The 72,089-nt window shown below is 39.2% G+C and overlaps 1 protein-coding gene and 1 long non-coding RNA gene across 3 annotated transcripts; one reads left to right on the forward strand and one right to left on the reverse strand.

Moving 5' to 3' along the window:
- Positions 1-7,499: 7,499 nt before the first annotated feature.
- On the reverse strand, positions 7,500-12,731 carry LOC123600036. The gene is made up of 3 exons (XR_006713436.1): positions 10,612-12,731; positions 9,329-10,363; positions 7,500-8,528 (listed from the first exon to the last, which is right to left on the reverse strand). It is a non-coding gene; the product is annotated as an uncharacterized LOC123600036 (long non-coding RNA).
- A 5,581-nt stretch (positions 12,732-18,312) lies between these two features.
- Positions 18,313-36,341, forward strand: VCAM1 (vascular cell adhesion molecule 1). 2 transcript variants are annotated; one of them, XM_045478434.1, is made up of 9 exons: positions 18,322-18,548; positions 19,078-19,353; positions 21,589-21,909; positions 23,172-23,438; positions 26,797-27,072; positions 28,924-29,244; positions 30,124-30,390; positions 31,895-32,161; positions 35,410-36,341. In XM_045478434.1, the coding sequence occupies exons 1-9, from the start codon at positions 18,458-18,460 to the stop codon at positions 35,568-35,570; spliced, it is 2,247 nt and encodes a 748-aa protein (XP_045334390.1). In that variant the 5' UTR covers positions 18,322-18,457; the 3' UTR covers positions 35,571-36,341. The 2 variants fall into 2 exon arrangements, with proteins under 2 accessions (XP_045334391.1, XP_045334390.1); XM_045478435.1 differs by lacking the exon at positions 31,895-32,161 and having other exon boundaries at positions 18,313-18,548.
- The last annotated feature ends 35,748 nt before the right edge of the window (positions 36,342-72,089 follow it).

Consider the following 72,089-nt stretch of genomic DNA (forward strand, 5'->3'; position numbering starts at 1 on the left):
TGAGTTGGAACTCGCAGTGATGAACTAGAATCCGTGTCAGTTCTCACTGCCTTTAGCCTCAAGGCAGTGACAAGCTGGAGCCCTTTCTCATGGAGCTAAACACATCCCATGTCCCATGACTCAGAAAAGTTGAAGGAGGTTCCAGAGAAATTTGGATCATTTGCATATCAGTGAAGTAAGTCAGCAAAGTGACAATGGACATGAGCTTCAAAAGTACCTGCTTATCTTGCTCTAACATCCTACATATAAACAAAACAAACAAACAAACACATACCAATGTAAGTGCTGCTTCACTTCCACCCTCCCCCCATGCCACCCCACCCCCGCCATATTGCACAAAAAAATCCTCCACTCTAACTGGAAATACAGGAAAATTAATTCTTGGAAATGTAGTTTATCCTAGCCAAGCCGACACACTGCAAAGTCACCACAGCCTCAGTGTATGGAAAGGGAGGAGAGGAAAGGGTAGGAAGAACTCCCAGGGGTCCCTGTTCTGTGTGCATCTGTTGTTACTCACTTCTCCTCTAGCGGGGTTCTGGCACCGCCTTATTGTTTCTGGCCAGCACTGCATTGGTCTGGCTGATATTTTTGCCTTGCAGTGGCAACACGGCAAACAGAAACAGTCCTTCTCATGCAACAAGGGAGGGTAGAAAAGAACACAACTCCAAATTGCTCCCTCAGCTCGTTTCTCAGCCATGTTTTCCAGGTCTCTTCAAGCCTTGAATGATGCTCTTCCACTCTCCCTTCCACCACCTGCCTCCATCATCTCCATTAACTACAACACAACTACCTTCCAGCTGGGCCTTCGCCTAGTTCTTATATTAGTGTTTGGCTCCCTCTTCTTCTCCATCACATGTGTGGTGACACCATGGCTGGTGGGGGAAAAGCTAGCAACCCATGGATTTGCTATCACATCAGGTGTAATAACGTTTGAAATTTTGATCTTGGATTTTCTTGTAAGAAATTGTTAAGGTAATGTAAAGAAATGATAAACGAAATAGCTGACGTTGTTGGTTATGTTGCTTAGTTTTACTGGAGATTTGTCATAGTTCTTTTCTGATAAGTCTTTCTGAAGGGAAAGGGGCAATCGAGATTTTGCTTTGAATTACTAGAGTTTTTTTTTTTTTTAATTTTTTTTTTTTTTCAACGTTTATTTATTTTTGGGACAGAGAGAGACAGAGCATGAACGGGGGAGGGGCAGAGAGAGAGGGAGACACAGAATCGGAAACAGGCTCCAGGCTCTGAGCCATCAGCCCAGAGCCCGACGCGGGGCTCGAACTCACGGACCGCGAGATCGTGACCTGGCTGAAGTCGGACGCTTAACCGACTGCGCCACCCAGGCGCCCCTGAATTACTAGAGTTTTTAATGAGTTGCATATTTTTGGTCCAGGTACCAGAGTAGAAATGTATTTAAGAAAAGCTGTTTATCTCAATTCCTCCTAAAGATAATAAAGGAAGGCTTTACCATGACTGACATCTGTTCTTATTATTCTGGAATATTACTCATCTATCTAACTCTTCCCTTTGGGTCCATAAACTGCAGCAATATTTCCTTAGAAACCGAAAGGAAAAAAAATCCTTCCTGTACCTTTAATTTCTAATCCAGTCCTATGATTGGTTAGAATACCTGGCAGTATCCAGCCTGATCAACATGTTTCTGTGTGTCTTTGAGATGAATTTTCTGGTGCCCTGAAATACTAAGCCACATGAAATTTAGACAAACAATATAGACAATATTTTATTTTTATTTGGACATAATAATAGAATTTAAACTCCTATCAGTGACTGAAATTAAATTCAACCACTTAACACAGAATACCAGAAATAATTGTGTCTTAAAATTGTTTATTTTTTGAGCAAGTGACAACACAATATCTGGATCTTTCTTAGAAGTCATAGAGCAAGTTGGTCAAATAATTATTACAGAAATGCTCCTAAATGAAGTAAAAGTTGGGGAGACAAGAGGAGACATCAACACTCTTTAAACAAAAAAAAAATGTTTTTTAATGTTTATTTATTTTTGAGAGAGAGAGTGAGAGAGACAGAGTGCAAGCCAGGGAAGGGCAGACAGAGAGGGAGACACAGAATCGGAAGCAGGCTCCAGGCTCCGAGCTGTCAGCACCAAGCAGAAGCGGGCTCAAACTCAGGAGCTGTGAGATCACGACCTGAGCCGACGTCAAATGCCTAACCGACTGAGCCACCCAGGCGCCCCGGCGTCAATACTCTTGTTTGTAAATGCTCTTATTATAAACTATTTTGGAAGATTTTGGAAGATAAACTTATTGAGGGCAGGCCAGATATGCTCTTTCATTGCCTTATGAGACCCGGAAGACTGACTAATCAAGATTGAGTGAAGAACAAGAAGAGTGTCTTAATACCTTAAACTTTACAAAGAAGTTATCAGATAGAACACAAGTGCAGTGACTGATCTTCCTGACAGTGTCTTGACAATGGCTATGAAAGCTCGATGACCCTTAACATCTTGTGGAACAAAGGAGTCAGTTCAACAAGGTGAAAATGTTAAAGAGGGAATATAAAAAACACAAAAGAAAGATGACAAGATGACAAGTTAAACATAATCCACAGAATAAGGAACGTCAGAAGCCTCCTCCGCAGCACACCTACAAACACCTGCCCTTTTGTTAATACATAAAAGAGAGCCTCTCACTGTAACCCCTTCACTCCCTTGGTAGGGGGAACCCGGAAGTCTAGGCAGCTTGACGTACCTGGTGGGAAAGATCTTACTGTAGGGCAGCTCTCTGGACAATGCATCCAGCAAGCTCTATTTTTCTTAATCAGTCTTTTATTTAGTATTGCTAAAGCCTGGGGCTAACTTTTTTGCTCCACCTACAAAGTCCCACAGGCATTAGTAGATTAAAGTAGACATAGTCACTGAATGATCCCTGTGTGTGTTGGGGAAGAATGATAGGGGGACCGCCTTGAGCTGAAAACTTCTACTCTGAACCAACTTTTAAAGAGAGAAGATGGGGCGCCTGGGTGACTCAGTCCATTAAGCGTCCGACTTCGGCTCAGGTCATGATCTTGCGGTTCATGAGTTCGAGCCCTGCATTGGGCTCTGCGCTGACCGCTCAGAGCCTGGCACCTGCTTCAGATTCTGTGTCTCCCTCTCTCTTTGCCCCTCCTCCACTCGTGCTCTGTCTCTCTATGTTTCTCTCTCTCAAAAATAAACATTAAAAAAAAAAATAGAGAAGAGAATAATCAGCCTCTTATGGTATACTTTTTTTTTTTTTTTAATCATATGAGGTCTGATTCAAATTTTCAGTGTATAGTCACAGATCTCTGAGGACCGTTGATGTCTGTGACCTGGTACCAGTGGAATACTGCCTATGCTCCCAGATAGTTCACCCTTTTGCCTTGGCCTTAAATTCCACCATAAAGGGGAGAGCCTTTTATTCAAGCATTTCTATCTATTAATAGAAAATTGTATTAGGGTGAATAAAACAATGGGATACAAAAAACAACATGAAAGAGTTATTCATATCAGTTTCTCTAACAGAAGAATTGTTATAGTTGATGAATGAAGATCAGAGGAAGGGAAATTTCTCAATGAAGAGTTGAAAGAAAGAGATGAAGAGTTTGGAGCAAGAGGGCAGCAATTATCTTCTTGACAAATACCATTTGTGTAATAAGTATTTTCCTTTTTCTGGACACCGGATGCAGAAGATTGAGTTAACAATTTCCTCAGTTCATGGCACATTATCATCACTGGTCAAAGCAAGACTATTCTTTTATTTAAAAATTGTTTCCATTGATTTCTATTCCTCATTCCCATTCCACCTCCCCCTAGGTAGCCATTGTAACGTATTCAATGTGTATCTTTTTGTTCCCACATGTTCTTGCAAAATGGGTGTGCTTTTATGTGCATTTAATTTACATAAATAACATTGCATTTTATATTTCTATTTAAAAATTTTCTTGTACTCAAAAATTTTTAAAATTTATCCATATATTTAAGATTCATCCATGTTACTTTGTATATATTTAGTGCCTTGCTTCTCACCACCACACAATATGTACCTTTTCCCTAGGATAAATTTACTTAATGATAAATGCTTTTTTTCCCCTGTGCACTTCCCCAGGGATATGCACCCAGATTTCCTCTGGTTATCTCACCCTGGAGGATGCTGAAGTCTATATCCGTGCATATGATCTCTCAGGACCTATGTGAGAATCTCTTTGGAGTCTAATTCTACTTCATCAGTAGAATTTGCTGGTGATGAGGTTAGAATATATTTGAAACACTCTAGGGTTTTTTGTTTTTTTTTTTTTGGCGGGGGGAGGGTGCCACTTTTTCTTGTATGTGAAGTTGGTGAATAAGTGGGATGATCAGACATTAAAGGATATACCCACAGTCACTCATGAGTAAGAGTAGACCTTTCTCTTCTGACTACAGGGATTTCTCTATTCTTTGCACCATATCACATTCCTTCCACTAACTTTTCCTATCCTGACACTAGAAAGTGGGTTAGATTCATTGCATTATATTTCCTGTGGGCTGCCTAACCACTCTCTCTTTCCTGAATATAATGTAACTAGCAGTTCACAGAGCTAGGTTAGTGATGTGGGAAATACAAGTTCCATGTTGGCTAAAGGCAATGCTAGTGATCTCATTGAACTGTTTTCTGATGTACTAGAAATAGTGCCTCTGTGTTAGCATGAGGGACAATCATATGCATGCAACTTGTTGGCACAGGTCTTAGAGGTGAATTTCTAAGAAGATGACTGAATCCTGAAGATCTGTTAAGGAAAAGGCAGTGAAGATTTAAATTAATACCCCTTGTATGTGAAACATATGGAAAGCTTGACATCATGGGCTTGGGGAAAGAGAGACCGAGTTTAAATCTCGGAATAGGAAAAGGAAAAGGAAATAGTGCAAAGCCACCTTATGGTAGATTCCTCAAAAATATTTTACCAATACTTTATGATAAACAATCTGAGTGTTAGGACATCCGTATTTTGTAATCCACTCCTTGATGTGGTATCATTTTGCTTGTTTTAATGTTATTTCACCCAGCACTGCCACATTCTTCTCTTACTGTCACATGGCAGTCCCAATGACCACACTGCAATACTTCTCCTATCAACACGAGGTTCTCAGTCCCCAACAAAGCCTGATACAGTCATTCCAGACATTCTTGCACAGACATTTCTGTCTTTTACAGGGGCTTTGAACTTTGATGCTAAATCAGTGTTCTCTTACAAGGGAGAATGCATTCTATAATTCACAGTGGAAACTTACTCCATCAAAAGCAATGATTGAATCTCAACCTGGGGGGAGGGAGAAAGAGACTCCCCTTAGAGTCTTCTGGGATGCAGGTGCATATGTCTGGGGAGTGGGAGGTATAAAACATTGTAAGCCTTTATCTAAGAGATTCCTGTCTTCTCCCCCACCATTTTTGATCCATCTGCTACTCACCACCTAACCCCTTAACATTTAGGACAATTTCTTCAATGACTTTTTGGACAATCAGCCTCTTTATAAACAATAACAGTGTCATTAGTCACTTGGGCAAACAGTTTTTACAGAGCCTGTGAGGCCATCATTAGGAAACTGGGTTAAATGATAGGCCAGATTAGAATTTTTGCAGAAAAATTCTCTTAGGTTCCCTCAGTTGCCATGACACTTTTAATTTTTTTTTTTAATTTTTTTTTTCAACGTTTATTTATTTTTGGGACAGAGAGAGACAGAGCATGAACGGGGGAGGGGCAGAGAGAGAGGGAGACACAGAATCGGAAACAGGCTCCAGGCTCTGAGCCATCAGCCCAGAGCCCGACGCGGGGCTCGAACTCACGGACCGCGAAATCGTGACCTGGCTGAAGTCGGACGCTTAACCGACTGCGCCACCCAGGCGCCCCAACACTTTTAATTTTTCAAAAAGTAGCATAGTGTATTAGCCCACTGTACAGTGAGCTAATTTTAGGTCAGAGGCTTGGGTTTTAATTGTGCTCTCTGCTGCAAATAGTCTTATTTGGTAACATGATGGCTCTTTGAGACTCTAGTTGGACTAGAGAAATGCCAAGATCTTGTCCAGTTCATAAGTTATTAAACTACTAACCCTACAGGAAAAGCAAACTACAATGGGAACTTGGAATATTGTGACTCTCTTTGCCTTCATTTTCTAATTTTTTGGATGAAGAACACAAAATTTTGTTTTCTTTCATCTTGACACATTTTTCTATGGTTAATCTTCTCCAGAACAAAACTATTAACACACATGGAGGCTCTATGTTGAGAAGCAGGTTAGACTACAGAAATGTGTTTCTGGTCCCTTTTGTTGGATAGCCTAAGAAGACTCTTTGGAGAATAGTGGTTTTCATACTTTAGTAGAATCAGGACCACAGACATTGCTGCTCCCCTCCACCCGACCCCTGTTCAGAGTTGCTGATTCAGTAGATCTGGGGTGGAGTCTGAAAATTCATATTTCTAACAAGGGCCCAGGTGAAGCTGATGCTGCTGGTTAGGGGACCACACTTGAAGAACGAGTGTTACAGAACATCATTTGTCCAGTGTTGTGGCAGTGATCTGAATCTGTCCATGTCAATCTTGTCACCAGGCTATAGTTTGTGATGGCAGCCTTTGAAATGATGCCTCAACCTTCTGTTCTGTATTCCAGAAGATTCTGTTTTCCAGTAATAAACACCACACACACACACACACACACACACACACACACCAGCAACACAGAAAATGGAGAATAAGACAAACTTGTATAGTCACTCAATTTCTTTATTCTTCCTCTCTTCATGACTCAAAACTGTAGATAGTCTAGTTCATGTAATTGGCCTAAAATAATTAAAGGAATGATGTATTTTGAATGGTGTATCATCAGTTTTCAACAGAATCCAATAGAGAAAGATCACCAATCAGAGTTCAGATACTATCTCCCTTTCTCTCCCTTTCTCTCCCTTTCTCCCTGGAGTAGAGATATTTATTATTTTCTGTTTTCCATGAAATGGTTATTCACTCTACTGTAATATCTCATGTAACCCTTGAGACAATCCCATTGGGTAGGTAATATTTTTATCCCCATGTTATGGATGGGGAAACCAAGACCTGGAAAGGCAAAGTAACTCCTCAGAGATTGCTGAAAAAAGAAGTCGTCCACTGCTATACTGAACTACACTGCCTCCAACTATATAATACTGGAAAGCCATGCCACACTTTCATTGCTGTTTACGTTCTGTAAAATGGGCCTATCTCCCAGGGATAATGTGAGAATGAATAAGGTAATAGGCTTATTAAGTGCGACAAAGAAAGGATGTGTTTGACTATCAGCTATTAATTTTTTAAATATTTTTTTTATTTTTTTGAAATTTATTTGTTTTGAGAGAGAGAGAGAACAAGTGGGTGAGGAGCAGAGAAAGAGAGAGAGAGACAGAGAGAGAGAGAGAGACAGAGAGAGAGAATCCGAAGCAGGCTCCACACTGTCAGCGCAGAGTCCTATGTGGGGCTTGAACTCAGGGACCGCAACATCCTGACCTGAGCTGAAATCAAGAGTCAGACACTCAACCGACTCAGCCACCCAGGTGCCCCTGAAATATTTTAGATGTTACCCTCCTTTTCCACAACACATCAAATGCTACATTGTATAAGCTTATTATTTTCTGTTTTATTCTTTTTGCATGTCTGATCCTTAAAGAATTATTTTTATGCTCTTTCCCTCAAAGTGGTCATGCATTCCTTGTTCCTCTTGACATTCAATGGAACTACTAAAAAATTATTTTATTTTTCCTGTGTGACCCTAAAAGGCAGATGTTCTGGAGCCACCAGAGATTGGTGGAAAGAGAGTTGAGTTCTAGCGCTGGCTCTGGGGCCCCTCACTGTGATCCCGGCAGTCACTGAATCCTGCTTTTACATCTGATTGGGTTGAGTTTGATCAGAGACTCTAATTTTTCTCATTGTGGTATAGGATGGATGATTTTAACATTCACAGACCCAGATTTGGGTGAAACCCATTAATATTTCACAAGGATGAAAAACAATATGACTGAACACATTTTTTTTCTAATTGAAACAACTATAATAATTAGCAGCATGTTGGTTATCTTTCTCACCCTGTCATAGATAAGACAGACTGAGAGTTATGAGTAAGCCAAGGCGAGCAGTCTGTAATCCCACCTCTTTACTCCTAATCAGGACAGCACTTCAGAATCCAAGTGAGTAAGCATGATGGGCTTGTCATGGGAATTACCTACAATCTTATCTATTTTTTGAAATGAATCATTTCATAATAATAATAATAATAATAATAATAATAAACCACTTCCAATTGGCAACATATTATTATTAATGATTAATTATTGGCAATAGCACTCATACCTGATCACCACTCTTTGGTTGAGAACCACAGGACTAGCTGATTTTCAGATATCTTCCAACACAAACATCTCATTTATGGTCTTGGAACTTTTATCCAGTAGAGCTTCACAGTGGTCTTTCTGGATTCTCTGCTTTGAAGATGAGTTACGTGGCACAATTTCTTCTAAGTTCTGTCTAGTTTGCTGATCTGGAAACAACGACAACTAAAAAACATGTAGCGATTCTTTGGAAAAAAAAACAACACGTAAGAACAGTCTTGAGAAGAAACTAAAATTGCCAACTGAAACATTTCTTCTCCAGAATCCTGAAAGGCATGGAAAATGTCAGTTTGCCTGGTGCCTGCTGGCTTCTAAAGATTCCTGTCATCTGAAGCAAAGATGGCATCAGCCCTGGAATGGAGGAATTAATCGAACTCACTGACTCTTAGGTGTCCAAATCCTTCAAATGGGAAATCTTTTAGGTCTAAGCTGTCTACTTTTATTTTTACATTCAGCATTTCTCCTCACTTACTTATTTATTCCCTTTGGGATTCTTAAAAGACTGCCTAGGGAATTTTTAGAAAATGGTTTAATCTCCATAAGGACGATGCAATATTTGTGTTACAATTTCCCTTTTAAACATTAGAATCACTTAATATTTACCCTGTTTATCCTGGCACAAGGTCTTCAAAAACAGGATATTCTCCTTAAGTCCCATTTTAGTTATAATGTGGCAAATCACAAGCAATCTTTTCTAATTTTTTTATATGGAAGTCTTGGAATTTCCACAGCATATGTTCCGAGCCAAAAAAAATAGAGATTGAAAGCAGGGAATTTTTGAATTCAGCTGATTTATTTCACATAACTTTTTGCATTTGCTTAACAGGGCTGTGAATCTTGAGTGTGATTTGGAAATGGAAAGTTTTATGAAATCAGAGGAAACAATGGTAAAAATAGTTTACGTCTGACGATACCAATCTCAGGAAAAGGTGATGTCTAAGTTACTTACAAGACTTTCCTGGACAGCTACTGGTACAGGAAGACCAAAAAAGGGCTGGGGTTGAGCTGAATTGAGACTGTCTTGAAAGTCGGCAGTGTGCTAGGGCAAAAAGAACGAGAAACATAAAATTAGGAAACTTCTAGCCCTCAATATCAAGATTACCATTTTCTGACCACTACCTCCTTATTTTTTTTCCAATTTATTTACTATAATCCCAAGTTAATAGTTCTTTGACTCTGTTCTTATTGTATGATGTTCCAGACTCACCCTCACTTCCTGTGCCCCTCTTTTGAGCCATTGTCCTAACCTGGCAAACTCCCAACTTTGGTTTATCCAGCATTATGCCTTGCAGAACCTTGCACTCCTCTAGCTAAACCTGGCTGGGGCAAAACCAATGACTTCCTAAGATATTTATTTCATGCCATTTTCTATATCTCAGGCCGCTAACAACATTTAAGATATGTATATACTGAAGAAAGGGGAAAGGAGAGGAGAAGTTTCTGAAAGAAACTCACCATCCTCTTGTTCAAACACTTTGTACTTCTACCCGGTGTTTCCTTTGCTTCCCTGTCTTCCTTCTTCTAATCCATTTGCCCTTCACGTGTCTTTGTCTCATTACTCTAGAATGGAAACTCCATGGGGCGCTTAAGTGACTCAGTCGGTTAAGCTACCAACCTCGGCTCAGGGCAGGATCTTACCACTTGTGAGTTCAAGCCCCGTGTCAGGTTCTGTGCTGACAGCTTGGAGCCTAGAGCCTGCTTTAGATCCTGTGTCTCCCTCTCCCTCTCCCTTCCCCCACTCACACTATGTCTCTCTCTCTCTCTCTCTCTCTCTCTCTCTCTCTCTCAAAAATAAACATTAAAAAAAATTAGAATGGAAACTCCATGAAAGTAGGCCTAATGTTTGCTTTGTCCCCACTGTATCCCTGAGCACCTAGAACAGTGCTTGGAATGTAGGAGACACTCAATAAATATTCATTTTGTCACTGACCTTAGCTGTGGAGGGAGATAGACATATCCATGCCCAGGGGTTCAAATAGAAACACTGGGGAATAGGGGCGCCTGGGTGGCGCAGTCGGTTGAGCGTCCGACTTCAGCCAGGTCACGATCTCGCGGTCGGGAGTTCGAGCCCCGCGTCAGGCTCTGGGCTGATGGCTCAGAGCCTGGAGCCTGTTTCTGATTCTGTGTCTCCCTCTCTCTATGCCCCTCCCCTGTTCATGCTCTGTCTCTCTCTGTCCCAAAAATAAATAAACGTTGAAAAAAAAAAATTAAAAAAAAAAAAAAAAGAAACACTGGGGAATAAATAAATCCTAGAGCCCAGAGCCTCAGGCAACCACAGAAAGTCTGTCTAAAGCATAAACACACACACACACACACGCACGCACACACACACACGCGCACACACACACATAATAGGAATGACCTAAAGCCACGAAGTAAGATTTCCATGAAGATCCTGCAAAGGAATATGTGACTTGCAAGATGGCCAGTGTTGGTTTGCTTAGAGTCATAATGCCTGACTAGCAGGTGTTTGGCTGATTTGTCCACAGTTCTTTGGCTGGTTATTATTAGCCCAGAAATCATAATGATGATGAGGAAGGACTTTAAGGCCATCTATCCTGCTCCATTCTTCTCTGCAGTGAAAAAACTTGGACCTTAAAAGTTAAGATTCTTGTCCCAGGTTGCCCTTTTATTTATAAAATAGAAGAACCCCAGTATCTCTCCTCCTGACTACTTTTTTCTTCATGCTACCCTGCAAATGTCAAAATATCTCTCTAAACAGTTTAACAATGCAATGTTGAGTTCTTGAAATGGAACTGGGTTCCAAAGGAAAATTTTTATGTGTTGTTTATTAAAATCGGAATTTTAATTTAGCACAGAAATTTAAAATATTTTAAAGGGAGATTTCCAAAGGTGTTATGCTTTGGGGGGGGGGGGAGGTATCCATGCTCTAGTCAAATGGCAGAAATATCTTCTTTTATTTGTTTTCCATACAAAACTCTGATCTTGGTCAATTATGAGATCATTCCAAATTAAATAATTAACTAATAGACCTAACACATTTTGGTTTAGAGTGACTTTCTCTTATGGTATTTGCCTCTTTTATCTTTCCCATGTGTTTATTTGTCCCTATTTACCACAATCTCATAAAAGGTCCTCTCCAAGTCTCCCCTTACAATGTAAACAGATGTTTTGCAATCATTCTGGAATGAGAGGATCCGTGAATATTTTCATCTCCTCATTCCTTAGTGTTGCCCATGTTGCAAGTGAAGAATGGAGTTGGATTTGTTTGGGACCAGGAGGTATGGCGACCACGAGGCTGATCTCACAGGCTGGCTGCCAAGGAAATCCCCCTTAGGGCTGACTGGAGGCAGCTAGAAGAACATGGGTGGAGAGTGTGCTTTGATGCTCAGGGGCACCCTTAATTTTATTTTCTAAGCTCTGACAAGAGGCAAAGGGAATTCCTTTTTTGGAGTTAGATCTTGGGCTTCTAAGAGAGAATCTGGACAAGGGGCTCCCATACTGTCTGCTCATTCCTCTCTTTCTTGTACACTGGCAGCAGATGCCAAATGCTCAGCATAAGTTGTTCCAGTGTTCAAGCTTCAAAAATGGTCCTGAAAGTGGTATTGAGAAGCTTGTACTCATCAGCTTGAGAAGTGGGTTCAGTCCCCTGGATCACCTGTCATATGCATTATGTCAAACTGGAGTTAGACTCATGAGCTTCTGGGTCCCCTAAGTGACAGCATCAATGGGAAGGTACGTTTCTCAACCAACACCGAGACTGAGACACCTTGGTGTAGTGCACTGAGTAGTGAACTGTGAATGAGGAGATCTGGGTTTAAGACCCAGTTCACTGTCTGCGTGATCTTGCCCAACTAAACTTCTCTGAGCCTCAGTTTTCAGCTCAACACCATAAAGATAAAAACAGCCACCTCACCCCTCTCATAGGGCTGCTGTGAGGCTCACAGACAATAATCTCAAAACACTTTGGAAAACTCTTTAGGGAAAGAGTTACACAAATATGAAGGGTTATTAATAACAGAATGAAATGTCCTGAATTATTGCCTCAATAGTTATCTGTGATAACGCCCAGCAGCTCAGAAAGCATGCGCTCGTTTGCTATCACTTCACAGGCACTTGGGGCACTCAGAGCATCAGACCCAGTAATACGTAAAAATAGGCAAGACTCCTACCCCCACAGTGTTAAAACCCATTGAGAAAGCAAAGCTCGTGCTGGAAATAGCAAGCAATGGAACAAATACAAAGCAAGGTGTTTAAGAGGGCCAGAGATGGGGATTAGCAGAGAGTAGGGGAGGGTCATCCCAAACAGGAGAACTGGAATACACAAAGGCATCTTTGTCCACATGAAATGTGAACTTGAAAACATGTGATAGTCAAAGCATAAATGATAAAAATTCTGAACTGTTTAATTTACAAAATGGAAAGGAGAAATCATTTTTATGGTCAGTCTTTTTCCTACTATTATTTTATGTAATAATTCAGTGCTAGATTAGCAATTCAGTCAGTCACTCATATCAGGTGCATGTGTATTATTAAATAGATATTTTTTACTCCTAATGATGAGTAATATTTTTCTCAAAATTCCAGAAAGTTACAATAAACTCATGGTGAAATAGGCTTTTAACCAACGATTCTTCATGTAGTTTGCTTTCCAGAAAATTTCAAACTTCTATCGGCTTGCTAAAATACAATTTATTTCCTAATTATAGATAAGTCACAAGTTGAACTTTGTGAAGCTGTGAACTATGTGAACTGTGCAGTTCTTCTCCTACAGGAACTGAGTCTGTGTCTTCTTTTATGTGTTTTCATGGCTAGCACAGTGTCTGTGTAGTAGCTCCTCAGGAAACACTTATAAATCGAACTGAATTAGGAAATTGTGACAGACACTGCTAGCCACCTACTCATTATCCATTCTTCCCTTTTTCTTATGAACAGTGTCCTGATTTGTTTGGGGGCAACTAGGTTGTATTCAGTTAAAATATTCAATCTCCCACCTTTCCAATGAGCTGTAAGAGAAAGCCACCACCTGGAACTTATTGAAAGCTCTTTATTTATTATTTTTTTAATGTTTACTTATTTGAAAGAGAGCGTGCAAGTAGAGGAGGGAAGAGGGTAGGGGGGAGAGAGGACCTCAAGCAGGCTCTGTGGTGTCAGCAAAAAGCCTGATGTGGGGCTCGATCTCACAAACTGTGAGAGCATGACCTGAGCCAAGATCAAGAGTCGGATGCTTAACCAACTGAGCCACCAGGGACCCCTGAAAGCTCTTTAATAGGGGATAAACTCCACTGGCTTTGTCCTTTTCCCCTTCATTTTTCTCTTATTTTCCTGCTTGAAATACAGATGTCATGTTTGCAGATGGAGCAGCCATCTTAGGATCAGGAGGATTGTCCACATGCCAAGAATGACAGAACCAGCAATTAGAATCAGTCTTGGTCTTTGATGTTTTCTTCAGTGTTGAACTGCATTGCCTTGCACCTCACGCTAGTTTTGCCACTGTAAAAGATTTCTGTTACATAGAGCCAAATGGAATAATAAACATAGATCCTTTGATTCTTTTTTTTTTTATTTATTTTTTTAAATGTTTATTTATTTTTGAGACAGAGACAGAGCATGAACAGGGGAGGGGCAGAGAGAGAGGGAGACACAGAATCTGAAATGGGCTCCAGGCTCTGAGCTGTCAGCACAGAGCCCGACGCGGGGCTCGAACTCACAGACCGTGAGATCATGACCTGAGCGGAAGTCGGACGCTTAACCGACTGAGCCACCCAGGCGCCCCTGGATCCTTTGATTCTTAAAGCGGGGAGAAGTTGACATGATAGAATGTACTGAAGTACTTTGTCACTTTCCCAATCCCATTCTGATGTGCCCTCCAAAAAACGAATTGCTCTTTCTCTCACCTGGGTGAGAATTACTGTCATAATGAGCCGCTGTTATTACTGGGAATGTCACTTCCCTCAGATGTGTTAGGTCACCTCCAGGGAGGATCATAATAATTTGCCTACTTGAAAGTCGTGAAAGGGTTGGAGTTGCTACAAACTCAGTAATTATTAAATAGGCTGAGAAAAATATGCCTGAAGCGTCTCAGAGTCCAATGAGAGAAGCTACAGAAGATGCTTTAAATTTTCATATGGACGATAGGGGATTGATGAAATTAGGCTAGAAAGGATGGATTGTACTGCCTACAATTAAAGAATCCTAACAGTGGAAGGCACCTTAGTGGCCATCCAATTGGATACCTTATATGAGGCAAAACTTGACCTCTGCCATGTTGTTAGATGTCATCCAACCTTGCTTGACCACTTCTAATGACGAAGAGTTGGTGAATTCATGAGGTGACCCTTTTCATTGTTGAAAAGATTTAATAACTGGAAAGCCCTTTTTTTACAGTGAGCTCAGTATGGCTGTATCTTAATGTTTTTACATATATATGGCACTTTATATATTTAAAGAGTTTTCACATGATCACATTTAATTTGATAGTCATAAAAATCATGTGAATCACTTGAAATGGTACTGTTACCCCTATTTGAGCATGTGTAAGTGAGTGCAGAGAGGCTACCTATACTTATGCAAGGTTTTACAATTCCTGAGTAGAGTAGCTGGATTTGAACTCAGGACTATTGGGTTGTGAGTCAAGTTATTTCTCAAATTGTTATTGTTTTTCCACTTGGTATTGTTTTACTGAGCCCCTAAAGGTCACTATGTTAAGTGCTGAAACTCTCATGGGGAAAAGACACACGTATTCCTAGTCCTCCCCAAACCAATGGGGGCTACTTCTAGCCCCTAGGTATAACACAGAGTAACAAGTGTATTCTTTCCTCTGCATGTCAGTCATTCAGTTATTACATAGCGTCACAGGCATCTCTTATCCAAACAAAACATACCGTTCCTTCAACAGCTCCTACTAGACCAAGGGTTTTGGAGCTGTCTACCATCTTCATCACTTTTCTCTGGACACTCTCTACGTTTTGTCTCTATCATAAGAAATGGTATCCTGAATCAGATACCTCTGCTCCCAGTATGACCTTGGATTGCCTCAGGTGATTAGAAAGTTGAATGCTGTGAGTACAGCTTGAGCTTGTTGCATCTATTTTGGTTTCTCATGGTCAATGTTAGCTTGTGTTCACTTTATGGATCACTGAAACCACCAGAAAGTCTTCCTGTGGATTATGGTCAGGTCAACTCTCCTCTATCCTGTACTCAAGTATTTGATGTTTTACATCTAAATACTGTATTTTAATGCATTCCCATTGTTTCACTTCACTAGCTCTGAGATCTCCTTTATCTTGATTCTGTCATTTCTAAGGTTAACTATTTTTTCCAGTCTTCTGTCTTGAATAAATTAGATAATCACGTCTTATGATTATTGATAAAAATGTTGAACTGAACAATTTCAAAGACAAAACACAGGAAGATTAGTCCCAATCTGTCAAACATATACTTGCAGCTCTCTTCATTCATTGATTCCACAAAATTTAATGAATTCCTTATCTTGGTCTAGATGTAAGATGAAAAAATAAATAAAACCACCTGAGTTTATAAGTTGGGAAAGATAGACATGTTCACAGATAAATGTAACATGACAGGTGCTCGGCTACCAGAATGCATTAGTGTACAGAGGCTGTAGAAGAGTGCAATCAATTCAACCTGGGAGAAGCAGGTGAAACCTCAAATGGTGTACAACTCAAAGATATAATGAGGGACTTTAGCAAATATTTTGCTGAAAGCACTATAAACTAATTCAATAGATTAGGTATTTCTTCAATGTTCACAACTTGGAATCATATCCAAACTCCAAACTGAAGTTATTTACCATGACTTGGTCTTCGGGATCCCATCTTAGATCCCATCAGTCGCTTGTTTTTGTACTTCAGAGAAATGCATTAAAATTCCTTAATCCCCTTTAGATTTCTTCTGAAGTTAAGCAGACAACATAAATGGTTTGGATCATCTTCTTCCTTGACGTCAACTTTGTAAAGGGCCATTAGGTTACTTGTTTACCAACCAATTTTGCCTGAAGCCACTTTTCCGATCCCTAGATGTTTGGTAGGTGAAGTCACACATATCTCATCACAGCCCCAGAAGAACTTCTCTTACTTCTCCCACTTCTTTTTCTTTCCTTGTCCATTATGACTCTATCCTCATCAGTATCCAGAAGGATGCCCAAAAGCCTCTCCAGCCATGAAGGGACAGGTGTACTTTCCAAACCTCAGTTATAGCCTTTGTTACATAGCACTGGGCTATTGGTTATACACATGCCGAGGAGTCCATGAGCTTGGGGATTTTCTTGTAGAATCCAACTTTTTCTCATGCCATATTTACATATTATTTTTGGCATTTTGAAAGTTTCTTTTCCAAATTTTAATTCATAGTATCTATTATTGTACTTTTGTTGGATCTGCTAAGAGCAAAACCATGCATTAGATGCTGGGAAGGCAGAGGTTGATACAATGATGTACAAGAACTGCTCCCAAGCATTGAAGGAACTGATGGTCCAGTGGAGGAGGTAGACAAGTATGTATATAATACAAGGAAGTGGCTATTCCGGTTTCTTTTTGATTAACAAGCATTTTGCAAAGACTTGAGCTATGTGTGTTCAAGGCTAAAGCAGTCATTTTAAAAATAGCTTAAAAAAATAATTTCACTGGACAGGGTGCTATGGGGTGGGAAGGGCATAAAATTGGTTATCATCACCTCCCATATAATAAAAACAAATTATTTGTCACGTTTTAACTGTGTCTGTGGTCCAGTGCAAGAGATTTACCACTTCGGATGAATTCCATACATTTGCATTTAAGTCTGAGAAGGACTTTCCATTACCAGGCAGTTGAACCAAAGGATTGGGAACTTTTCTGAAACAAGAGGGAAAAATGATTTCTCTTGCTTTTAGTAGTATTCCTTTACTTTCCACTCAAGAAAATCATTTCAGAAAGTTGATATTTGTTGTTGAAAGAATTATTTTATGAGTATTTTATGAATAGAAAGTATAAAACTAAGAAGTAATGCTGTCTCCCTTTTAAAAAATAGCTCACAAGGGGCGCCTGGGTGGCGCAGTCGGTTAAGCGTCCGACTTCAGCCAGGTCACGATCTCGCGGTCCGGGAGTTCGAGCCCCGCATCAGGCTCGGGGCTGATGGCTCAGAGCCTGGAGCCTGTTTCCGATTCTGTGTTTCCCTCTCTCTCTGCCCCTCCCCCGTTCATGCTCTGTCTCTCTCTGTCCCAAAAATAAATAAACGTTGAAAAAAAAAATTAAAAAAAAAAAAAAACCTGAGTATTTCTTGGGGCGCCTGGGTGGCGCAGTCGGTTAAGCGTCCGACTTCAGCCAGGTCACGATCTCGCGGTCCGGGAGTTCGAGCCCCGCATCAGGCTCTGGGCTGATGGCTCAGAGCCTGGAGCCTGTTTCTGATTCTGTGTCTCCCTCTCTCTCTGCCCCTCCCCCGTTCATGCTCTGTCTCTCTCTGTCCCAAAAATAAATGTTGGAAAAAAAAAAATAGCTCACAAAAGATAGGACCTTTTCCTTTTTCTTGTGAGAGAAAAATTAGACCTTACTTTGGAATTTGCAACTACGTCTTAATGGAGAAAAAAATCAGTTCACATGATGTAGTGGTTACTTAGCCACTTCAAAGTCAAGAGTAAAATTTACTATTCTCTCTCTCTCTCTCCCCCTTTCTTTCTGCCTGCTTGTCTATTTCTCCCCTTTCTGTCTCTGTTGCCCTCCCTTTCTCTCTCTGGCTTTTTCTTTATTCTGAAATGAGCATTATTCTGAAATGCACATTACCTTGCAAAGATATCCTTTTGGACTGAAAACGAGGAAAAGCTTTAATTTTATCACCTTGGAAGTGTTTCAGTTTTCTGTGGCAGAGAGAGTAGCTTTAGCAATGAGAGCAAATGAAGGGGTTAAAACTGGACTTGGCTGGGTGTCAGTGAAACTTTTTTTCTGGCTCTGCTCCGGGTTTCCCCTTGAAGGGATTTCCCTCCGCCTCTGTGCCTCTGCAACAAGACCCTTTATAAAGAGCAGACTTTCTATTTCACTCCTCACTGAGCCTCACTGGCTTTAGGAACTAAAGCCTCTTCCAGGGCATTTTCAGGTGGGACAGAAAGAAGAGCTTTGGGACCATCATGTTCTCATCACAGCGACAACTAAAAATGCCTAGGAAGATGTTTGTGATCTTTGGAGCTTCAAATATACTTTGGATGGTGTTTACAGTTTGTAAGTTCTTCTCTTTGATCTGTTCCAAATGCTCACATTCCATTTCAGCCCTGATTTTGGCTTCAGTCAGTTTTGCTATGGTAGTAAAGAAAGGCACTAGGATTTTTAGGCAGTGGAAAAACTTAATTTAACATAACATGTAAGCTGCTATTGAGTATTGCTATGTACCATTGTATTGTCATAGTTGGAGCTGCAAATTGATGTTTTTCAGATATATTTTTCCAATGTCAAGTAAATAATTGGATTTATCTCTAGTAAGGTCTATCTCTTCAGTTTCCTGTACTTGATAATGATCTTAAGCTTACCAAATAACAAAATAATTTTGATAAATGGGCATCAAGGTTGGAACTGACACTTCTCCAAGATTCTAACACCTTTGGCAGTGACTCCAATTATTTTTGGCTTCTTGCAGTTAGTTTAAAATTTAGGAAACAGATCAGCCAGACTGTATTTTGGACATGATACTAGCACAGAGAAGAGGGAGTAGAATACTAAACAAAGTTTGCTTTTCTCTTTTTTGCCTTCACAGCTCAAGCTTTTAAAATAGAGACCTTCCCTGAAAACAAAATTGTTGCTCAGATTGGTGATGTCGTTTCACTGACTTGCAGGACAACAGGCTGTGAGCCCCCATCTTTCTCTTGGAGAACCCATTTAGATAGTCCACTGAATGGGCAGGTGAGAAATGAGGGGTCCAATTCCACGCTGACCATGGATCCCGTCGGTTTCAGGAATGAATACTCTTACCTGTGCACAGCGATTTGCGGATCTGAGAAACGGGAAAAAGGGATTCAGGTGGAGATTTACTGTGAGTACTACACAGAATCTTTGATTTTCTCTTAATTTTGCTTTAAGTTAAGTTTCTTTAAAGGATAGTTTTAAAAGAAAAAAAATCAAAGGATGTTCATGTACAGATTCTTGACTAGAGGACATACTGCACCAAGAAAGTTAGAGGCAGCTGAATCTAGCTCTAGAAAAGGAACCCACACCTTGGTCTTTATTCTAACTGCCACAAATATAGTGACCGTGGGTAAGACACAACCTCTGGGTTTTTCTTTTCTTAGCCATAAAATGAAGCTCTCTGAAGTTTTTTAATTGTATTTTTCAGCAATTTCTATTTGATTATATCCTCACATGTTTACTTGGTCATACATCCAAATGGTTTATGAATTCCATTCTTCAGGGATTTTCCACTTATTTATTCTTACACAATTTTGTGCTTAAAATCAGCTTAAGTAGGAGGTCTATAATTTAGTAATAGGCTTCAGTACAAGTTTTCCCTTTGACATAAGAAAAGTATCCGCAAACATTTCACTCATTTGACTTTGGTATAGATAAATTTAGGAGGGTTGTTTTTGTTTTTGTTTTTGGTGCCATTAAGCCTTAATGCTCAACCACTCAACCTCAGGATAATTTGTGTAATGGATTAGAGTTACCTGATGCATGTTAATAAACACCCCTACGTTGCCATTCTACCAAACTGCATCTCAGTCCATTCTCAATCCAGCGTATAAAGTTAGCAAGAGGAGTTAAAAACCACCCTGAAATAAAAATCTTGCCTTTGGTTGCTGACGACTACTCTTTCAGAAAAACAAACAAAACCAAACCAAACCCTGGAAACCTTTATGGCCGTCTCTTCATGAAGATCCCATCTGATTATCTTATAATTATTTTGGTTCCCTTCTGCTATGGCGGAGCTCAGTTTTGCCCAGTATCTGTAATTGATTCTTCAGTAAGCCCCATGTGTTGCTAATGTGGCCCAAGAAACTGTGCTTGGCCGGCTGCTTTCAATTATGCTGGTTGTACATGCATTGTTTGTGCAGCCTCCTGAGCTCCTTGAAAGGCCCCCTTATGTAAATACAGGGGAAAGTAACAAGTTCTTGTATTACCTGACAGCAAACCATGTGGGTTATGGGCACATTTCTTACAGAACAGGAGGGATAGAAATTATTGGTGGAAAAATTAAAAATACTGGTTCTTTCACCCAGCAAAGCATTTCCGATTCCTTTGCCTTTGCTCTCAAGTATCAAATAGTTGAAGATTTAAAAAAGAGAAATAAAGACACTTCTGGCTTTAATTATCTTTGTGGAGGTTTTTTTCCTTCAAAAATATCTGGCTCTCATTATGTTGAACAATCATGTCTCCATTCCACATTTGATTGTAATATTCTCCAGAGCTGGGACCTTTGTGTCCTTATTACACAGAGTCCTGAATCCAGCCGATGTGTTACCATCATGACAGTTTGTAATGAAAAGGTAGCCCTTGCAAAGGAAGCAACAGCTGACTGAAATAGCACGTTCCCTTGGCACTGAAAGGTTCAAGTGGTGTGCTGGTTAGGACATTGAGTTAAGCATTTCAAGAGGCAAATCTGCCTTCCAGAATTTAAATATTGCACCTTCCTGGTGGATGAATTCTGGTCAGAGGCATTATTTTCAGAAGCCAATTATTTAACGTTGCTCTTTTCCTTTCTTAGCATGTGTTGCTCAGTAACTGTTCTTTGCCATGACATTCTGAGCCTCAGTTTTCTTATCTATAAAGTGGACTTATCTCTGCTCGAAGGGAATGTGGTATAACGTAAATCTTCAGTAGCAGTACAGAATACTAAAAGTACTGAGTTTAAATCCCAGACTTGCCATTTCTGAGCTGTGTGGCCTCAGGCAAGTTATGCAAATGTGCTAAGGCTATGTTTTCATACCTGTGAAATGTGGTCTCTATGTGTTAGAGTTAAAATAAAATCCTTTATATTTAATGACTAGCACAGTGATGGGCATATGTAAGTATTCAATAAACATCAATTTCTTCTCTCTTCTTTTACTCTAATAATATGCAACCCTTAGTACATGCAGGCTCACAGCTGAAGAACTCTCTAAAGGGTGATTGATTCTGATTCGTGAACCCACCCCAAACCATGAAAGGCTATTTAAACAATGAATTAAGACTGTATTAACAGAAACATTAGACTTGGTTTGCATTGCATTGAATCAAAGACATTATATTACATGAACAGAAAGCCTGCTCATGTGTGTTTGTTTGACCTTTGCAGCTTTCCCTAAGGACCCAGAGATCCATCTGAGTGGCCCCCTGGAAGTTGGGAAGCCAGTCACAGTCACATGCTTGGTCCCTGATGTTTATCCATTTGACAGGCTGGAGATGAATTTGCTGAAAGGCAACCATCTCTTACAGAATAAGGACTTTGTAGAACCTATGGAAAGAAAGTCCCTGGAAACCAAGAGTTTGGAGGTAACCTTCACTCCTACCAATGAAGATATTGGGAAAGCTCTTGTTTGCCAAGCGAAATTACACATTGATGAAATTGACTTTAAGCCCAAAGAAAGGGAGACTACGAAAAAACTGCAAGTCTACAGTAAGTACTGGGTGATGTAGTCTCGTCTTTATGGGAATTCAGTCTTGGATGTATACAGCATTAAACTTAGCAGCTAAAGTCAGGAAGGCATTTGTGTATGGTTTTTACTCCATTTTTATTCATTGAGAGCACAGTATTTGCCAACAGGATAATTCAATGAAAAGAGCATTGGATTTGGATTGGGAAGACTTCTGGCTCCATTAACTGTGTGAACTTGGGTTGCTTAATTTATTTATTTCCCAGTCTATCAAAGGAGAGTAATAATACCACCTGGGTAGTATGTAGTAGGCTCAGAAGAGAAAATGTTTTAAATTATAAGTTCTTGTAACATACCTCGAAATATTAAGTTATAGAGATTTTACAAGGTGAGCGCTTGTTTGTGTGTGTGTGTGTGTGTGTGTGTGTGTATACACACATATGCATGTGCTCACACACACATATATGCATTGGGCAGGAGAGTGGAGATGATTACCTCCACATTCGCTGAAACTGTGGGGGATTTGAGGCAAGCTTGTAGTCCCAGAATTGTGTAGGAGTGGACTCACTGTACTCCGTTCTAGACCCAAATGCTGTGTTTTTCTTTGCACACTACATTTAAAAGGAGTACTGCCAACTATAGCATGTTTAGCTGAAAGAGAATGAGATGGGAAGGCATTTATCAATATTTTGAAAAGAGTAGTCAAGACAGGGGATATTTTTCCTAGAGAATACAAAACTGGGAAAAGAGAGCTATCATTAAGTATTTGAAAGACAGTGGAAAAGGGATTTGATTTATTCTGTAACAGTGAAGGACTGAACTATGGCCACTGCATGAAATTTACTTACAAAGAGGAAGGTTTCGGCTCAATTGTTCTAGTAACTAGAGCTGTTCCCAAATCAAAAGGACTGCTTTTTAAGGCAGTGATTCCCTCAAGCAGAAGTGTTGACACCAACTTATATGAGCACTTGTCAAGTATTCTAAAATAGGACTGCTACCTTATCTGGGAGATTGAACCACATTATTCTAAGGGTCTTTCTCAATTTCTGAGTATCTAGGGCCCTCTGAAAACACCAAACACCAAAAAAAGTACCTCAATCAGATTAGTCAGAAATTAGATCGACTGACTTTTGTGACCACACAGTACTAATTTTACACTAATTTGGCAGATTAAGTTTGTCAAATTTGTGAAAGCATGTAAATACAGACTTGCAGAGAAATACGTTATCCTTGTGGGATCAAGATGATGCCTAGCAGTTACTAATGTTGTGCCCTGCCTTTTCAGTCTCACCCAAGAACACAGTTATCTCTGTGAATCCCTCCACAAGGCTGCAGGAAGGTGGTTCTGTGACAATGACATGCTCCAGTGAAGGTCTACCAGCTCCACAGATTTTCTGGAGCAAAAAATTAGATAATGGGAATCTACAGCTCCTTTCTGGGAACTCAACTCTCACTTTAATTGCTATGAGGACAGAAGATTCTGGAATTTATGTGTGTGAAGGAGTCAATCAAGTTGGGAAAAATGGAAAAGAGGTGGAATTAATTGTTCAAGGTAAGTAATCTGTGAAAAATGAATGGTAAATGTGCCTTGATTGGGGTTTGTGCAGTAGTGAAACAGCTTCAATGCCAAAATCGCTTCCTTAGGTTTTATTGATGACCCATCTGATGTCATGTACTTTAGCACAATTGTATGTTCATCTTGCTCAGACTTCTCAGAAGTCTTTCCTCCCATGGCTCTGCTTTTCTGATTCTTTTCCATCTCTCACCATTCCTTCCCTGCTTCCTTCTTTGGCTTTCTCTTTTCCTCCTGCCCCTTGAATATTAGTATTCTCAGGTTACCACATCTGTCCTCATCTCTACTCACTCTGGACTCTTAGTATTTGGGCCACCATACTCTGCTTACTCCTAAATTCATGTTGCCATTCCATATCACCAAATCCTGTCCATTCTTCCTCAGAATAATCCTTAGAATTTGAGCTCTTTTTTTTTTCAACCCTCTTGCCATTGCCTTCATTTATCACCTCTGACTTGGACTCTTGCAAGATGTTTTTAAATAACGGCATTCATTGAACACCAGCTGTATGCTAGGCGCTTTACATATGTTAGCTATAATCTTCAAAAATCAACTAAACAGTAGATATTTTATACTCATTTTATAGATGAGAGCATATTGTCTCATAGAAATTAATAGAGGCTCCTACAGATCATACACCTGATATTTGCTGGGAATTCTACTTTCCACTTTATCTATGTTGTCTTCATAGCCTTTACCACTACCTTATGAGGTGAATAAAAACTGGGGTTAAGCATAGTTCATAATTTGCCTAGGTCAGATCACTCGCTAGTGGCATTGACTGTGATTTTAATACAAGCCCATTTTAATCTTAAACTCCATGACTTTTCAACTAAATAGCTAAATTGTCTTCAAATGGTTATCCTACTATCACTCTGACCTCAAGACAATCAATCCTGTGCAATGCTACCAGAGTATATACCTCAAACAAAAAAAGTGCTCATTATATATGACTTCATCCAAGCCCTAATTGCATGTAAATTAAAATTCACATTTAAAATAAAACTCTTTATAATCTGGTCAGAAACGACCTTTAAAGCTTCGGTGGTGTCCATGTTGTTCCTTCTGCCTGGAGCACCATTCCTTCACCTGGCAAAGTCGTAGCCATTCTTCAAGACAAAGTTCATGTCAGCCTTCCAATTCCAGATTGTGTTAGGCAAATCTGGCTATTCCTCCCTTTTTCTACATTCAACACTTCTTATCGAAGTTTATGTACCTCTGTTAGGTCAGCATACATTAATTAAGAGCCCTTGTCCAAGAATCCAAGAATTGCGCTTGGTGCTGTGGGGGCAGACATGAAAAAGTTATGGCGGCTGCCCTTGAAGAGCTTACAATGTAGGGAGGAAAGGCAGGCATGTAAACGATAATTTAAACATACTTTAGTAAGAGCCAAAATAATGTATTTATTTAAATGTGGCTTTCCATTAAACTTTAAGTCAAGAATCGTGTGCATGTGTGTGTGTATTTTAATATTTGGGTGTCTGCCACAAAATAGGTGCCCAGTATATGCCAGTTGCATAAACTATAAACATGAGCAATGCAAAATTTTTAAATATGAAAATATGATCTAAACGTGATGATTAAAAAAATAAAATTGGAACTCACCATCAATAGATTAACTCAGTTGGGTGTTAGGTTACCATTCTCAAGAGACCAAGAAAGTATTACACTAATAAAATCATATGCAACTAATCACCCATCCTGGAAAAATTCTACCCGTAATATATTAGATCCCATTTCAGTGTGAAAAGAAAATGCCCTGTGGGGTTAGGGAGGGTTGTTTTGAATTTTGCAACACAGGATACTAACCACCTTAAGTACTGAAGAGAGAATGGAACTTTGAAAAGACCTTTCAGTGACCTAAGAACTACTCCTCAGGGGAAAAGTGTTCGCCTGGTAATATACGCAGCCACTGGAAAAAAAATGGTCTGAGAACACTTCACAGGCAGGAAGTGGGTCTATTTTCAAGTTCCCTTTTCTCACACTAGCATATGAGGAATTCAGAAACTCTGCTTATTGTTCTCGGTGATCTTTTTCAAAATCTAATAGCATATCAGTGTATTGAGGTAATTTGAGGAAAGCCTTCTTTGGAAGATACTACAATGTCACAGTGAGACAAACCAAACAGAAGAATAACTTCTCTTGGCACAGATGAGAACCTTGCAAAATGTGGTGTATTTGGATGACTTCTATGTTGAGAATTCTTTCCTCCCTCTCCAGTCTGCTACTTACAGGAACAATTTTAGTGATTTTCTGTGGAGTCTCAACTGTCACTCTCGGGATTGTCCAAACACTCCCAGTTTCTTCAGGGAACAGGGAGTGGAGATTTGAAATTCCCTTTCTCCCCAGACAGGAAGGATCCCAACGCAGACTGTGTGTCCAGCAGGGATAGGACTGGCAGCCAAAGAGCTTTTGTGGATATTTGAGACTTAGGACTCTGCCCTCCGATCTCAGTTTTCAACCCCTGAATTAATTCAAAGTAGTTTTGTATTTCATCAAATTCTAGAGGTGGTTTGTGTGTCATTTTCATGTTTAGATTTTGGCTTTGCTCTCAATGTGATTCTGTGTGCTTTCAATGGTATAACTATATTGTTGGCACAGAAACTCTAAGCACAGGTCCATTATGGCTATGGCATCTAATCAGAAGACATATTTTTGTAACTGCTTTCACAACCTCTCTTAGATCTTGTTTTATCTCCTCTTGAGGATGATTTGATTCAGTTGTTGAAGCAACTGAAAAGCTAGGGTCTCAAATCAGACCCACCTGGCTTCAAGTCCTGGTTTTGCCAACTAGATAAAGTTATCTAGCATTTCTGAGCTTAGGTTTCCTTAAGGAGAAAGAGGAGGAGGAAGAGGATGGGAGAAGGAAGAGGAAGAAGAAGAGGAAAAGAAAGAGAAGAAGCAACAGGAAGTGAAAGAGAAGAATTAATGGTAGCATTTCATGAAGTTGTGAGGATTAAATGAGATAATATATGCAGAGTGGCTTACACAATGCTTATACACTAGAACCTCTTAAATTATTTGAGCCGTTGTCCACTACTGCAGGGATTTGATAAACTACAATTGAGCAGAGACTGACTTAGTGTCGTGAAAAGACGTCAGCTTCTGTCCTAACAAGTGTTAATCCACATTCATTCTGTTAAATGAATGACTCAATGAACTCTTGTGGGTTCATTCTTTAAAAATGCCTTTCAGGATTGTCCCAAGGTAGAAAGGAGTGCTATTTTCTTGCACAGGTGTTAGCTGTAAAGAGATGAGAAAAAAAGACCATATATTGGAATGTGGTGAAGGAAGAAAAGAACCTTACCTTCTTTTTGTCTTGTTCTTTTTCCTCCAGAGAAACCATTCACTGTTGAGATTTCCCCCGGACCCCAGATTGTTGCTCAGATTGGTGACTCAGTTGTGTTGACATGTGGTGTCACAGGCTGTGAGTCCCCATCTTTCACTTGGAGAACCCAGGTAGACAGCCCTCTGAGTGGGAAGGTGAAGACTGAAGGGAGCAAGTCCATGCTGACCCTGAGCCCTGTGGGTTTTGAGAATGAACATTCTTATCTGTGCACCGTAACCTGTGGCCGTAAGAAAGTGGAAAAGGGAATTAAAGTGGACCTCTACTGTAAGTGGTTTTCGGATTTGTTCGCTGTTTTTTTTCCCCTCAATTCTATTGAAAGAAACAGAATGCAAGTATGATATACAATGCGATCCATGTATTTAGAAAGGGAACTTAGCATTGTGAATTGTTCCTAAATCTCTGGACCGGAATTTTTGATGCAACCTAATTGCCTAAATCTTAAGTATATATTACGTATGTACACAGCATCCACAGTCCTTACTTTGTGTTTTGTCAATACTCTTGTCGTCATGCACTTGAACACACTCCATGTTCACTGCTTCCCATCGCCTCTGTGTATAGCGGGTATTCCAGAGGTGACAGTGAGCAAGGAGAGGAGTCAAGGCCCATTCAGATGACTGCCCAGCTCTTTGAACAGAGAGTGAGGCCCAAGCCTACTGTTTTGAAGGCACATTTGGAAAGTTGATTGTCAGGATGGGAAAAAATGAGGCAGTGGGGAGCAAGACAAAGCCAAAAAATGAAAATAGGTAGTAATATTGGCCATAGGGAATGGCCCGTGGCAGCAGCTCAGATGAAAAGCAGAGCCAGGACTTAGCACGAGATCTTAATACTGATTTACACTACGTACACCCACCATACTCTTTCTTGCTGTTCCTGTCACCTTAATGAAGAGCCTTTACAACCTCGAACCTCTATGAATTTGACATTGCTAGAATTCTTCACTGTATAATGAATGAGGGACAAAATATTCACAGTGCTCTGAAAATTGATTACATTGAGAGAGTTATTCTGGCTTGTGTTATTCAGCAGAATTCAAGAGAAAAATAGAACATTCTCTACCAGAAAACCTGCCCAAACTTGTGTTACCTATCAGGATTTTGTTCAGCATGAGTTAGAGTATGTCTGTAAAGGGATTTGAATGTCTCAAAATAAGGGTGAATTTTGTTGTGTTATCATATTACCTGAGTCCAAGATCTGCTGATGTAGGCACATTCCCAGCAGAAATGAGAACCAGCAGTACAGTCTTACTGCAATATGGAAATAGGTGAGAATGTATCACTTTAACAGCATTTTGCGTAAGAAAAAAACTTTTTAGCATTGCTCTTGCTCTTGATAACTATTTTAGTCTTATTTTTATTGGTTGACCTAAGATGCATTATACATATTATTCAGAATGTCAAGCTCATAGTTTTTTGTTAACTTCAAGTATTACCTGAGAAATACTTAAAATTTGGTATCTACACTTGGCCATTGGAAATGAAAATGTCTAAATTGAGAACTGCACTGTGGGTCTTATTTGGTACCCAGAGGCTTCACAACTCTCTGGGTTTCAAGCTCAGAGAGACATGGGTTCTGATCTCAACTCAGTGACTTAACATAGATATGATGCCTAATGATGGTCTCTGAGCTTCTAGCAGGTTTGTAAGTTTTCCTAGCTGTAAAATAAGTTCTCTGTAATTTTTCCCACCTGTAAAACATGGTCACTAATACCTATTTTATCAGGCTGTTTTGAAGACTGAGATAATAAATATTAAGGGATTAACCCATAGTTAACATTCAATACAGCATGGGAAATAAACATTTAAAATACATAGCTAGAAATAAGATGGTGGAAACTCATGTTCCTTGAAAAAGATCAGTCCAGGGCTGTCAGAAAGACTGCATCACTAAGAAGAGAAAAATAGGAAGTATATTTATTTCTTGATCAATTCAAGTGCTAAGTATTTTTGTTTATATTTAATATCACAAATGTTTATACTTGATGGCATTATTTATACATTGGTGATCATTCTATCCCACGTGAGTTAAAAATGTCATTTTGAGACCCTTGCATTTAATAGTTACATTTTCCTTTGAATGTCACATATAAACATCCATTTTCTATGATATTTGCAGCATTCCCTAGAGATCCAGAGATTGAGATGAGTGGTCTGCCAGTGAATGGAAACCCGGTGACTGTAAGCTGCCGGGTTCCTAATGTGTATCCTTCTGACCGGCTGGAGATTGAATTACTTAAGGGGGAGAGTATTATAGGGAATAAAAATTTTCTGGAGAACATAGACAAGAAGTATCTAGAGACTGAGAGTTTGGACATGACCTTCATCCCCACCACTGAAGATACTGGAACCGTTCTTGTTTGTCTGGCTAAGTTACATATTGATGAAATGGAATTTGAACCCAAACAAAGGCAGAGTACACAGACACTTTATGTTAATGGTAAGTACATGTGTGATGTATCCGCACCTGAATATGGGTTTCTTATCATGTTTGCCGGGCAATAGTTAACATGAGGTTAATAGTTAAAACCTCTGTGGGAAAAAAAAATAACTGGAAAAGAAATCTTAAAATAATTATAACAAACCACTCCCAACACTTAAGACAGCAATCATTTTTTATCTTATGATTCTATGAGCTGGCAATTTGAGAAAGTTTCATCTGCTCACTGTGGTACCAGATGAACTCACTCATGCATTTTCAGTCATTGGCAGGTCAGCAGGGCATGGCTGGTCCCAGATGGACTCACTCATATATCTGGGGCCTCTCTGGGGGTTCTGGGCCTCCCTTTCTCCATGTGCTGTTTCATCCTGAAGGAAAGGAGCACAGGCTTAGTCACCACAGTGCCGCATTTTGAAAGAGTGATAATGAAAGGAGGCCTTTGAGACTCAAGCCTAGAAGTCCTATGGTGTTACTTCTTCCATGTTACATTGGTCAGAGTGAGTCACAAGGCCAGCCAGGTTCAAGGGGTGGAAAAATAAACCCCACCTTCTCGCAGGAGAGTCAAATAATTTCTGGTCATGTTTAACGTACCATAAATGTTGATACACACTATCAGTGATCATCCATTCTTAGGTAGTCAGGGACTTTCTACAGAACTTATTTCTATTAGAAAATACCCATGCTGGGTTCATATTCTACTCTCTATTATTCTATACTTGCTTAAGTAAATGGGGACAGAAATCCTCCTTTGGTAAGGGTATCAACGTTAATAAACTGTTCCAATCCATTGAACCATAGCTCAGTTTTGCCACATTATTAAAACTTTTTTGGAGCTCAGGGTATAAAGGGTCAAGCTGACAAGTGTTCCTGCCTTTTCAGCTGCCCCCAGGGATACAACCATCTTGGTCAGCCCCTCCTCCATCCTGGAGGAAGGTAGTTCTGTGAATATGACATGCTCCAGCAATGGCCTTCCAGCTCCAAAAATCCTCTGGAGCAGGCAGCTAAACAATGGGCATCTACAGCCTCTTTCTGAAAATTCAACTCTCACCTTAACTTCTACAAAAATGGAAGACTCTGGTGTTTATGTGTGTGAAGGGATTAACCAGGCTGGAATAGACAGAAAAGAAGTCGAATTAATTATCCAAGGTAAGTAAAACGTGATTAATGAGTTATTTTCACTAGTATTATTTTGGTTGTCACCGGTTTTCAACAAAGCCCTCTCTGAAACCAACACTTTTACTAAAAACATATATTGAGGGTTTTGAAGAGCCCATGGTGTTTTCTATGCTTGGAAATTTCCTGGAATGGAACTTCCTCATAAACAATTCCACGTCAGTTATCCTAAAATTCTTTTAACCTCCAGCGGAATGCTGGCTGTGGGAACGGTGCCAGGAGTTTCTAATGCCGGCACCGGTTATGGTGTGAAATAAGGGTAGGAAGAGGTATGTATGTATTCGGAAATTAGCTAAGGTTAAAGCCACCATATGTACTGAATTGGACTCTGAGTGGTAATCTCACAAGGCACATACTAGTATTTGCTTAGAAGCCCAAGAAGGCACGTAAGCCTTTTGTAAATTTTGAGGTTGAGTAGCAGTGACCATGCCCTCTGGTTCATCAACTTTGGGCATACAAGTTCCTTTTTTTTTTTTTTCTCCTTCCTGGAGCTGTCATTTCCTGTCTTATTCCTTGGTATTATTTTCACTAAGGCATTAGTGACTTTCTTGTTACCTCACCTTGGTGATCATTTGTATTTTAAAGAAATGACCTTGGAAGGAAGGGCAATGCACAACTTTAAAGAAAGTCTTTAGGATAGATGTCATGGTACTATAGCTCTTGTCAGGGAAAGAATCTCAAATCAAGTCACAAAAATAGATGGAAATCTCACTTATAAAATGGTGATATGATACCTTCTTCCATGGGCTGTGTATTAATAGCGATGTTGTACTTTAAATACTTAGCCCAGTGCCTGGCACTTAGTGAATAATAGTCGTGGTTGTTAGAATAGTAAGAAAGCCATCTCTGTACAACTTGATCCAGGAAAATCCAACCCAAACTCAGAAGCCTGTAAAGACTTTTATACTTCAAGGAAAAACTGCACAACATTGTGACAAAAAAAATTTTTTTTCACGTTTGAATTCTATTGCTGTTTATCAAACATCATTTTTTGACTAGTCTGGGTAAAGAATTAGATTTAGGGACATGAGAGAAGTATAGACATGTATTCTCTCGTTAAAAACATGGCCATTTATGTGGGCACCTGGGTGGCTTAGTAGGTTAAAGGTCTGACTTTGGCTGAGGTCATGATCTCGAGGGTCGTGGGTTCAAGCCCTGCGTCAGGCTCTGTGCTGACAGCTCAGGGCCTGGAGCCTGCTTTGGTTTCTGTGTCTCCCTCTCTCTCTGCCCCTCCCCTGCTTGCACTCTGCCTCTCTGTCTCAAAAATAAACAAACATCCAAAATAAATAAATTAAAGACACGGTCATTTACAAAAAAAACAGTCAATGCTTGACTTCTTTGCTTGCCTCTGTAAATACTTAATGCAAACAGTAAGCACAAATAGTTCCTTGACAGCTAATTGTTGCTGTCATTAAATTAATATGGAATTGGTTTATATTTCACCCAGTCAGAGGTGCATTTTAAATTTTCTTTACAGTTGCTCCGAAAGACATACAACTTACAGCTTTTCCTTCTGAGAGTGTCAAGGAAGGAGACACTGTTATTATCTCCTGTACATGTGGAAATGTTCCCAAAACTTGGATAATCCTGAAGAAAAAAGCAGAGACGGGAGATACAGTGCTACAGTCCAGAGATGGTGCATATACCATCCACAAGGTCCAGTTAGAGGATGCTGGAGTGTACGAATGTGAATCTAAAAATGAGGTTGGCTTGCAATTAAGAAGTTTAACCCTTGATGTTAAAGGTTAGTTAGAGTTTTGTTTTTATTTTTTGATTATTTTTTACAGTAATCAGAGGTTAGATGGATTGTAAAGATTTTCTAGGATTAGGTGAATGAGTTGGCAAAATGGACCTGAATTCCATGTTGATTGTGGTTATTGCTCAGTGTTTCCTAAAATAATCGTGCACAGCTGCCCTATCCTATGGAGTTTAGCCAGGAAGTTGACATTAGTCATTAGTGAGTACAGAATTCCCATTTGCTTTTCTCAGAGTTGACAATTTATCATTGGTCTCTGAAGTCTTGTGTTTCCTAAGCGTTTAAATATACTTCTAAAACCTTTCCCTGGAGGTTATAAGGAAACTAAAGAAGTAGGATTGGCACATGGAAGACGAAAGTTTCTATCCAGATTCTTGTCACTCCTATCACAAGAGAACGCTATTCTCTGGACATGGAGTAACTGTGTATTTTCTGGATTGACTCCCTTCAAGATAACAATTAAGAGTGCCAATCTTGATGCTGAACAACATAAGAGAATCTCTAGACTATAGAATTGCCTTCTTAAAGATCCAAGCCCTTGTCCATCCTACCCTATTCTGATAGTGGGTGGGGGTGCAGAGCAACAGCCTCAGCAGAGAAACTTCGGGGGCCCTTTCATTTCCTACCCCCTCTTGTGAATGCCTGGTAGGATCTGCTGATCTTATTGGTGAAAGCAGAATATGTTAGCCTGTACTAATTAGTCTCCATGCCTTGTGTGCTAATGAGTTCTCACTGTGTGTTGGGAGCCAGACTTGGAGCAAACAAATGCAAGTCTTGGAGCCTGTGGCACTTGGCTATCAGAGTTTGCAACCACGGGTCAGTGTGAAGAAAATTTGAACTTAGGTCAGAAAATGGGTAAAATTGTTGCTCATCTGGCCAAATTTCTCGACATTTCAAGGCTTACCATATGTTTTCTGTTGTCACAGTACCATAACAATACATCTATCTAGAAGTGTTAAAGAATGGGAAAATACCATGATTACCTGTAAAACTTATAGTCATCCACCTGCAGTGATTATCCTGAAAAGAGTTGATCTGGCCAAAGAAATTACCATGTGCTCAAAGAATGGAACATTTGCCTTGTGTCATGTCACTCAAAATGACACGGGGGTGTATGTAATCAGTGCTTCTAATGAGGTTGGGGATGATTCTGGATGGATTGAGATCTCAGTTATGAGTAGGATGAAGTCCACTCATTCCTATTTCTTTTAATCTTTGATGCCTCTAGTCCACTTTTAATTAAGCCTAGCCCTGGAAACTTAGACTCCTAACATTTTTGTGATTCTGTTTGTAGTTAATGATTCTCTTTTAAAGACATATCAAAGCCCTTTCTCTACTTTTTAACTCTCTCTCACACCTTGTCTTTTCTAATTGCTTTATTAAATTAGTGACTTACATATTTGCCATTTTTCACTCATTACTTACATGAACTATCCAAGCACTTTAGGCACTCAGCTAAGAAATTCAGGCCCCCAAACTGTGGTTTAAAGTAACTGCAAATGAATGAAAACAAAAATTTGACATTTTTCCTTGGTATTTGAATTAGCTTACCTTTCTGTGTAGCTGCGTTTTAAAATTAATTTTGTTTTGTTTTGTTTTGGCTTGAATGTATTCCAGTGATATAGGAATGGTTGGGAGTCTTTAGGATTTTCAGTGTTTATACAGCTAATGAAAATAGTGTTTGAAGGTTGCCCTGGTAACCGACTCAACAGCAAATTTGTGTTTGACTGTAGATGCCTCAAGGAAAAACTAAAAGCAAAAGATAATACTTATTAAGTTGAAAAGAAAACAATAGGAGTATAAATACCATTGTCCATCATATTGTCAATATTGATGCCTAACCATAGTTATGATAATGGACATCCCATTAAAATATTATACTTTGACTAGTTCTACTCTAATAGGGAAAAGTAGAAAAATGAGGCAGTTATCATTATATTTAGGGCTAAGTGCTTTTATAATCAATAATTTGAAAAGATCAACTTCCCCTCATCTGATTATCATGATCCTGTTCTACTTAGTTGACCTCCAGTGATTAGAAACTTTTAGAAGGAATGGAGTAATTGCCAAAGTCAGATTTCTTCAAAGACAGGAAACATACATGCTACTTTCAGAAATTTAATACTTGTGAGGTCATATGATTCCAGGCAAACATTAGTATAGATAGAGATGAGTCTCTAGTAAATGCCACTCTATCTTTCTCAGATGTTCTTATAAGGTTAAGTGTTAAATAGTATTGCAGTGATCACATGATTTTTAGTAGACTAGAAAGTAGTAATTTTTGCTTTTGTAAACTATTACCTTCTGTACCCAGTTACAACGCAATGACAAAGTGACAGCATGTAGAAAGAAATTCATTACTATTCAAAAAATATTTATGGGGTATCAACTACTCCAAGCAATGAGTCATTTACTACCTATTCAGTGGTGGACCAAAAAGAAATTGATAGGTGGTCTTATGTAACCTATAGACCAAAGTTAATAGATAATCATACAAATAAATGTATAATTACAAGCAGTGATAAGAACTATGAGAAGGAAATTGCAATGAGTTGTAAAAGTATATCAGGGTTCCTAATTTAAGCTGGGGAAGATGTGGGTCAGAGAATGCTCTGAGTAAGTAATATTCAAACTAAAATATACTATTCAAAAAACTTAAGTTTATCAAGAGATATAAATGCTGAAGATGAATAACATATATTAAGATGTCCTACTTCAGAGATACAAAACATGAAGTTTTTTATATATCTCTGGAAAAGCCGTCAGCAAGAATTTTTTTTTTTTTTTTTTACTATCACATATGCTGTTTGACTATAATGATTACACTTTAGATGTTACAAAGATTTTCTTGGAGAACTGGTTAATTATTTCAGTTCATGGTCATCAGAGTCCTAGTTCTTCAATAGAATTTTGTATTTTCCAAAGCAAACACTCCTCTCCAATTCTTGCTTTTGGAAAAGAGTCCTAGAATGTCATGCTCTTGTTTCCATTCTACAATTGAACCTGATTCTATATGGACGCAACAACTGTCGTCTTAGACCCATCATGGCCATAGCAACAGCCAACTGAGTATTTGGATAATTGAAAGAAGTGTGTATTTGGTTCCTGTTAGCCCTTATCACTGCTTTGATTCATTCCTATTAAGAGAACTAGTTGTACTGTTAGAATAAAATATATAACTATCAAAAAATCTTTTTGAACTAGACATTAATTGCATCCATTTTGTTATTTTCCAGGAAGAGGAAATTACCAGGACTATTTTTCTCCTGAACTTCTCGTGCTGTATTGTTCATCTTCCTTAATAATACCAGCCATTGGAATGATCATTTACTTTGCTAGAAGAGCCAACATGAAAGGGTCATACAGTCTTGTAGAAGCACAGAAATCAAAGGTGTAGCTAATGTTTGAAATGTTCAACCAGAGCCACTATTTATCAGTCCACATTCTTAATACTGCTCATCATTCCATGAGAAAAACAACAAGCTCAGAGTCCAGACTTCCCTGAATGTAGTGACTTCTTGGAAAGAAATGGCTTCCTGTGCCCCATGCTGTGAACAAGAGGCCAGAGGAAGACTTTCTGCCTAAAAAATAGGCACTACCATTGAGATGTGTTGACTGGAGTAGTTCCTTGATGTGTATATACAATAACATGATGTGTACATATGTAAAATAAAATTATGCCATAGCAAGATGGCTTGGAATAGCAGCCCTCTGTAGTCAGATCTTCAAAGTAATTTAATAGTGTTGCCTGGGCTGATTGTTATAACTGAATGCATCTTAAGAAAATTTAACATTAATATTGACTGGCAGCTGACCTATGTCACCTTTTTAATATTTTCTTTTCCTTAAAAAAATTTTATTTCCATAAAGTTGATTGATAATAATTTCATGTTTTGTAAAGATGCCAAGCTTTTATCTTTTTATAGGCAAATGATAAACCAGGAGGGCACTGGGTTCACTTTCAGGTACTAAACACTTCAACCTATGGTATAATGGTTGACTGGATTTCTCTGGATGGTACTTGCATGGTACGGAAATGTTTTAGGATGTTTGTTTATCAGACTCTTGTGTAACTTTTCTGATGTGGTCTAAAAATGCAACGTCTTTTGATTTTCTTTTGTAAATGTTTAGAATTTTTTTTTGTACAGTAAAGTGATAATATCTGGAATTGGAAGAATTGCGTGTTTATTTACTGTAAACTGTCACATTTAATCATGGTGTTTAAAATGCCAAGTTCCAAAAGTATAGAGTTCAAACCCATAGAGATAATAAAAGATTGCACTTGAAGTACAATCCTCAGACTACTTCTATCAGAATCATTATGGGAACTTGATAAAAATTTAAGTATTTTAAGACATGCTATCCTGTTGAATTTAAATGTCTCATTTTGTGTCCTTGGGATCTGAAATGAAATTTTTTTGCAATTAAAAACAAATGGAATACACAAAAAGAGTGAATGCAGATGAATGTGCACATGTCAAAGGGTGACAAGCAAACACGTATGTACGTACCACTACGACCAAGAGATGGAGCATTACTATTCCCACCAGAGCCCATCTGGTCACTCATGCAGAGAAGTCAAGTCAGTTGTCTTCATGGGCCTTCTAATAAAGAGCTGTCTGTAAACCTTGTTTATTTTCCAGAAGGATGCCTAACTATGACCTGAGACTTCACTGAACCCCAGCCCTTGTCAGTAGTCCAGGCCACTTATAAAATCTCTTTAGGAAGAGTTGGATTATCTACTCCAGAAATTCAATAATGACCTGGGGAAAAAACCATGATTCTTTTTCCCCTAGAGACCAGAGAGATCCCACCTCCTCTTCCTGATCTTGTTTGTGAGCATTTTTAAAGGCAAGTGGCAGAAATGAGATCAAAGATAGGTAAGGAAGACAGGTCTTACACCTTGAGAGTAGGTGCCAGATCTTTGGGAAGAAGGGAATTTTTCATCTGACTCCTGGTCTCTGAAGTGGGTGTGGTTTGTATTAGACACTACTTCCAACTTTTTTCTGGCTGACTGGCTGACAGTGAAGCGTCGAAGGCAATTGCCAGGGCTTTTCCTCTCAAGTAGATATCCTTCCTATTGTCTATAAATCTGAATTTGAACTAACTCATTCATTTGCCTAATATTCTGGTGAGAAGGAAGCAAATGGTTGATTTGGGGAGGTACATAAGCACTTTCAGGATATTGGCAAACTTTCATTTCCCTCATAATATTTCATAATCTGTCTTAGAGATAGGTTCAAATCTGACTTTTGGTAGTATTGGTTCTCAGCAACCAGAACATTCTTTGAATTTCCGAGACTGGCAAGGTTGCCATCTCTTACACTGATACCGTGATAGTCAAACCAAGACTAATTAACAGGTTGAAAAAAAAATCAGGACAGTTCACCTCTGATAACCATACCATCATCTTTCCTGCTCTAGGTGAATGACATAGGGAATTTATGAAGTAGAACTGAAGATCATTTACAAATAAAGGTAGGGACTACTTTGAGGTCCCTACCAGCTCTCAAGCACAATGGTTCTTTGAAAATTTACGTGTGCCTTGGGTAATTTTTTGTCACTTCTTTTAGAGACTCTTTTTGTATTAAGCTAAACAAAGACCTAGGGATCTTCTTTTTATCTTTTACTTGCTCAACTTTAACAGAACTAGAGACCAAAAACAAACGTTTAAATTAATCCCAACATTAGGAAGTAGTTTCTGCAAAGATTTTATAATAGCCACTCTTCCCTGCAAAGAGGAAAGGGACATTTGTAATGTCTTTTGAAATACCTTTTATTTTAGCCATAATGATAATGAAAATTTCACTCCTGAAAAAAAAAAAATGTATGCGGTGGCTTTTCAAGCTTTGCTGCTATTGAAAAATAATTTCTCTCAACAGACTAATCTTTAAGTCTTACTTGAGAAAAGTACAATGAATTGACTGGAACTCAGTGTTCCATTCTCTTGTCACTGGCAGGGACTCTTGGGGGTATTGTAAAGAAAAGAAAAGGTTGATTCAGTGATTGAAAAGCAATAGTTCAGAGGCACCTGGGTGGCTCAGTCTATTGGGCCTCTGATTTGATTTTGGCTCAGGTCACAATCTCACGGTGCATGGATTTGAGCCCCACATTGGGCTCCACTCTAGCAGTGTGGAACCTGCTTGAGATTCTCTCTCTCCCTCTCTCTGCCCCTCCCCTCCAAAATAAATAAATAAACTTTAAAACAAGAAACAGCAGTGGTGCAATCCTGAAAAGAATGAGCAGATGACACCAACTTGTGGGGCAAAGGCTGGAAGGTGAATCAGTCCTACTGTGAATTGTGTCGTGAAGAAATTCAACTCACCTTCTCAAATGAACGTTTCAGTCTGTGAAAAGGATGTTTAAAATCACAGTTTGCACTTGAGAATGCTATTACTATCTTTCTTTAGTCCAACTTGCATGCAACTAAAATTTATTTAAGTACCAGGACATTGAATACAACCATGCTGAAAACCCAAAAGAAGCGGTAGTAAATACAGAATTTCGAACGCATGGCAAAAACGAACTTTAATGCTCCTGCTCAGGTCATATTTACTATTTAGATATTTAGAAATAGTCACGTGAAACCCACTTAAAAAGCAGCAGATTCAAGGAGTTGTTTTTCATAGAAGTTTCTGTCATTGTTTTGTCAAGGTGTGTGGATATTTTCTACGTTGCCATGAAAATCACTTTATGCTCCCGGGCAGAAAACTGAACAAACAAGTTCATTTTTCCCTTGCTACAATCTCATAAGGGCCTGCTTCTCCTTATTTGTTTGAGTTCCTCTTATTTAAGTGGTCTAGTCATTTCAGAGTTAACCCTTAGTTTTCCACTTGCATGATCTATGGTGGTGTTCTAGTAGTATTTCCCAAACTCTCTTCATCATGAGAATTTCATAAGGAACTGTAAATACACAGAGTCAAGAGCTCTATCCCAGACCTACTGAATTAGAATCTTCAAAGTAAGACCTGAAAAATCCAAATTTTTAATGGATATCCCTGATGATTCTTATGTCTGTATCTGGGAAACATTCTTCGAATAAAACTATTTAGCTATTCAGTAGGTTTTCATTCCCAGAAAGCATTGATTGAACCCTGAATTTTTGGAAGAGTTTCTCCAGTCTGCAACCATTTTTCTCACCTTTTCTGGAAACTTGGTCTATCATTCAAACACTTTTCCTGTCTTCAGCCTCCTACTCTACGAGCTCCTATAAGAGTCCAATCTCTTCCACCTTGAAAAAAAAAAGCTAACAAAAATTTATTTCTTAATCCTGTATCTCCTGCTAGGCACAGCCTTATTTCACCTCTCTTTTTCACAGCAAGATCCTAGAAGGGATAACCATCTAGCTCTCTCAATCCCTGTGCAACAAACTCTTATCTGGCTTTTGAATCTGCTCCTATCAAAGTCAGTACTAATCTCTTCACTGATATAATGGGGGTAATTTTGAAATATGAAACCAGCATGTTTTTATTTCTAATGATCTCTAATTCCTACTTGTCCCAGGGCTTCCCCTCTCAACAATTTATTGTTTGTGGAGACAGAGAGAACCTAGGTGTGAAGAATGAATTATAGCTCAGTTTCAAATTTCAAGCCAGGTTTATCTGAATCCACAGGAAGACCATGGTTTTAGAAGACAGACTATGTAGAGAAAGTAAAGCACTTTCCTGCATTCCAAAAATTCCCCTAACACAGCAAGAGCTTATATATAGTGTGGAGAAGACAGAGGATGAAAGGTAAGCCCAAGGCACACAGTTGGGGGGGAATCTGTCCTAGAGCGGAGAGGAGGAACCAAGAAAGGAATGGCAAGATATTGGACACAAATATCCTCGCCACTTTCTGCTTTGGGGTCAAATATGATAGGAGGATCACTGCAGCAGAATCACTCAAATAAGAGTGCAGGAAAGAGGGAAGCATAAGGGTTAAGATCTCCCTTCCCCCGAGGTTCTCACAGAAGACGGGTTCAGCATTCTCTCATGAGGTGTGAGAGCGGAAGAGCAGCTTTGGAAAAGAGGACTGAGGAGAGATTAGTGAACCAGAAGTGGCCTAGAACTGGAATTAGGGCAACAAAAGTGTGGGGATATTAGGACCAGACACAATGGCAGATCTACAGGTGTCAGTAGTTAATAACATGATGCCTAAAAAAGACAAGGACCAGGTATACCAACTTCACTGAGCAAAGGTTATCCAGCAGACCTCCAGCCAAAAGGGACCAACCAACAGCATGGGGACCACAAGACACCTACTGCATCCAAATGACACCAGAGGAGATGACAAAGGGCAGTCTGAAAGGCTGAGTAAATATGAAAGGACTTACACTAAAAAGAAATGCTTTCAATTATTAAACATTTTTTTCTGTCACCAGCAGAAATGGTGACTCAAGCGCAAGAGTAAATCAATATTAGATAATAAAGTTAACTTTTTTGTGCATGTGAATTATAGTATCAAAATCTCAGCCTTGTTACAGTACTAAATGGGGTGAAAAATTCAATCTCTTTTCAGCATTGACAGTTGACCATTCCTTAATTCTTAAGTCTCTTGTGGTTTGATTATATCACATCATATTGTTTTTCCTCCTATTTCTCTGGCTCTTCTTTCACATTTTTTAAAAATATTTTTTAATGTTTATTTATTTTTTTGAAAGAGAGACAGAATGGGAGCAGGGGAGGGGCAGAGAGAGAGAGAGGGAGACACAGAATCTGAAGCAGGCTCCAGGCTCTGAGCTGTCAGCACACAACCTGATGCGGGGCTTGAACTCACAAACCATGAGATCATGACCTGAGCTGAAGTCAGACACTTAACTGACTGAGCTACCCAGGCGCCCCTCTTCATGTTTTTTTACACGATCTTCTTCCACATGGCCCTTGCAGGTTGTTATACCATGGATTCCATACTGACTCTCTTTTCATTTTAAATACTTTCTCCAGTGACTGCATCCTTCTTATGATTTATATGGTCATGATTTCGAGTATACATTCAAAGACTCAACCTGTTTCCCGAGGTCCACTTGTCATCTTCAGTAATATCTCTTAAGCAGTTCCATTTAGAGTTCTTTATATTTCTGTCTTCCTGTTCTATTGCAAGAGGGTTATTGACATTTCCAATTATAATTTTGGATGTGTCTATTTCTCCTCTCAGTTCTATCTATTTGGCTTCATATACATTTAAGCAAAAGTATGCTTTTGCTGCACCAAACTGGTCGGCCTTCAGTTTCTCCCTCCTTTCATCCTACACTCTGCTACCACTGGTTTATGTTACTAATCTCTGAAAAGTTTTCAGTGATTCCACAAAACACACTGAATAGGGATTGCATTGAATGTGTATATTGCTTTGGGTAGTATTAACATTTTAACAATATTTATTCTTCCAATCCATGAGCACGGAATGTTTTTCCATTTCTTTGTATCTTCTTCAATTTGCTTCATAAGCTTTCTATAGTTTTCAGCATACAGATCTTTTACATCTGTGGTTAGGTTTACTCCTAGGTATTTTACGCTTCTTGGTGCAATTGTGAATGGGATCAGTTTCTTTATTTGTCTTTCTGTTGCTTCATTATTGGTGTATAAGAATGTAACTGATTTCTGTACATTGATTTTGTATTCTGCGACTTTGCTGAATTCATGTATCAGTTCTAGCAGACTTTTGGTGGAGTTTATTGGGTTTTCCATGTATAATATCATGTCATCTGCAAAAAGTGAAAGCCTGACTTCATCTTTGCCAATTTTGATGCCTTTGATTTCCTTTTGTTGTCTGATTGCTGATGCTAGAACTTCCAACACTATGTTAAACAATAGCGGTGAGAGTGGACATCCCTGTCGTGTTCCTAATCTCGGGAAAGCTCTCAGTTTTTCCCCATTGGGGACGATATTAGTTGTGGGCTTTTCATAAATGGCTTTTATGATGTGTAAGTATGTTCCTTCTATCCCGACTTTCTCGAGGGTTTTTATTAAGAAAGGATGCTGAATTATGTCAAATGCTTTTTCTGCCTCGATTGACAGGATCATATGGTTCTTGTCTTTTCTTTTATTAATGTGATGTATCACATGGATTGATTTGTGAATGTTGAACTAGCCCTGCATCCCAGGAATGAATCCCACTTGATCATGGTGAATAATTCTTTTTATATGCTGTTGAATTCGATTTGCTAGTATCTTATTGAGAATGTTTGTATCCATATTCATCAGGGATATTGGGCCTGTATTTCTCTTTTTTTGCTGGGTCTCTGGTTTAGGAATCAAAGTAATGCTGGCTTCATAGAATGAGTCTGCAAGTTTTCCTTCCCTTTCTATTTTTTGGAACAGCTTGAGAAGGATAGGTATTATCTCTGCTTTAAATGTCTGGTAGAATTCCCCTGGGAAGCCATCTGGTCCTGGACTCTTATTTGTTGGGAGATTTTTGATAACCGATTCAATTTCTTCACTGGTTATGGGTCTGTTCAAGTTTTCTATTTCTTCCTGATTGAGTTTTGGAAGCGTGTGGGTGCTTAGGAATTTGTTCATTTCTTCTGGGTTGTCCAGTTTGTTGGCATATAATTTTTCATAGTATTCCCTGATAATTGCTTGTATTTCTGAGGGATTGGTTGTAATAATTCCATTTTCATTCATGATTTTATCTAGTTGTGTCATCTCCCTTTTCATTTTGAGAAGCCTGGCTAGAGGTTTGTCAATTTTATTTGTTTTTTCAAAAAACCAACTTTTGGTTTCATTGATCTGCTCTACAGTTTTTTTAGATTCTATATTGTTTATTTCTGCTCTTATCTTCATTATTTCTCTTCTTCTGCTGGGTTTGGGGTGTCTTTGCTGTTCTGCTTCTAGTTCCTTTAGGTGTGTTGTTAGATTTTGTATTTGGGAATTTTCGTATTTCTTGAGACAGGCCTGGATTGCAATGTATTTTCCTCTCAGGACTGCCTTCACTGCATCCCAAAGCATTTGGATTGTTGTATTTTCATTTTCGTTTGTTTCCATATATTTTTTAATTTCTTCTCTAATTGCCTGGTTGACCCATTCATTCATTAGTAGGGTGTTCTTTAACTTCCATGCTTTTGGAGGTTTTCCAGACTTTTTTCTGTGGTTGATTTCAAGTTTCATAGCATTGTGGTCTGAAAGTATGCATGGTATAATTTCAATTCTTGTAAACTTATGAAGGGCTGTTTTGTGACCCAGTATGTGATCTATATTGGAGAATGTTCCATGTGCACTCGAGAAGAAAGTATATTCTGTTGCTTTGGGATGCAGAGTTCTAAATATATCTGTCAAGTCCATCTGATCCAATGTATCGTTCAGGGCCCTTGTTTCTTTATTGATCCTGTGTCTAGATGATCCATCCATTGTTGTAAGTGGGGTATTAAATTCCCCTGCAATTACCACATTCTTATCAATCAGGTTGCTTATGTTTTTGATTGTTTTATATATTTGGGGGCTCCTGTATTCGGCACATAGACATTTATAACTCTTAGCTCTTCCTGATGGATAGACCCTGTAATTATTATATAATGCCCTTCTTCATCTCTTGTTACAGCCTTTAACTTAAAGTCTAGTTTGTCTGATATAAATATGGCTACTCCAGCTTTGTTTTGACTTCCAGTAGCATGAGAGACAGTTCTCCATCCCCTCACTTTCAATCTAAAGGTGTCCTCAGGTATAAAATGAGTCTCTTGTAGACAGAAAACAGATGGGTCTTGTTTTTTTATCCATTCTGATACCCTACATCTTTTGGTTAGAGCATTTAGTTCATTTACATTCAGTGTTATTATTGAAAGATGTGGGTTTGGAGTCATTGTGATATCTGTAGGTTTCATGCTCATACACATTCAATGCAATCCCAATCAAAATGGCACCAGAATTCTTCTCAAAGCTAGAACAAACATTCCTAAAATTTGTATGGAACCACAAAAGACCCCGAATAGCCAAAGTAATATTGAAGAAGACAAAAGTGGGAGGCATCACAATCCCAGACTTTATCCTCTACTACAAAGCTGTAATCATCAAGACGGCATGATATTGGCACAAAAACAGACACATAGACCAATGGAATAGAATAGAGACTTCAGAATTGGATCCGCAAAACTATGGCCAACTAATCTTTGACAAAGCAGGAAAGAATATCCAATGGAAAAAAGACAGTCTAACAAATGGTCCTGGGAAAACTGGACAGCAACATGCAGAAGAATGAAACTAGACCACTTTCTTACACCATTCACAAAAATAAACTCAAAATGGATAAAGGACCTGAATGTGAGACAGGAAACCATCAAAACCCTAGAGGACAAAGCAGGAAAAAACCTCTCTGACCTCAGCCACAGCAATTTCTTACTTGACACATCTCCAAAGGCAATTAATCTCCAATTAAATTTAATTAATCTCCAATTAAAAGCAAAAGTGAACTATTGGGACCTCACGAAGATAAAAAAACTTCTGCACTGCAAAGGAAACAATCAACAAAAATAAAGGCAACCAACGGAATGGGAAAAGATATTTGTAAATGACATATCAAAGGGGTAGTATCCAAAATCTATAAAGAGCTCACCAAACTCCACACCCGAAAAACAAATAATCCAGTGAAGAAATGGGCAGAAGACATGAATAGACACTTCTCTAAAGAAGACATCCAGATGGCCAACAGGCACATGAAAAGATGCTCAACGTCACTCCTCATCAGGGAAATACAAATCAAAACCACACTCAGATTCCACCTCACGCCAGTCAGAGTGGCTAAAATGAACAAATCAGGAGACTATAGATGCTGGAGAGGATGTGGAGAAACAGGAACCCTCTTGCACTGTTGGTGGGAAAGCAAACTGGTGCAGCCCCTCTGGAAAACAGTGTGGAGGTTCCTCAAAAAATTAAAAATAGACCTACCCTATGACCCAGCAATAGCACTGCTAGGAATTTACTCAAGGGTTTTAGGAGTGTTGATGCATAGGGGCACTTGTACCCCAATGTTTGTAGCAGCACTTTCAACAGTAGCTAAATTATGAAAAGAGCCTAAATGTCCATCAACTGATGAATGGATAAAGAAATTGTGGTTTATATACACAATGGAATACTACTTGGCAATGAGAAAGAATGAAATATGGCCTTTTATAGCAACGTGGATGGAGCTGGAGAGTGTGATGCTAAGTGAAATAAGTCATACAGAGAAAGACAGATGCCATATGTTTTCACTCTTACGTGGATCCTGAGAAACTTAACAGAAGACCATGGGAGAGGGGAAGGAAAAAAAAAAAGTTAGAGAGGGAGAGAGCCAAACCTAAGAGACTCTTAAAAACAGAATAAACTGAGGGTTGATGGGGGGAGGGAGGGAGGGGAGGGTGGGTGATGGGTATTGAGGAGGGCACCTTTTGGGATGAGCACTGGGTGTTGTATGGAAACCAATTTGACAATAAATTTCATATTAAAAATATAATAAATAAAAAAACACACTGAATAAAATCTATAATTTTAACCTGGCATTTGAACACTCCTCCAAATCTCTTATTAGGTGCAAAATTGTTTTGAATTAGTATGTCCTCTTAATGAATTGATCTTTTAATTATTATGTAAAAGCCCTCTTCCCTTGTAATAGTTTTTTCTCTGACATCTAATTTGTCTCATACAAACATAGCCACCCCAAGTGTCCTTTAATTAGTATTAGCGTGTTATATTTTTTTCTATCAATTCTTTTATCCATTTACTGTCAACCTACATTTAGAATGGATTTATTGCATTTGGTTGGGTCTTGCTTTTATTACCAACATGACAATCTCCTAATTGGAATGTTTAGACAATTTGCAATATTGTCAGTGATATGCTTAGGTCTAAATCTACCATAATATCATTTGTTTTCATGTGTCTTGTCTGTTTTTTTAAGTTTAATTTTATTTTAGTAATAAGAACTCTTAACATGAACCCTCTTAACAGATTTTAAAGTGTACAATATTGTTAGCTATAGGCACAATGTTGTACAGGAGATCGCTAGAATTTACTCATTTTTCATTACTGAAATTTTATACTCTTTGGTTATCAACTGACCATTTCCCCCTTGTTCCTGCCCCAGGAAATGACTGTTCTATTCTCTGCTTCTATGACTGTTTTAGACACCTCATATAAATGGAGTCATGCAGTATTGGTTTTTCTATGATAGGCTCTTGGTATTATGTTGTCAAGGCTCACCCATGTTGTCACATATTGCAGGATTTCCTTCATTTTTAGGATTGAATAATTTTCCAGTGTATGCATATACTATGTTTTATGTATCCATACATCTGTTAATGGATATTTTTGAAGATGCATGTATAGCTTCAATAAAAAACAGGAAAGTTAATAATTAATAGATTGGAAATTTGGGGAAGCCTCTGAAAGACAAAAGGCACAGAGACTTTGAAGAAAAATCTATAATTAAGATGCTTATACTTATTCTGTAGACAGTGGAAGGAAACACCAATACCAATACGGATAAAAATTAACAACCCCAAAACTAGGTACAATATGGTAAAATTTTAGGACATTTCAATAGAGGGAAAATCCTCAAAGTTGTCATAGACAAAACAAAGCTTATCTATAAAAAGGAAGAAAATCAGATGGACAATAGACTGACCTTAGTCTTTTGCTTAGCAATACTAATGGCATTAATATAATAAAGCAATACCTTCTGATAATAACCAACATTTATTGAACACTGTTGTAAGCATTTTTTTTCATTTAATTAGTACAACACTATTATGTAAGTACTGTTATTATTCTAGTTTTATAGACGAGGAACTAAAGCACAGAGAAGTCAAGTAACTTGCCCCAGATCACATAGCTAGCAGATGATATGACATGGAGTGGATGAAGTGCATCATACTGAGTCAGAGTCCTGACTATATGTTCTTGCTGATAGTAGCTAACATCTCTTCCTGTTCTAATAATCCATACTTACGTAATTCTGCCATATTTAAGGCACTGTGGTAGGTGCTGTGGGCAATTAAAACTTGAATCAGACACTAACCTGAACTCAGAAAATTAAAAACCCACAGTAGAGTCTCCAAACTCCGGTAGTCAAAATGTGGTATATATAAAAAAAAAAAAAAAAAAAAAAACACTTAAAAAAAGTTCAGTAGTTTATTATTTATTTTCACCTTCTACTTTTGTCAAAGCCAATTCACAAGGCTTTCCACTTATGAGAGGGATATAATATTTCATTAAAATGGATTTGTTGGAGTAAAAATGATGTAGTTAATCCTACATCGAGTATGAAGATGTGTCCCCAATCATGCAGGTCATATATAAAACACTTGCTTTGAAAAGCTGAATTTGGGGGGTGATTCTCCCCACTACTATATGTGGAACACTAGTATATACAACACACACTTCTCTGTTGGACTGCCAGGCTTTGATCAACACAAAATATTAATTATTTTTATTTACTGTTATTATTACTTACTATTATGGTGATACTTTTCAACCATTCTTTGCTGAGTGCATTCTGAGCCAGGAAGCTTGTTAACTTGCTTACAATAAGAGCTAAGATGGATAGAGTAACATCAAGGCATATTTGTATTAGGTTGAACTACATGGAATTGCCAGTCAAAAACTGTCCAATATCAGCAATTCACATGCTTTAACATGCATATTGCTTAGTTGTTTTTTTTTTTAATGTTTCTTTATTTTTGAGAGAGAGAGAGAGAGAGAGAGAGAGAGAGAGAGTGAGCAGGGGAGGGGCACAGAGAGAGGGAGACACAGAATCTGAAACAGGCTCCAGGCTCTGAGCTGTCAGCACAGAAGCGCAACGCGTGGTTGAGTCCACGGACGACCAGATCATGACCTGAGCAGTAGTCGGACACTTAACCAACTGAGCCACCCAGGCACCCCTAAAACTGTTAGGTTCATCTGCAATGTAATACACAGCAAAAATTCTGTGGTTTAACAACAATCATTATATCATGTCTACTGGTTCTTGGGCTGACTAGGGTCAGCTGCATGGGTTTGGATTCTTCTGCTTGAGGCACCACTTCCAGCGGGTCAGTCTTCGAGGGGCTGCACTACACATGAGTATTCAAGTTGATTCATCACATGGCTGGGAGTTAGAGCTGGCTGTCATCTGGGAGCTCAGCCATAGCTGTCAAACACAGAACTTTGCTTCTTCCCTTTATAACGTGGGCTTCCCCCAACATGGTCTGGACTTGGAAGTCCCAGACTATGATTTCCACTGCATTCTATTTGTCAAAGCCAATTCACAAGGCCAGTTCAGTTACTGAGGATTGGAGGTAGGAGGTAGCTCCACATCTTGATGTGTGTGGGAGAATGTATGTATCTGTAGAGTGAAGAGGAAATATTGAGGACAATCTTTTTGGAGACCAGTCACCATAAAAAAAAAAAAAAAACCCAAAACCCACAACATTTCTCTGAGGAATATGGGAGATGAATCTGGGCAGTTTTTATTCATACAAGGACACATAATGTGATAAATGAGTAGTATAACTGTGGACGCTAATAATTCCCTAGTGTCTGTCAATAGAAACTATAATGCTTGAGGTGCCTGAGTGGCTCAGTTGGTTGGACATCCAACTCTTGGTTTCTGCTCAGGTCATGATGTCACGGTTTACGGGTTTGAACCCCACATTGGGCTTTGTGCTGACAGCATGGAGCCTGCTTGGGATTCTCTCTGTTTTTCTCTCTGCCCCTTCCCTGCTCACGCACTCTTTCTCTCTCAAAATAAATAAATAAACTTTTAAAAAAAGGGAATTATAATGCTCAAAAGGATACTGTGACACAAAAATGTCCACAAACTTTGATCCATAACGTGAGAAGAGTGATTAGACGTGTATCCACATAGTCATAATTCAAGTTAATTTGATACATAGGTAGAGATAAGAACTGAGACGAAGAAAACACTTGCTCTGGCCAGGAGAACTTGAAGGAATTTCAAATAGCTCCATGGTGCTATTGGAGCTGTGCCATGAATCAATGGATAAGATGCAGACAAGTCACTATGAGGAAGAACAGACCTTCAAGGGGAAAGAGTGAGCATAGGTATGGAGGGAACAAAAGCCTTCAACTTCCACGTAGAAAAGAGTAAATTGGTCCATTTGGCAGAAATATGGGGGAGCGTAACAGAGTACAGTGAGAACTAAGGTTGGGAAGGTGAGTTGTAACAAATTGTGGAAGGCCCTGAATGCCAGACTTGGGAGTTTGGGCTTTGTTCAGGAGTAGGAGCCACTGAAAAGGACTAACAGGATCAGGAAGTTGGCACCTCATGTTTGCCTGATATTTTCTATCTATGCCTTTATCCCCTGACTATTCCCAGATTCTCTTCCCAACTTCCTGCCTTTAGTGGTAATTTCCTCTCTGATGTTTAGTTCTAGGGCTGCCCTATAGTGAGAAATAGAAGAATCATTTTTCTTATGCATGGATACAACACACTATTATTTAGCTATTAAAATAAAGTTTTGGGGGCACCTGGGTGCCTCAGTCAATTAAGCCTCCCACTCTTGAGGTCATGATCCCATGGTTTTCAAGCTCAAGTCCCACACCAAGCTCTGTGCTGACAGTGCAGAGACTGATTGGGATTCTGTCTCCCTCTCTCTGCCCCTCTCCTGCTCCCTCTCTCCTCTCTCAAAATAAATAAAGAAACATTTAAAAAATAAAAATAAAATTAAAATAATAAAATAAAAATAAATTTAAAAATAAATAAAAATAAAAAACTAAAATATTAAAATTAAAATTAAAAATATAAAAATTTTCAAAACATATTACTTAGCTAGTAAAATGATACTTTCAAAAGATATTTACTGACATAAGGAAATGCCTATGTTCCATTATGAAATAATAAAATAACAGATTAATAAAAGAAGAATTAAAATTATGTATAAAATTTGAAAGCATCTTAAAAACTTGGACGCTCTGTGTCTACATGCATGTACTATAAATATATACAAAGGGAAAGTAATCAAAGTGTTAGTATGGGTAGTGGGATTATGACTATTCTTATTTTCTTATTTGTACGATTCTCCACTTTCCAAATTAGAATGTATTACAATTATCATCAGAAAAGCTATTGTCTAGTATGTTAACCATAGCAATTAAGTCTTCAAGCAGCAACCAAGTAAAAATAGCCTTCTACCTGAACTTGAGACTTGGAATTCTCAAAGACCTATAAATATTCAGGACTTTGAGATCCAGACATGGGGTGAGTTAGCCGCTTTGGCCTTCTGAGTATGTGAATGTTTGAGAGAATAAAAAGGAGAGAAAAGTACTTGAACAATCTTTCACCACTAAGCCGCCTCTGGAATTTCTAAATAAGGCCATAGGCCTTGGAGGAAGGGGGCCTGTACACCATCACTCCACACTGTCATGGGACCTGGAGTCAGGAAGAACCCGGCCATCATTGTGTGGTGAAAAGTCACACTGAAGTGAAAGAGTGAGGCTTAATCTCCAGGTTTCACTAGCCATCCAGCCCAGAACGTAGGCCTCCTGCAAATGTTGACTTTGTGTCTCAGGAATCACATGTTCACTCTCTTCCAGTCTTATGTAGTTTACTACTGTGGACATCTGGCAATACTTCAGCAAATAAAGAAGGATTTAAAAAGTACTGAGAGGGGCTCCTGGGTGGCTGAGTCGGTTGAGCATTCCACTTCGGCTCAGGTCATGATCTCATGGCTCCTGAGTTTGAGTCCCATGTCGGGCTCTGTTCTGACAGCCTGGAGCCTGGAGCCTGCTTTGGATTCTGTGTCTCCCTCTCTCTCTGCCCCTTCCCGCTCATGCTCTGTCTGTCTCTCAAAAATAAATAAACATTCAAAAAACATTTTTTTTTTAAAAAGTCCTGAGAAAAGAGAAAAACTGCCCCATCATTATTTTAAATTACTGTATTTGAACAACCGGATTTATTAATTCATTTGATGCACTCAGAAATTACTAGCCAAGTAGCTCTGGAATTTTTTTCTATGTATCTGACATAAGATAATGATCCTATGTCTCTCCCAGGTTCACCCTTGCTACCAAAGTCTTCCTTTTGGCCCCTCTTTCTGCCACGCAAAGGAACATGAGCTCCTCTAGGACTTATCTGGATAACTGTAGTCCTAATTTTTCCAGCTCTCCAAACAAGGTAAAGAAAGTTAAAAAAAATTTTTTTTTAATTTTATTTTAGAAAAGGAGAGAGTGTGAGCAGGGGAGAAGGGGGGGGGAGAGAGAGAAAGAGGGGAGAGAGGGAGAAGAGAGAGAGAGAGAGAGAGAGAGAGAGAGAGAGAATCTTAAGCAGGCTCCATGTTCAGCCCAGAGCATGATGCAGGGCTCGATCTCACAACCCTGAAATCGTGACCTGCACCAAAATTAAGAGCTGGACACTCAACCAACTGAGCTACCCAGGCACTCCAAGGAGAGAAATTTTAGGAGTCTTTCAAAAAAAGTTTTAATAGCTTTACCAGGAAGACAAAAGAGAAGCATGAATAATATGAATAATAGTAACAGAGAAAATATGAAGGACTAAGTCTTTTTTACTTTTTTTTTTTTTTTTTTTTTTTTTACTGTTTGGAGAAATATATTCTCAGGATCTTAGGATAATGATTAGCATAAACCAACTTGTTTCTTCTTAGTCAATAAATGAGGTTGAAGCCAACATTAATGAAATGTATTGGGGAATAAGGGTCCTGCTCAGTGGTCCCACTATGTTACTCCAAGGTATATCTATTATTCAGGCTGACCAAAGCTGGAGAACAAATCTGGTTGATGTGTCTGGTATATTTCTTTTTTTTTTTTTTTTTTTTTTAATTTTTTATTTTTTTTTTTAAATTTTTTTTTTCAGCATTTATTTATTTTTGGGACAGAGAGAGACAGAGCATGAACGGGGGAGGGGCAGAGAGAGAGGGAGACACAGAATCGGAAACAGGCTCCAGGCTCCGAGCCATCAGCCCAGAGTCTGACGCGGGGCTCGAACTCACAGACCGCGAGATCGTGACCTGGCTGAAGTCGGACGCTCAACCGACTGCGCCACCCAGGCGCCCCTTGTCTGGTATATTTCTAATGGGACCTGATAAAAAGAAGGGATGCCTATATTTACTAAGAATTTACTACATTCCTATCTTGGATTAAGTACTTTGCATAAATTATTTTATTTAATACTCACAACAATCCAGCTAAGTTCTGTTATCTGACCAATAGGAAAACTAAACTATAATACTTAAGTAATTTCCCCAAGGTCAGTAATAGATGAAGCTATGGTTGACCCCAGTTTGTCTGATCCCAGAACCTGCACTGTTATTCTCTGTGCTGTGCTACCTTTAATTCATGGACATAAAATAGACTTCCACAAGCTTAGACATCTTTGAAGGACAGATGGCAAGTAATAATAAAAAAAAAAGACATTTATCTTAGGTCCTTGGTTTGTTATGGGAAGGAAGAAAGGCTGATAATATTGCCCAGATAAATTCTTACTTTGTGTTTGTCTGGAGAGCATAAGAATCCCAGATTACTTATGTTAAATATCCAGTTTTGTTCACTGGACACTTATTTTCTTTCTGTTGAATCTAAAAGAAACATATGGGTTACTATGTTTAAACAGCCATCTGCCATCATAAGCAAATTCTTGAGGAAATTGCTTTGGACCTAAAGTACAATACATGTTTGATCTTTATGTCTTATTTGTATATTTTGAACTTGGAAACTTTCAAATAAGGAGGTAAAAAGGTATCAGGAAAGAAAATGGAACAGAAAAAAAATTATTTTAAAAAGCAAAACGAGTGCTTTGTGGCATCTGATACTAGTGAGAGTAAGAGAGAAAGTATTGAAGCTGCCCAAACAGACCCAGCCTGATGTCAAATTGGTGGTATTGCACCAAAGAGAACAGGCAGTAAGGCACAGATAGCAAAAATAATTAGTTAATGTGATTAGCTGAAACTGATTATTTGGGGAAAGAGATGCTTGGCCTGAATCCTTGTGTGGCAAGCTGAATAAAGACATCCCCCTCCCCCCACCCCCCAGATGTCCGTGTCTAACTTAAGTCCCGGAGCCTCACACAGTTAAAGGCATTTTTCACATATATGATTAAGGATCTTGAGATAGGAAGATGATACTGGATTACTGAAGTGGGTCCAATGTAATCACAAGGATCCTTATAAGGGAGACAGGAGGGACACAGAGGAAGGAGCCCCAAGTCAAGGAATGCAGGTGGCCTGTAGAAGCTGTAAAAGGCAAGAAAATAGCTTCTCCCCTGGAGCCTCTGGAAGCAATGCAGACACCTTGGATTTAGTCCTCAAAGACTCATCTTGCACTTCTTACCTTCAGATCTGCAAAATAATACACTTCTGATGTTTTCAGCCATGTAGTTTATAATACTTCAGTACAGTACTGACAGAAAACTAATATATATGGCTCAGAGGATTCTAAGGATTCACAGTGGGAAAAAGATCAGGAACTCCTTGGTCGTCTCTCTCACCCCTCCCATCTAGTCCACCACCAAACCCCACTCACTGTTTCTCACTCCCTGAGCATCTCTCCTTCCCATTATAGCCCTGTTGGCCCCTGTTCCTCACACTCAAAGGACTGTAGGCAGGTCTCCTGTTTCTTGCCCCCACCCCATCCAGGGTAACTGGAGTGCCCCACACCTACCACCAGACTAACATTAATAAGGTCTCTGCCCCAGACTGGGTTGGGTCCATCTTATCCATAGACAAAAGGCCCCAGCTTTGCACAGTGGCATCCCAGACCCTGTACCCCTCTATCTTCTCCCACTATGACACACACTAACTCCCAGTGCTGCCTCTATGTCTGTGCTCGTACTGGGACCTCTACCTGCAACGCTTTCTTCCCTCTTGGTTTCTCCCAACATCCTATTGGGTAAGGAGGAAGTGTGGGAACATGGAGAATAGTGTTTTGGTAGAGGGATTCTTGCTTGGGGAAGAAGCTGAAATCTTTTTTTCATATAAACAATAAATTAACACATGCCTGATAATGGGGATAAGGGAAAGAAATGTAACCATTAACGGAAGAGTAAAATGCAGAATTCCAAATTAAAAGGGGAAAGATAAGAAAGAGGGATGAAAAATAGCTCTGTAAAATAAATAACCATAAATAAGAGAGAAGGGTAAGTTATGCCGTTCATTACTCTAAATGTTCTAGAGTGCTTAAGTCAAATGAACAGTATGTAGCATATGCCTTTTAGAGGAAACAAACTTAAAACAGAGGTGAAAAGAGGTTGAAAACAAAGAGGTGACTAGGCAGGGATGTGAACAGGCAGTTCACAGAAGAGCAAAGCAAAATGGCAAACATTTATGAAAAGATGCTCAAACTTTTGTAGTCAGGGAAATGCTAATTAAGTAACAGCTATCACAACATTTCTATTGGATGGTAACAGTTGAAAATAGCTATAAAGCTATTGCTGGAAAGGATGTTGGAATAAAAGGAACACTCATCCTTTGCTGATCAAAATGTTATACAAACCTTTAGATGACAAGCTATCAATGTCTATTAAAATTAAAAATACATATTTTCGGGGCGCCTGGGTGGCGCAGTCGGTTAAGCGTCCGACTTCAGCCAGGTCACGATCTCGCGGTCCGTGAGTTCGAGCCCCGCGTCAGGCTCTGGGCTGATGGCTCAGAGCCTGGAGCATGTTTCCGATTCTGTGTCTCCCTCTCTCTATGCCCCTCCCCCGTTCATGCTCTGTCTCTCTCTGTCCCAAAAATAAATAAACGTTGAAAAAAAAAATTAAAAAAAAAATACATATTTTCTTCGACCCAACAATTCCATTCATGGGAATCTATTCCATAGAAATAAAAGTGTCTGGATACAAAGTCATGGGAAGAAAGATCCTTTATTACAACAGTGTTCATAATAAGAAAGCAGTAAAAATAAACTGAATGACCATCAACAGGGGATGAAAAATTATAAAACATCATGAGGGGATACTATGTAGCTATTAAAAAGAAGAAATTATAAATTAAAAATTCAAAGATAACATGATAAAAATGCAATTACAGTGGAAGACAGTAACAGACCACTCTCAGAACCAGTCTTCTGTAATAGATAAAATATTAGTAAAGTCACAGAGAAGTCTGATAGTTTTGTTGAAATAGATACAAATAAATTTGTATCTCTCAAACACAGAGGATACACTTGGCAGAATATTTACTAAGTTGACCATGTATTTTTCCAAAATAACTTCATTCTGGAGACTCTCTACCATAAAAATAAAAGCATCAGTCCATGGGGCACCTGGGTAGCTCAGTTGGTTAAGTGTCTGACTCCTGCTCAGGTCATGATCCCAATGGTTTGTGGGTTCGAGCCCCACTTTGGGAATTGTGCTGACAGTGTAGAGCCCGCTGAGTCTGTTTCGGATCCTCTATGTCCCTTTCCCTCTGCCCCTCCAGCATGTTCTCTCAAAAATAAAGATATTTTTTTTTAAAAGGCATCAGTCCATGAGGGCATATGTGTTAGGATATATGTTGCAACAGTATTCATGGTGGAAAAAGCAATAAATATACATATATAAAATGTGTGTGTGCTCTCATTCATCCATTCAGAAAGTGTCTTTATTGAGCTTCTGCTACGTGCTTTGTTCTACATTAGAGACTATGAACTTTAATAGAAGGCCCCCACCCTCAGAAATCTCTAGTTGTAGCTAAGGAGCCAAGGCACGTGGGCACAGTTACATAACAGCACCAAACTGGATATTTTAGACAGAGGACCCTTTAAGCAAAGGCAGGTGGGGGTGGGCAGAAAAGGCAGGGTGTGTTCTGGGGATGGGGAATGTTATCTCATCAGAGAAAAGAATCACATCCCAATTACTAAAAAAAAGAAAGAAAATCACTAATTATCACTAATTCTTGACTAATCCTACTGAATGGAGGCAGATTGCCAAACAGCATTGAATGGGGAGCTTGACATGGACCTTGTTAAGGTTCTAAAGCTTTTAAAATAAAAATAGAGCAGTAATAGCCAGGATTTGAAAGGGTAAAGAAAGTTATGCCAAACTAAATTAGTTTTCATATGTCACAAAGCCTCTAGAGAAGAATGTAATAGACACGATTAAATCAATTTTCACAAGGGTTTGATAGTTTCTTTCACCTTTTGGGGGCAGATGTGAAACAGAGTAACTGATTTAATGACTACACTGGGTGAATGGGTCAGTTACCTACAGAAAGTTTCATCTGTGGGGGAATCTCATCCTGACAGACAGATACACTGGCGCTTCTAGTCAGTGTGTGTGAAAAGGAATTTGCTACTAATACTGAAAAGTAAATTGACATGGATTCCAGGGTCTCTCTTGAATAATCTTTCATTTATGGGCATTCAGATGGTTTAAGTGAACCAGAGAGAAGCGGGTGCTAGAATTAGCAGGAGAGACATGTTCATAATCCTCAACCCCCCAGGCCCTTAGAACATCTTTGGTTCTACCCCCCAGCTATCTGCTGTGTTTCTGTACAATTGCTGCAGAGAAACTAGTGAAAGCTGCCGGCCTCAGGGTGAGAGGCATGGCGCTCTCTGATCCCACATTCCTGATGCAGATCTGACATGAGGCTGAAGCTAAAGCAGGAAGCACTTAATACATTGATTCACAGCCTGCGTCATGGACAAGGCTAGGCAAAATTGGTGGTAAATAATATAAAAAACTATTCTAGTCTAAACTGGTCAGAACATAACTGGGACATTGTTTTAAAATTTTGTCCACCGCCATTATAGAAAAAGGCAGTAATTAAAATGAAGCTAATTAAAAGGAAATCAATCAGGCCAGAGACAGTAACTAAAGGAACTGAGATGTTTAGATTAGAAAGTTTTAGGGATATGAAATCTGCCACCAAATGTTTGAAGTCCTATTATAAAGAATGGCAAAATAACAGAAAGAACATAGGGCTTTTTAACTCAGATAGGGGTTGTGCTGTTATGGACTTTAGGATTCCTTATAAACCTCAGATTCTAGGAAATCTATGGTGAAATTTTACAATAAATTAGGAGGACTAGGTTCGGAACATCCTGGGCCCACCCCTCCGGTATCAAAGCCAAAGAATAGAGCCCAAATTGCTGGGGTCAGTGCCAGCTGGGTTTCCTGTAGTGGTAATTCTAAAGAGGGCATCCAGAGGACAAGCCAAAGGGTTAGTTAACAAACAGGAAGACCGGGCAAATGTCATGATGATGAGAAGACAAAGCTCAAAAAAAAAAAAAAAAAAAGTGGCAAGAGGCAACTTGAGAGGCCAAAAAATCAGGATAACACAATCATAGCGACTAAAGAAGAAGGGAAGTAAAATAATTGAGCTGGTGGTTGGGTGGGATGACAGAGTGACAGAGCAAGAGTCAGGTTAGGACCAGCATTACTTTCAGGTCAAGTCTTGTGTCATCAACAAGGATGACTTCTTGCCTGGCAAAGAGTAAACACTCAACAAACATGAGATATTATCATTGTCTGAAATTTTGCTCTGATCAGTTGAGTTGGAATCAAATATTCACAATGATGGGGAACATGCTAAATTAGGACCCGAGCATGGAATGTCAGGTGGTATGGATGTTATTCTACAGGCAAAAAGAAACACAAAGTTATTTGAACTGGGATGCGCTTTAGCAACATTTCTCACTCAGCACTGCCAAGAGTAGAAGGGTATTATAAGAAAGGAGGCAGAGCCATTAGGTAAGGCTTTTGCAAAAATAAAAAGGAGTGATGATGGCCTTAACTAGAAGAAAGTGGTGGTTTTGGAATGGGGTGTATAAGAAACAGCCTAGGGTGGGAATGTAAGGGCACATCACCTAATTGAATCACAGAGCTGGCTGTGTACAGAGTCAACATGATGAATAAAAAGATATACCATGACGTAGTTACCCTTATCCAGGATATGACAGAGCAGGGTGAGAATAATCATCCCTGTTAAACACTACTCATTCCAGCTGATCTCAAGGGAGACTCTTTAATGCAAGTTTGGTTCTTTTCAGGGCTTCTTTCTTCATTTGAGTACGTTCAAGGAGAAAGTTAAATTTAAAATTCTGCTTGAATCTGAGCTGATCAGGGCCCATCCACTGTGGAGGTAAGAAAAAAAGAAAAAAGGTTCTCACAGAAGCTAAAGGAAGAGGGATTTTTCAAGGATGGAGTGATCTGTCTCAGATACTACTGAGTGGTAATGTAAAAGACTGAAAAATTGCCATTCAAGATCAAGGCAGAAGGCCTACAGATTAATATGTTAATGCCACAATCATGAGAAATAATGTGAACCTTTTAACCCTCAGTGGTAAATAAAATCTTGTAATCATTATTGCAATTCAGACGGATGAAATTCAAAATTAGAACATAATAAATGAGGGATATTTTTTAACATTGTAATAGACAATAGGGAAGAAAAAATTGTCAAGAAGATACACATCTGAGCAGATACCCATGGACCTAAAGGCAGAAGGATCTTGGAGAGTATATGGATGAGTATAAAGTGGATAATAAGTGATTTAATGAATGCAGCATTGGCCACTGACACATTCTTAAAAGAGCAAACTCATGGGAGACTAATTCATTTGTTTCCTCTTGCATTAACAAGCTGTGTGTGATGTTAAGGAATAAGAGTCTCTTCCCTTAAGTCGCTTAAAGCATACCAGAGACTCCAGAGATGGTGACACATAGGTTGGGTCTTGAAAGATGGCTAAATGGTACCAAATGAAAGAGGGTAGGAAGGAACCTCCAAGCAGAAGTCCCAAGTTAAAAGAAGTGGATGGGTAAAAGCAAGGCTATAGTGGTGAGGACTCTGGTTACAGATGATAGAAAACTAATTCAACCTGATAAAAGAGGAATTCTTTGAACCTACATTAACTAAACCTTGGGAAGATTAGGGCTAGATCACTGGAACCACAAAGTCAAGACTCTTTTTTCCATCTTTCATCTCTGCTCCTCTTTATGGGCCAAATTTCTTCTTTCAGATGAGATTCTCCATAAGATATGAGGCCTGGTTGATAGAAGCTCTGGGTTCAGTGGCTTATTGTATTCTGACCTAAGAGGAGAGACACTCTTCTTTCACCTTTAGTTTGCATATTCCTAGGAAGGAATCTAATCAATCCAGATTGATCCTTCCCTTACTACTACCCTAACACAGAGAGGCAGGGGCTTCTCATTTGATGTATAACTACCGCAAGAAGTGTATCTGGTCTCTGAAGGAATAGTGAGCAGGCATCTCTGCTTATGTCTATTCCAACAGCACATTCAGGCTACCATAAGTGATTCAGTATGACTGAATTGTGAAAAAGACTGAAAGCAGATATTCCAGTTAAGAAATTATTTCAGGGGCGCCTGGGTAGCTCAGTTGGTTTAGCATCCGACTTCAGCTCAGGTCATGATCTCACAGTTTGTGAGTTCAAGCCACACATCAGGCTCTGTGCTGACAGCTCAGAGCCTGGAGCCTGCTTCGGACTCTGTGTCTCCCTTTCTCTCTGCTCCTCCCCACTCAGGCTCTGCCTCTCTCTGCCTCTCAAAAAATGAATAAACGTTGAAAAAAATTTAAAGAAGTTATTTCAGTATACAATTCAGAAGTTAGTTTAGTACACTATCAGAGAGAGTCTGAGGGATGGATAGAAGAAAATTTAGAAAGAAAATTTGAGTGGGTTAAGCAACTGGCTCTTGATTTCAGCTCAGTTCATGATCTCACAGTCATGAAATTGAGCCCTGGGTTGGGCTCCAAGCTGGGCATGGAGCCTGCTTAAGATTTTCACTCTCTCTCTCTCTCCCTCTGTGCCCCTCCCCTCACTCATGTGCTCTCTCTCAAAAATAAATGAAAGAAAGAAAGAAAGAAAGAAAGAAAGAAAGAAAGAAAGAAAGAAGATTTAATAGAAAAATTCCAAGGTTTGCATATTTGGACTTGACAAAGGAAAGATTGGGATAAGTCACTAAAATAAGAAATAAACAGGATTTAATTACTGGGATTATATAAATAAAAACACCTGCCACATAAGTGAATATACAGAGCAGAGTTAGGAAAGAAACCAGAGTTGAAGACATAAAACTGCAAGTCAGCAGCACAAAATGGTGGAAGAAGTTAGGAAATGGGTTTGCCCATCTCTTTCTCCCCTGATCACTCTACTTCAGTCATTCGTCTGCCTCTTCAAGTGTGTCTGGCTTGTTTCCATCTTGGATCTTTTCACTTCCTCTTCCCTCCTCCTGGAAAACTCTTCCTTTGGATTTTGTTGTGGTTTGTTTTCTCACTTCCTTCTGAACTCTGCTTGAATTAGACCTCCTCTGAGAGGCCTTTCCAATGCTACCTAATGTGGGTCTTCACAAAGCCGTGTACTCTTACTCTAATCCTTTATCCTGCTTTATCTTTTTTTCACAGCGCTTACTACTTGCTGAAATTATTGTATTTATTTACTTATGTGATCTCCGACCACTCCTCAAGAACAGGAGTGTTGTCTTGTGTTATTGCTCTATTTCCGGGGCCTAAAACAAGTGCTCAATAAAGATTTATTGATTACATGACTATATTAAATATAGTTTTCCTATTTAGGGTTTAATTATCTACTGACCAATTAAGATGGGAAAATAGAATATAAAAGAGCCTTCAATTATCTTCATTTTTGCCAAATAGGGTTTTGTTACAGTTTACATTCCCAACTGCTAAACGGTATTGGAAAATATCTCAAAGAACCAGTCTATCTAGCCCAAGGAATCACTAGCCATGTGAATAATTTTTTGTTTATTGTAGAGAATGCTAAGGTCAAGTAGAACCTCCATGAACTTCTTATTTGGCTTTTTGCCCTTCAAATGAAAGAATATAGGAATTTTTTGCTTCCTCAGTTCACACTGAACTTCTTGTTTTCAGAAATGCTGAATTCATCCTGAAGTCTGCCCACTGAGCATTTTAGATTAACTGCCTAAGCAGTGGATTTATTATAAGACTTCTACATTTTATTAAAAAGGGCTATCTAGTCCACTCAGTGAGATGGCTTCCCTTAGGAACCTGTAATCAATTTATCTAAATCTAAATAATCATGTGACCCCTTCTTAAAGGATAGATTTTACTTCATTTACATAGTTTTGTATTTAATTTAAAAACTTTCTGAGAGTGGGAATTACTTTTTATATATGTACTTGTTAATATACACATGAGTGTTAATTAACTTTATAAAGATAAGCACTAGATTTTTATATAGTAGTGTGATATTGTTCTAAATATAAGTGACTAATTCACTGTAGCTTTTTGGGAAATAATATCTTTTCTAAGTAAACTATCAAGTATAAACTATAATGTAATGTGGATGGATATTTCAGTGGATCAGCAAGTGAAATTTACATGGTTAACTCTTAAGAGTCTGTAAGATTTCAAACCACAGTGAGTGTGTCTTGAAAATTTTCTGGCTTTAGAAAAGCCATTAGGTTAGATCCTACGTCCACTTTTTTTTTTAATCATTGATAGATTATCCATAGCTACCATGTTGACTCTGTTTATAATTTTTTTTATTTTTTAATGTTTATTTATTTTTGAGACAGAGACAGAGAGAGAGGACGAGGGGCAGAGAGAGAGGGAGACACAGAATCTGAAGCAGGCTCCAGGCTCTGAGCTATGAGCACAGAGCCCTGACATGGGGCTCCAAGTCACGAACCATGAGATCATAACCTGAACTGAAGTTTAACACTCAACCGAATGAGCCACCCAGACGACCCAAGTCTGATCATAATTTTTAAATACAGAGGGTTATTTTTCTAATGATAAGAGTAATACATTATGGGAAATTTTAGAAAAAAATAACAAAGGATGAAAAATGTATTAAATTGCCAACCCCCAAGTAACTAGAATTAGCTACTATTTATTCAATTATCAAACCATACATCATTACATTGATACTAAAATAACTTTATATCCTGTGTTTTCATTAAGCACTATATCATACGTCTTTTCCTATGTTAGTAAAAAGAAGTTCTGTAAACCTCAAGAAAAAAATTTTAGTATAGTTGACACACAATGTTACATTGGTTTTAGGTATATGACTTCATGATTTGACAAGTTCATACATTATGCTATGTTCACCACAAGTGTAGCTACCATCTGTCACTATATGACACTATTCTAATACCATTGACTACATCGCTTACGCTGTGACTTTTATTCCCATGACTTATTCATTCCATAACTGGAAGTCTATATGTCTCCCACACCCCTTCACAAAAATGTTGTGTGAACATTTTTAAACGTTACATAATATCCCATGGTACATGTGCACCATAATATACTTATATTTTCCCCTCATGCTTGACACTTCGGGTATTTCTAAATTATAGATATTTTAATGAATGCTGCACTAAATTTTTTTATGCATAAAATTTTTATCAATAGTTCCTATTTATTTAGAAGAGATTAATAAATTAGAGGTACTAGAAGAAAGTGTCTCGACACATATTGCCAAACTGTTTTTCAGATAAGCATTACTAAATTGTAATTCTACTAATACTAGATGAGTGGACTCATCCCATCACACTGTCAGTTAGCTAAGGGTATAGCCATTAAATAGGCCATTGCTTTTCAAGGAAGCTCTTTCTTTTCCCACATAGATACAAAGGAGCCCAATATGAAAGGCTTGAGAATGAGGGGGCTTAAGACTGAAACAAATGCAATTACCTCTATTCTGCAAAATAATGTGCAATACTAACTCCAAAGAGAAATACACACCTCACAAATTTGGAGGCAATTAAGACTATATTTCTGCTTCTCCCACATAGATAGTTAGTATGCATTCATGAGAATAAACAGGTGTCTGAGCCCTATTGGTAAGAAAAATTTTGAAGGGGGCTAAATTCAGAGTGCCCACCTATTCTCATTCCACCTGGCTTGTTGTGTAGGACTTTGCATATCAACTGCTGTCACTGATTGTCTTATGCTACGGCCTCCTGGGAATGATGCAATTATAAAACCATCATTATGATAACAACTTATTTTCCTAAAAAAAAAAAAAAAAAGCCATGATGGAAGTTAGAAGGTGTTTCAAGAGATCTAAAACATGATGCTAAGGGAGACTGAGTCTTGCCCATGGATAGAGTCCCTCTGAGGCTTTCAACTCCTTGGGTTTTGTTTTCTCTAAGCCTGAGATGAGCCATATTTAGCACACAGCATTCTGCTTTCCTTTAACCTCACTGCTTCAGTAAAATTTATACCCCCTGGGGGGCTGCTGTGGAGGACAAGGAGAGGGGGCAGCAAAGGGAAATGCAGCTGACTCCACACTAGTCCTTTCGTGGTTCATGTAAAAGAGCAAGTAGCATCCTGTTGAAGGTTATCTAAGGGCCTCACGGGGTGATCCAACGAGAAGCACAGGCATTAAGATGTTCTGCTGACTAGATGTTTCTCTAGGAAAACCTTCATTAATGAATATCTCCTCTTCCCCTACTTATGCTGGTTGAGAAGTCATCCTTTAGTGTTGGGAGAGCAGTGCAGGGCTGGTGGAAATACTTGGGGCATACATGTTCAAATGTGCATAGAGTATGCACAGAACTGTTAACAAAGTGAGAAGTAGGTTATGGTTGGGGAGGAAAAGTCACTTTCACTTTTCCATGGTTATCTCTGTACTGCTTGTATGTGTGTGTGCGTGTGTTTATTTTTTTTAATGTTTATTTATTTTTGGGAGAGAGACAGAGACAGAGTGTGAGTCGGGGAGGGGCAGAGAGAGAGGGAGACACAGAATCCCAAGCAGGCTTCAGGATCTGAGCTGTCAGCACAGAGCTCCACGTGGGGCTTGAACTCACGAACTGTGAGATCATGACCTGAGCCAAAGTCAGATGCCTAACTGAGCCACCCAGGCATCCCTATGTGTGTTTTGCCATAAGCAATTATTGCTTTGGCAATTCAGAAGTATATAGAAAATTAAATAATATATTCCCCCCAGCCTGTTGTCTACTTTTTACACTCGTTTTTTATTTTTAGAAGTTTTTTAGGTGATATTTTTATTTTTATTTGCAATTTCATGCATTGCATTTAAACTTTCCCTGTCCACTGATTGGATTACTAGTGTGTATTTATGTTTATGTGGGCTGCTCTCTGCCCCATGCAGAGTAAAACTTGCAGTAAAATACCATCTGGGGTCTGTCAAGCAATGTATTTAAAAGCTCTTTAGCAAAGCAGGATAAAATGAGAAAGATACTAAGAAATGGACATTTGTGATTATAATTAATGGGTTTTGGTTGTGCTCCAGTGACTCTACAGCCCTCTCGGAGTCCTGTGAGGAGCCTGTGGTCTCCAGTGAAAGGTATTGTTTTGATGGCAACTCAGAGAGTCCTTTGTCATACAAATAGGAGATCCTCTTTGGCACACATCCTCTCTTTTGCCCAGGCTGCACTTAGAAAATTGGAATTAGGGCACTCAAGTCTACTGGTGATTGCTTCTTAGCCTCCTACCAACTCAACCTGTTTGCTATCTAGAGCAGAAACCAAAGTAAAGGAGGCAGCCAAACTCAGAAGTCAGCATTAGAGCGTAAGAAAAACAGCTCTGTGCCAACTATACGCTCTGCAGAGTGACCTCCAGTTTCTCTGACCATATGTCTCATTGCAAAATTTATGAGACTTCCCAGATCTGGGGTCAAATATTTTCCTGCTACTGTTACAAGCCTTCCTATCCTGCTTCTCTTTCCTTTCCCACAGTTTTCCTTCCATCTTTCTTTGTTTTGGCTTTTAAATTTGGAATTTTATTTTTCTTCTTCTCCTGAACCCTCTATCCCAAAGTCATTCTTCTCTTTCTGATTTTCTCTCCATGCTTTATTTAAAAAAATTTTTTTAATGTTTATTTATTTTTGAGAGACAGAGAGAGACAGCATGAGCAGGAGAGGGGCAGAGAGAGAGAGGAAGACCCAGAATATGAAGCAGGTTCCAGGCTCTGAGCTGTCAGCACAGAGCCTGACGTGGGGCTCGAACTCACGAGCCGTGAGATCATGACCTGAGCCGAATTGGATACTCAACCAACTGAGCCACCCAGGCGCCCCCTCCATGCTTTATTTTTATTTTAGTCCTTACCCACCAAGTCCCCATCAACACTGTCCTCACTCTTTTTTATAAATTCCCTTCTCTATATTCAAATTCTACTGCTAGTGTTTACGTTATTGAACTATCCTTAAAATCAAATCTCATTGATTAGTACTGGATTGTAGGTTTGGCTACAGAGGCGTTTTTCAGCATCAAAAGGAAGCACTTCTGGTCATCTATTAACTAGAAAGCAATGTCAGGAACCAGTCCCATAGGCAGAGCTAATTTCTTCCATTCATCGTCTGAAAGAGCCAATGATTATTTAGAATTATGAAAACTTCTGGTTTTAAGGAAAAGGCCTGATCATCCTGTGGGAACTGTCAGCCCTAGCAAATGACTAGTTTTGTTCTGCTCAATAACACGCAAAGTAGAACGTGTCTGATATACCAGAGAGGTACAGTTTGTGCCTAAAGGTACTGAGCAAGTCTGTTCTTTAACGATTTCGTGATTTGACTGGTTTTTCCTCACAGGCTACTCTAGTCTATGTGTGCAGACACATCCAAGTCAACCCATTTCCTACCTTCTTGTCTTTCTCTGCTTTGAGAGCTTTGAGGGATTGTCTCTAATGGATTCCTGCTCCTCCTCACATGGTGTTCCTTTTACCCTAAAGATAGCATGATGGGTTTTATAAGGAAGGAGTCCCTCTATTTCCCTCTATCCTCTCTTCCTCTAGACACCAATTTTTCTCATTTTATCCATAAAACCAAAATAAAACTCTGCCTTCTTGTTCCTCCCCTTAACAGCAATCTTAGCACCTTAATGTAACCAAAAGTTCACACAGACTATCGCTCAAAAAAACCCTGTGGTGGGATAATATTGAGATCCCAATCTGACTCTTATTTTACCTTTATTTCCCCTTTTCCTTCCCTTTGTTCAATCTGATAACTGATTCTATTCTTTGCCCCAGAGGAGGCTTTTCATTGGGAGTTTCTTTCCTACTCCCTAAACCAAATCTCAAACTGGAGACGCCAGAATTAAATTTGGTCTACAGATATGCTTTATTGGGTTCATACAGGATTTTTTTTTAAACCTGAGGCAGCATTTACTAATTAGACATGCTTTACATAGAAATCTGAATTTCTGACTTCTCTAGAAAACTGGAAGATCTAGCCATACCAGGCTGCTGCTTTCATGGGGCCCCAATTACCTGGAGTCTTGTAGAGGCTGTAATCTTATGTAGGGTCAAGCTTCCCATTTTTCCAGAGCTCCCTCGCTATCCTTTTCTTGATCTGGAAATCTTCACTCACTTATGTCACTCACTTATATCTTGCCCCCATCAGCTTTGCTTGACTCCTTGTTTAAATCCTTAAAGGAGATATACTAGGTGCCCTGGAGAGAGACACCTTAAGAAAAGATAATTTGTATCCATAGGCAGAGACTGTTATGATGGACCATCCATCATGCATTCAACAAGTAAGCACATATGTGCCAGTCAGTTTTTTGGTGCGGAAGATGAAAACAATTAACAAAATAGAAATGTTTCCTGTTCTTATGGAATTTGTATTCTAGTAGATGATAGCAATAGACAAGCACACATTAACAAGATAGTTTTGAGTAGAGATAAGTATATGAAGTGATACTTTATATTTCATAATTTAATATAATGATGAATATATGAAAGGAATACAGCAAAGTGACGGGAAGGAGTGCAGTGGTGGGAGAGGATGGGGTGGATGATGGGTGACAAGTCCCACCGAGGAAAATGGGGCAGTGACAATCAATCAAAATATTTTATTTTCCAGAACCAAGGCATGGAATCAGGAGAGATCTGAAGGGACCACACAGTAAAGGATGGTGGGTTCTCAGCAATCACTTCAGTGGATAAAGAACCAGACACCACATAGGTTCCTCTCCCCACACACTCTGTGGGCATGATAGCACTTCACAAATCTGAGATTATGGGCTTTGGAAGGAAGACACACAGAAATGACTAAAGTCAGGTTGTCTGCCACTACAGCTGTATGGAGATTCAGAGACAGAAATTAGTTGTTCCAGAACTCATCTCCTTTCCCCATGAGACAGCTTTTGGGATATAAAATTCCCCCACGATGCAATTTCTGAAGATTGACTTATTCATTGTAGCTTAACCCATTGGTGGAGTGTTAACAAGATAGCTCAGAGTGATTTTGACTCTGAGAGTGTGAACCCCTTTGAAATCTCCCCACAATGTGAGATCCAGCAAAGAATAAGCCATACTGGTCATCCAGTCTAAGTCAATGAATCAAATACACATGTGGACAAAAACACTTCCTAAAGACATATATTTATTCTTGGAAACAGGGCAACCTAGTTTCAAAGATTAAAAAGGAAACATTTCCCCTACATGCAACAGAATCTTAGCAGACTCCTACCTACAAAAGCAATACCCCTTACAGCATGAGCAAAGGTGTTGGCTGTACCTACTTGCTCATCATTTTGGTCATCATCTGGTTTCTAAGCTCTGTCCAGGGATAAATCTGAAAGAGAAGTGAGCTCCTATTTCAAATCCATCTACCTATCAAAGACCAGGAAGAAACTGCAGTTAGCAAATTTTGCCACTTTGGGCCAAATAACATTTCTAAGCATATTCACACTCTGTGAGTTGAAGGGAGAGAATATGTATTTAGGAGCCCTGTACATGCAACGCCCCACTAGTGAGTGGGGAGGAATTCTGTTCCTCCAGTTACATGCACATACATTAGGTTTTGCCAACTCTCACCAAGTTCAATGGCAAAATGAAGGAGAAGGAGAAGAAGAAGAAAAGAAGAGGAAGAAAAAGATGGACAGGTTGTTAAATATCACTTTGAGTTCAATCCTCTCATTTTTTTTTTTTAATTTTTTTTTTCAACGTTTTTTTTATTTATTTTTGGGACAGAGAGAGACAGAGCATGAACGGGGGAGGGGCAGAGAGAGAGGGAGACACAGAATCGGAAACAGGCTCCAGGCTCTGAGCCATCAGCCCATAGCCCGACGCGGGGCTCGAACTCACGGACCGCGAGATCGTGACCTGGCTGAAGTCGGACGCTTAATCGACTGCGCCACCCAGGCGCCCCAATCCTCTCATTTTTAAAGCTATAAAAATAGAATTTTAGAAAGGTAAAGTTTCCCAAATCTCACAACCGAATTTCCCTGGACCTATAACGTAGGCCTTCTTACACTCAGTCTGCTACTATTTTACTTTTAATATAAAAGTTGCTTCAGGAATGCAGCTTTGATAATCCGAACTATATAGTAAGGTCTAATATGAATTTTTATTAGACAAAAAAAGACACCAACATGCCTTTCATCTTTTTCATTATGTGCATAATATACAAATATAATTTGCAAATATATACACCTGAACTCGTAAAAATGTAAAATCTCATCCTTTCCTAATTTCAGTTAGCAGGGAACTTGAGTGGTGGTAACATGCACATGTGTGTCATAACATTAAAATGCTGATAAGTCAGCACAGTGGGGGGGGGGCACATTTTTAATGCTGAACTGAGTAGATAACCTCAGAATCATGCTTGCTATCTAAGACTGTGTGTGTAGGAATGAAAAGCCATAAACAAGAAATAAACCATAATAGCTGTTAGGCTTGGGATAATACTTTGTTCCCAAATATTCTGGCTGTGTGTGCAGAGAATATAATCAGCTATGTAATTTTAAGGTTTAATTAGCTAAGTTTAGGCAAACTGTTGATTCTGAACTGCTACAGCAGAATGAGTCAATCCATATGTTCTCTGTTACTGGAATATGAGCATATAAACAGATTTGTCTACAAGGGGGAAAACTCACAGATGACTGATAAATGAATTTTGGCAGCATCCTATTATCATCATTGGCGATCACTGGGGTAAATATTGACAATGGTAAGGACTGAACCCCTGGAAAGAGCGGCTCAGAGTCTACCTCATACTGCAACTGTGGCTGAGCAGTGGAAGCAGCTCTCGGGACCATATAGATTTTCAGTTGGGCCTTTATGGAAGGGAAGAGGATAATAAATGGAAGCAAAATTTTCTAGGAATGTGTCCAAAGTAAATGACTGCAGATGTGTGTGGTTTTCTTACTCTTGCCATATATTTCTCTTCCTGAGCAGAGACTGTGTGTGTGTGTGTGTGTGTGTGTGCACGTGCCTTGATCTTAAAGAATATTCATGCACCGATGGAGAAAAGTGTTCTGTTAATGCAAAGCTACGAAGCTTATCTATCAAAATCCAGCACAAGGACTATGCCATCTGTCTTGATTTGTTCTGAATCAGGACACTTCTTATAGTTGGGAGGCCTGCTCCAAGGGCAGCCGCGGGGACAGAAAGGCAAACAGCAGTGGTAGTTCACAGAGCTTAAACTCCTAAATCATCAGTGCCAGCACAGAGCTCTTGCTACATCACTCTGGAGACAAGTGGGGGATGACAAGAGGCTCAAAATAGCAGTGCTGCTTACCTAGGTATTTGTGTCAAAACCCTACTGGAGAACGGCCTGGTTTGTTTCAGTGGAACACTTGCGAAAATTCAGTTATCAAAGGCACAAGTTATTGTGATGGGACTGCTGCATCTGTGTCTCATGATTGAGTTACCATTTTGGACCAGCAATTTCTGTGTGAAGGGGAGAAAAACTCTCTCCTTTTATTCAGCAAACAAACATCTTGGAGCATTAGCCATGCGCCAAGCACTGTGCAAGTCACAGGAACAATGCATAAGATATTTTGGCTCTGCTCCCAATGTAGTAGAAAAAGAGACCTATAAACAGCTAAGTTATAACACAGTGAAGCTGCTGCTGTAAGTGGGAGCAAAGTGCTTTGCTGGTCCCATACAGAGGCTGATGAACTTTGCCTGGGGCTTTCTGAAGAGCTGATATTTGAATTGGGTTTGAAGAATAAGTACAAGTTTTCTAGATAGAAAAATCATTTCAGCCAGGTTCCAAATCAGGTAGACCCCAACAACCATGAGGTACTCTGGGAAGAGAGGGGGTCTGTGACTGACTTGCCAGGTGGCTGGTTGGAGCAGGAATGGGCGCAGGAAAAAGGTCTGGAATGGAGTGTCAGGAAAGGATGATCAAGAAGAAAGTGGGGACTGGATTGATAAGCAACTTCTGTGTTAGGCTTGCTTATTTCTTCCCTGTGAGTAGCAGAACGCCAACAAATACTTCTTTAAATGTTTACTTATTTATTTTGAGAGAGAGCATGAGAGGGGGAGAGGCAGGAAAGAGGGAGAATGAATTCCAAGCAGGTTCTGCCCCATCAGTACAGAGCTTGACATGGGGCTTGAACCCATGCACTGTGAGATCAAGACCTAAGTCGAAATCGAGTCAGACACTTAACTGACTGAACCACTGAGGTGCCCCGCCAACAAATACTTCTAAGGGTAAAAGAAATATAAGAAGATTTATGCTTTATGATGCAAATTAAGACTACACAATTCAGAAAATGCACCAGAGTAAAGAAATACTGATGGCATGGAGACCATGGCTTATGGCTGAGCCAATGGCAATGAGGACAGAGAACCCACCACACCTGAGAGGGAGGGACTATGGGTAGTTCCAGAGCAGTGTGATTCCAGGAAGAGATCTATTTAGGAAACACACTATGGGAAAGCCAGCCTGAGGTACTGAATGTAAACAAAAGAAGAGTTTGCCCATGTCGGGCATGCATTCTTCTGCCTTTACAGCTCTAGCATTTGTTGAGTCTCTATCCTAAATCCAGTTGCATAGGGTCTGAGTTTCTCCATTTGCCTGCTTACATTGGAGGGGTCCAATTAAGTGAGGAGAAAAACCACCTGCAAGTCAAGATGAGGTGAATGTACTACCTGTACTACCAAAAAATATTCTCAGATGATTACATCCTCAGTCTCAGGGGTAAGTTGAATAAATAAGAGAGAAAGATTTAAAAATGCTGAATTAAAAGAGCAGCTTGGATCTAGTGCACAGAAGGAGGGATGAAGATGCCTGATTCTTGGTTAATGTGTAATAATTACTTGTGAAATAAATTTAGTGACTACCTGTACCACCGAATAGATGCTATGGTTGGAACAGAAGGACAATGGGGAAAATCTCAGAGGAATAGTTTCTGGCAAAAAGAACTTACTGGCTATTGTATTTAGCTTTGCTGGAGGTTTTCTTGGTTTCATACAAAAAATGTTAGTTATCTTGCCAACAGATGCTAGATTCCTAATGCTAACCCCTTCATAGCACCTGCTACGATGCTGAGCACTTGCAGACTTTGAAATAAGACCTTGATATGAATCCATATCCATCACTTACTAGTGTGTGTCTTTGGAAATTCTTCTTAAACCCTCTGAGACTTAGCTTCCTCTTTGTGGACTTGCTGTGGTAAATGAATAAGTCAACATATGTAAAGCACCTAGCATAATGCTTTGCACATAAACACAATAAACTGTCAATATCACCAGCTCAGGGAGATAACAATACCTGTCCCATAAAGTTTTAAGAATTCATTGAGAAAAGTGTTTAAATCCAAGCACAATATACTTAAAAAATAAGTGGATTTTTTTTACCTATAAGTTTGAACTCCTGAGTATAAATATATATCTTTTTTTTAATGCTTATTTATTTTTGAGAGAGAGAGAGAGAGAGACAGAGCGTGAGTGAGGGAGGGGCAGAGAGAGAGGGAGACACAGAATCCGAAGCAGGCTCCAGACTCTGAGCTGTCAGCACAGAGCCCAACATGGGGCTCGAACCCAAGAACTGTGAGTTCATGACCTGAGCGGAAATTGGATGCTTAACTGACTGAGCCACCGAGGCACCCCTAAAGATGTATCTTATATAATGTTTGTCTCCACCATTGTGCTGAGTGTGGAGTTGAATTAAATTCAGAAGTACAGAGTTCACCTCAAGACATCAACATATTTTAACCACACTATTTTTAGGCATTACTATGTTATCTCTTGCACAGAGCCCTACTGGGAAGCTATCTGAAAAGCATGCGGAAGTATGCCACTGTTAAAGGAATCTTAATGCCAGTCTGAGCCAAGTGGAGATTGTGAAGAGCGATGTCTAACAATCTCTGTGGTCAGACATGTCCTCCAACTCAAGGT

The sequence above is a fragment of the Leopardus geoffroyi genome, chromosome C1 (genome assembly GCF_018350155.1).
Source record: "Leopardus geoffroyi isolate Oge1 chromosome C1, O.geoffroyi_Oge1_pat1.0, whole genome shotgun sequence".
NCBI lineage: Eukaryota > Metazoa > Chordata > Mammalia > Carnivora > Felidae > Leopardus > Leopardus geoffroyi.

Excerpts from the sequence above, each read along its gene's own strand:
- VCAM1 (XM_045478434.1), top strand. The coding sequence starts at position 18,458 with ATGTTCTCATCACAGCGACAACTAAAAATGCCTAGGAAGATGTTTGTG. Across the intron at positions 18,549-19,077 it reads TTGGATGGTGTTTACAGTTT|CTCAAGCTTTTAAAATAGAG; the intron begins GTAAGTTCTTCT and ends TTGCCTTCACAG. Across the intron at positions 32,162-35,409 it reads TTTAACCCTTGATGTTAAAG|GAAGAGGAAATTACCAGGAC; the intron begins GTTAGTTAGAGT and ends GTTATTTTCCAG.